Source organism: Lolium rigidum, chromosome 6 (assembly GCF_022539505.1).
Source record: "Lolium rigidum isolate FL_2022 chromosome 6, APGP_CSIRO_Lrig_0.1, whole genome shotgun sequence".
Taxonomy (NCBI): Eukaryota; Viridiplantae; Streptophyta; class Magnoliopsida; order Poales; family Poaceae; genus Lolium; species Lolium rigidum.
In genome coordinates, this window is record NC_061513.1 from 279,490,225 (window position 1) to 279,562,313 (window position 72,089).

The 72,089-nt window shown below is 47.0% G+C and overlaps 5 protein-coding genes across 5 annotated transcripts; 2 read left to right on the top strand and 3 right to left on the bottom strand.

Annotated features, from left to right (window-relative positions):
• Positions 1-2,687: 2,687 nt before the first annotated feature.
• Positions 2,688-3,389, top strand: LOC124664216. The gene has a single exon (XM_047201789.1). It carries the CDS (start codon positions 2,688-2,690, stop codon positions 3,141-3,143), a length of 456 nt encoding a protein of 151 aa, XP_047057745.1. The 3' UTR covers positions 3,144-3,389.
• A 15,709-nt stretch (positions 3,390-19,098) lies between these two features.
• LOC124666606 lies at positions 19,099-19,657 on the top strand. Its single transcript, XM_047203943.1, has one exon. It carries the CDS (start codon positions 19,220-19,222, stop codon positions 19,427-19,429), a length of 210 nt encoding a protein of 69 aa, XP_047059899.1. The 5' UTR covers positions 19,099-19,219; the 3' UTR covers positions 19,430-19,657.
• A 5,571-nt stretch (positions 19,658-25,228) lies between these two features.
• LOC124664218 lies at positions 25,229-25,978 on the bottom strand. The gene has a single exon (XM_047201791.1). It carries the CDS (start codon positions 25,976-25,978, stop codon positions 25,523-25,525), a length of 456 nt encoding a protein of 151 aa, XP_047057747.1. The 3' UTR covers positions 25,229-25,522.
• Positions 25,979-28,075: 2,097 nt separating this feature from the next.
• Positions 28,076-28,750, bottom strand: LOC124664220. The gene has a single exon (XM_047201792.1). The coding sequence runs from the start codon at positions 28,748-28,750 to the stop codon at positions 28,289-28,291; it is 462 nt and encodes a 153-aa protein (XP_047057748.1). The 3' UTR covers positions 28,076-28,288.
• A 38,193-nt stretch (positions 28,751-66,943) lies between these two features.
• LOC124664603 (30S ribosomal protein S17, chloroplastic-like) lies at positions 66,944-67,655 on the bottom strand. The gene has a single exon (XM_047202082.1). It carries the CDS (start codon positions 67,575-67,577, stop codon positions 67,155-67,157), a length of 423 nt encoding a protein of 140 aa, XP_047058038.1. The 5' UTR covers positions 67,578-67,655; the 3' UTR covers positions 66,944-67,154.
• Between the last annotated feature and the right edge of the window lie 4,434 nt (positions 67,656-72,089).

The following is a 72,089-nucleotide window of genomic DNA, read 5'->3' on the forward strand; positions in this document are numbered from 1 at the left end:
GAGAGGAGGAAGGCCCGCCGCCACCGTCAGCCGCGCGGCCTTCGCCCGGCGGCGTCCTCCGGGGGCGGCGAGAGGAGGTGGAAGGGGAGGAGGGGCGGCGACCGGGCTAGGGTTTGAGTCGCCCGAGCCGCCCCCGAGGAGCGACGCGGGGACGGTTCCAAAAAATAATCTAGCCGGCTAGTTTTGGAGCCCAATACAATCACAGGCGACCGCCCCTTCGCGCGGGGTGCTGAACGGGCGCGTCGATGCCTCGCGCCACGTAGGATTAGGCATGTCCACCGCTCTAACAGCGCTTTCGGGGTCGTCTCGCTTCGGCTCCAGCTCTGGCAGCCGGCAGCGATCGACGCCCTACCCTACGCCAAGATGAAGCGGAAGCAGTCATTCGGGATGAGGCAAGGTTGTCTTCCTCGGCACCAGCGCCCCTCCACACGAAGAAGGATCCGACAATGAATAAAGAGGAAGAATCGATCCTCCAGCCGGTCCTCCCGTCCCAACCGAAGAAGACATGGTGGCAACTGGAGCTGGAGTTGCAAGTGGCTGCCCGCGGCGCCGACGATCAAGAGGATACGGCGGGGAAACATCTGCTGGTGCAGAGATCATCCAACGAGGACGTGCCGGCGGCGAGCGATAGGAAGGCGGAGTGATGGTCGACGATTGGCAGAAACAACATCGTCGACCTTGACAGGCCTGGTCCTTCAACGACACCGTCACTGGCACCGTGGTGAAGAAGGAGGAAGATTAGACTTTGACTTTGGCTCGAACGACGCCGACGTCGCAGACAACACCCTCGACTTCGGTGCCTTCGACCGCCGCTACATTTAGTATTTTCATCTAGTACTATTTATTTCACAAACTTTGTACGAATTCGAACGAACCCAACGCAGTTCATGAAAATTTGAACTCTAAATGTTTTTGGGGGTCTTTGTTTTGGGGTCGCTGGTGTGGGCACCCTTTCCCAAATGATGTCATCAAATATTAGTTGCAACTCATGTTGCAACTCACCATTAGCACGAACCACGAAGCAAATCTAATAGCCCCACCTGCAACTGAAAAAGCTTGCAATCCATCTTACAACTCAAGAGCATTAATCACTATGAAAATCTGATGTTGCAAAAGTCTACTCCGCAGTAGCTTAGTTCTTCTTAGAACTAGCAGTTCCCCTAAATAAACCCTCAACTCAAGTTGATGAACAACAAACCAATACCATTATATTTTTGAAGGTCGTGAACAAAATTATTCCCGTGTATAAAGTTACACTTTCCGGTGCAATCATCTCTTTTAAAAATGCAATCGAGACGATCGACGTCACAATTCACAGGCTGCGTTGAGTTAGATCAAGCTACCATCAGCTGGCGCCCTCCTTGTTACACTTAATTTACGGCTTGACACCCTTGTCTCGCAGCTTCCTATATCCCTTTCCGTGAATCACCGCGAATTGCACGGACGCGTAGACATCGCACGTTACGCGTCGTGCTTAATCATACGATGATCAAGTGGGAAATTCAACAGCGACCGCTTGATAGGACGCCTCTACTTCGACATTAAGACTACTCCTTATATAAAACGGGTAAACGGTCGGAAATCCAGAAGCATGTGCATATAGACTTGTATTTGAATGTATATCTCGATAAACATGAGCAAGATAGTAATGCAATTTCCAGGTGCTTAATTTGGGCGATCCATCGATCGGTCGGCACACACGTCGGTGACATATGACATTGTTGAACTGCAAGCCTGACGGCGAAAAAAGAATTCAGATCGATGGAGAACAGTCAGCAGCGTGGGGGTGGCCAACTCTTTCTGCTTTCGTTGGTGTTGATTGTTGAAGGTCCCGGTTTCTTCGAATGAATAATACCACTTCCATTGAATAACCTTATCTTCTTCAATAGCTTCATCATGAAGCAATGAGTATAATATGTCCTCTATATGAGCCTCTATATTGTGTTTTTCAAAGTCAAGTCGTGTAAACTTTAATTAAAAATATAAAAAATGTCAATAACTAAAATATGAAATTGACACCACTAAAAACATCATGAAGTACATTTTAATAGAATATACATTCAGCATTGTAGATATAGATAATTTTCTCGATAAACTTAGTTAAACTTAGTGCAATCTGACTTCCACAGAAATCAATGCGTACTATATTATTATGGCAAAGAGGAAGCAGTATCAAATCTCAAATCTCAATCGGAGATGCCTACTATATACATTCGGTAGTGAATAAATCGTTCGGAGATGCATTAGAATTTCAACTGATATAAATATTCTTGTAGTCGTCATGGTTCAACTCAATCATAAGACTACTCCATCGATCATCTGCAGTTAACGAGATAGGTGATTGCCTTGGGGCCGGGCGGACGGCGGCGGCCGGCCGGCAGGCAGGCAGGTGTTAGTTGGAGTCCACGAGCCATGGCGGTTTGATTGCCCCTCCATCATCTGCTGGATCCAAACAATATTAGTAAATTAACGTCCAAATCACCGTCCAAAACCCGCCAACGACGCATCACGCGTTTACAAATTTGAGCCTTTGTTGGCGTTGCCTATAAAAGTCTCACTCGAGCTGCATTTCTCGTCAACTTCTATTGCTTCTTTCTTCCTGTTCCTGGATCATACTCTTGTTAGCACTCAGTAGTATCATCTTCTTGAGACCACAAACCTGATCAAGTCTTGAGCCCGCCCCATCGATGTCGTCTACCCTCTCACTTCAAACCATGCGGCCGGCCGCCGGGCTTGGACTCCGTCACGGATCGCCGCCGTGCCACGCACTGTCGCCGCAATCGAGGAGGCCGCGGGCCGTGGCGACGGTGAGATGCGGCGCCTTGCAGCGGGACCACTACGGCGGGGCGCTGGTGGACGAGGGCATGACGGTGCTGCGGCGGAAGATCCGGGAGGCGCGGATGGCGGAGACCAACTACGAGGCGCCGCCGGGGTGGGCATCGTGGGAGAAGCGCTACTACCCGGCGTACGTCTCCGACGTGTCCGCGCTCGCCGGCACGCTGCAGCTGATGCTCATGGGCACCAGGCCCGGCGTCGCCTTGGCCGTGGCGGCGCTGGTGCTCGGCGGCCTGCCGGTCTCTGCTGCAGTCGCCCTGCACCTCCTCGGGCAGGCGGCGGGAACCGTTCTGCAGCACGTTTCTTGACTGGTTCGCCGCGATTTCTGTGTGTAAATAGTGCGACGGATCGAAAGATCTGATGGACATTTGATTCGTTTGGTTTTCACTGAGCCGATTACCGATATATACATTCGTTTGGAGTAGTAAATAGTTCGTTTGTTTCAATTTAGTAGTCTGATGATACTGAATAGTTGGAAGAAACAGTCGATGAGAGCTTGTCAAATTATTTTTTCAACAAGCATGCAAACAATTTTAAAGTTGAATGGTTGTTCCGGACCTCGAAAGAAGAAAGAAAGAAGGGAAAATCTACACACAAGCGCCGCACCGCTCACCTTAGAGCATCTCCAACAGACGCGCTATATAGGCCGCGCGGCATAAAAACGTCCGATATAGCGCGCGCGGGAGGGAATGAGGCGCTCCAACAGGCGCGGTAAACGGCGCGGCGCTGTAAAAAATTTAGGGCGTGCGGCGTTTTGCACAAACCGGAGCGGCATATCTGGCGCGTCGGCTACAGCGCGCGGCAACGCTCGTCCAAGCGCGAAAAATCCCCCGCGCTGAAACTTCCTCTTCCGCGTCGCCGCCCGAGCGCCCAATCCGTCGTCTCCGCGCGCCGCCGGCGATCCCGACGATGGACGACCCCTCCGGCAACCCACCGACCCCTCCCTACTCTGTCCCACCCTCCGCCGCCGCCACTTCCGCCGCGCCACCGCCAAACCCTAGCGGCGGCGCCGACGGTGGCAACCCAACGGCTGCTGCACGCGCTCTTCATCCCGCATGGCCGGCATGGGAAGCATGCCCATGGCCGGCATGGGAGGCATGGCCGGCATGGGAGGCTATGGAGGCATTGCCGGCATGGGAGGACCAAGCTATGGAGGAGTGTTTGGAGGGACCATGGGAGGCTCGGTGAGTGGTGTGTATGGGAGTATGGGAGCACCACCGGGAGGCTTCGTGTCTTCCATGAATGATACTATTCCTCCTTCAACCCAAGATGACGAGGAGGAAGAAGAAGGTGTTGACTTGGAAAATGCGGAAGTGTGATATGCATTTGTGATATGCATTATGTGTTCCACTTTGTCCATTTGAACCATATGTCGTGTGTCATTGTTCAACTACGTCATTTTGTGTGTCGCTCTTGAACTATGTGATGTATGTTGCACTTTGTGTCCATTTAAATTATGGTATATCATTTGTGACCATGAATTATGTGTGATTATTTGATCTTTGTGATTGCAAAATAGTCTAGAAAACTGTTTTCCGCGCCCGCGCGCGCTGTATTTTGCCGCGCCCGGCGGAGGACGATTTTTTTCGCCCGCGCACGCGCTGCATATTAGCGCGTCCGGCGGGGGAAAAAACGGCCCAGCGCGCGCTAGCTGTTTACCGCGCGCAGAATCTGAGGTTTAGCGCGCCGCGATTTAGCGCGTCTGTTAGAGCATCTCCAACAGACGCGCTATATAGGCCGCGCGGCATAAAAACGTCCGATATAGCGCGCGCGGGAGGGAATGAGGCGCTCCAGCAGGCGCGGTAAACGGCGCGGCGCTGTAAAAATTTTAGGGCGCGCGGCGTTTTGCACAAACCGGAGCGGCATATCTGGCGCGTCGGCTACAGCGCGCGGCAACGCTCGTCCAAGCGCGAAAAATCCCCCGCGCTGAAACTTCCTCTTCCGCGTCGCCGCCCGAGCGCCCAATCTGTCGTCTCCGCGCGCCGCCGGCGATCCCGACGATGGACAACCCCTCCGGCAACCCACCGACCCCTCCCTACTCTGTCCCACCCTCCGCCGCCGCCACTTCCGCCGCGCCACCGCCAAACCCTAGCGGCGGCGCCGACGGCGGCAACCCAACGGCTGCCGCGCGCGCGCTCTCGTCCCGCCGCGCGGGCACCGCACGCAGGCGCTGCCGCCGCGCAGATGGCCGCGCAGGGCGCCTGCAATGCGCGGCCCGCGCCGAGGAGGGGAAGGCGCCGTCGAACAAACGGCCGCACATCGGTCCCGCCGCCGTCGCGCCGCTGAAGAAAGCGAAGGCGCCCGTCCCCCGCCGGCCGCAGCCTCTCCTCCGACGCCGAACCAGGCGCCTCCTCCTCCTCCGACGACGACGAACCAGCCGGCGCCTCCGTCCGGCAACCGCGCGGACGCACATACGTTGCATGATGAAATGCCCGAGAGGTAAAAAACGCTACTATTCGTCCAAATTGTAGTTTAGATGCATACCTAGCCGTATAATAATCAATTTCATTGCACTGTAGAGTCGATGATGCGATATTCATGGAGACAATGAATGTTGGATCCTCGTGCATGCATGATGAAGCCGCCGATGGAGAGGAGGAATATGAGGATGTAGATGAGGAAGGAGAAGGGTTGATTGAACCTCGCCCTCCCGGTCGGTCCGCCAACTACACCATAGCGGAGGACAAGTTGCTTTGCAAGACGTGGTTGACAATTGGAATGGATCCAACAACCGGTACCGATCAAACAAGAGAAACATATTGGATGAGGATGACGGAGTACTTCAACACACACAACACAAGTGGGATCGAGCGAACCATGCGCTCACTTCGGTCCCGTTGGTCCGGTATCAACACCGATTGCCAAAAATGGGCGGGCGTGCAAGCCAACATCGATGTTCTCAATCCAAGTGGCACTAATGAGAATGATAGGGTAAGTCATTCTACTATGTTCACCATATGGCTCATATGAGAAGAATACGGTTCTACTTCATATGGCTCATCTATTTTCTTTTCCGCATATGTGTAGAACTCCATGGCTCAAGGATTGTTTAGGGATGTGGGAAAGAAGAACATGAAAGGCAACAAGATTCTTGGCAAGCCATTCACCTTGCATCATTTCTATGACGTGCTAGGGAATGAAGAGAAGTGGAAGACGCGCGGCAAGTTGGATGCGGCAACTATGGCGGCCAATGCTACCGGTGATGCAACAATCATCGATGATGATGATTCAAGTGATGAAGGGAAGAAGAGAAGCTCCACTCCTCACTCTGTCAACAATGGGCGGAGGAATGTGCATGGTAGGAAGACCGCCAAGGAAATGAAGGGAAAGAAGGCCGGAGATGATGACATTGCCATGGCTATGGAAAGGATTGCAAATGCAAGGTTGCAAGCAAATGAAGATAGAAAGATGCAACGAAACTTGGAGAAAGAGGCTATGAATGCTATTGAAGCTAGGAGAGCCGCTTTGGAGGAGAGGATTGCCGCCAACGAGGAGAGGAAGTTGGCTTAGGAGGAGAAGAGGCAAGCCACCGAGGAGCATGCACGCCTAGCGGAGGAGGAGAGGAAGCTTTTCTTGATGGATACTTCCCATATGGATGAGAGGCAAAAGGAGTACATCAACCTTCTTCGCGATGAAGTGTTGGCCAAAAAGAGATTGTTGGTAGCCAACATGAACACTTTCACTACCGGCATGTTTGGAGGAGGCATGTTTGGAGGAGGCATGCCGACGTTTGGAGGAGGCATGGGAGGCATGGCCGGCATGGGAAGCATGCCCATGCCCACCATGGGAGGCATGGCCGGCATGGGAAGCATGCCCATGGCCGGCATGGGAGGCATGGCCGGCATGGGAGGCTATGGAGGCATGGCCGGCATGGGAGGACCAAGCTATGGAGGAGTGTTTGGAGGGACCATGGGAGGCTCGGTGAGTGGTGTGTATGGGAGTATGGGAGCACCACCGGGAGGCTTCGTGTCTTCCATGAATGCTACTATTCCTCCTTCAACCCAAGATGACGAGGAGGAAGAAGAAGGTGTTGACTTGGAAAATGCGGAAATGTGATATGCATTTGTGATATGCATTATGTGTTCCACTTTGTCCATTTGAACCATATGTCGTGTGTCATTGTTGAACTACGTCATTTTGTGTGTCGTTCTTGAACTATGTGATGTATGTTGCACTTTGTGTCCATTTAAATTATGGTACATCATTTGTGATCATGAATTATGTGTGATTATTTGATCATTGTGATTGCAAAATAGTCTAGAAAACTGTTTTCCGCGCCCGCGCGTGCTGTATTTTGCCGCGCCCGGCGGAGGACGATTTTTTCCGCCCGCGCACGCGCTGCATATTAGCGCGTCCGGCGGGGGAAAAAACGGCCCAGCGCGCGCTAGCTGTTTACCGCGCGCAGAATCTGAGGTTTAGCGCGCCGCGATTTAGCGTGTCTGTTGGAGATGCTCTTATCCCTGCAGGTTTCAGGTTTATCTTATCACCTTTTAGTCTTGGTTATCTCCTGCAACTCTGATTTGCCTCTTGCCCACTTGCCCTACTTCCTGATCCTCTTCACAGAGAGCAAACTACTACTACTACTACTAGTAGATGCACGTACAGGTGCATGCCGTGCATGCCTTATTTGTGGCTAAGCAAACTTGCTACTACTACTCCACTAGCAACTGATTAAAGAACAATAGTTTCTTGTATTGTCATGATTTAGACAAATATTTCAGGTATCAAATTCAGAAGATCATCCTTAAGGAAAAAGAAAAAAAAAAACCCGGAAAGTTTAACCCGCAAGGCACAGTGTTGGCGACACGTTCCGGCCACACCTGGCATTTATTCCGCAGGTGTTGCAGCGACACCCAGGTTAGTTCAGTTCGTAGATCTCACGTATTTTACCCCACGTACATCGCACAAACCCCCGCCGCCGAGTTCCTGCCCGATGCGCCTCGCCATGCATGAAACCTCCAGCCCGTAGACGTCCCCTCGCACGGAGGCCGTATTCGGGATCGTGATCACCACATCGAACACCCCGGCGTCGCGTCGAATATCCGCCGCTAGGCTGTCCATCTCCGGCCCCGGCAGCCACACGCGGCTCCCACGCGCGATGACGGTCCAGGTGCCCTCGGTCTGGCAGACCTGCGGCGTCGCTGCGGAGGCAAGCTCGAAGCCATGGTAACTCACCTGCACCGCGGTGCCCGTGGGGTCGCCGCACCGGTGCGAGATAGGGCTGCGCTGCATGACGCTGACGGTGAGGCTGAACTCCGGATCTAGCACTGGCCGGTCCGTCGTCGGGTCGAGGCCGGAGACGGCGGCGATCGCGACGGTGTAGTTTGGCTGCTTGTACTTGAACTCTTGGTAGATTGACCAGATTAACAAACCCATGCTCAATAAGCCGATGACTCCGAGGACGCCAAATAGAAATATTTCACATGCTTCTTCTATAGGTCCTGCCGCGTCCACCTCCGGTGTCGGCTGAGGAGGGAGAGTTCCTTGCTCCGTGTCCATGGCCGCCAGGTTTGCTGGGCTTCGCTGGGACGGCATTAGGTCTGGCTGCAAGAAGAGGGCCTTCCTTGGTTTATGTAGATCGTGGGCGGATGGGTTTTTTGGTCGACAGATTATTCCTTTAAAAATCACGCATTCCTTGACAGTTTTGACAGGGCGTCGTATCTTGACAGACACGCCTACGTAGCAGATCGGATTGATCGACCCTTCATCTATATACCTCTCCTAAGTCTTTGTGGTGAGTACATCTCTTCGTACTCTTCCTTCTCCTACCTAAAGTTCTAAACACGGCTGAGGGATTCGTAACCCAGAGTTCTCTACTCCCCAGCATGGACTCTCTAAGCAACAAGCGCCGCCGCGTCCTTGACCGGCTGAGCGATCTGCCGGACTGCCTCCTGCACAGCATACTCTCTCACCTGGGGTCACGGCAGGCCGCGCACACCAGCGCGCTCTCGCGACGCTGGAGGCACCTGTGGCGCGACGTGCCCTGCGCTGACCTCGACGAGCGGGAGTTCGTCAACAGCTCGTGGGTGCGCTTCGAGGACTTCGCCGACCACCTGCTGACGTCGATCCCGCCAGAGACGCAGCTGGACGCCTTCCGCCTGAACCTGGCCAGAGGCAAGGACAGAGAAATCTACCTTGGTTCCGTCCGCATCGCGGCTGACCGGTGGATCCGCCGCGGCCTCCAGCACTTCCCTGCCGCCGTCGATATCCGCTGCAGCCACTACTGGAACGTCGCCTGGCGACCATACGAGTCGATCACGCCAGAATCGCCGGTGAGCGCCGCCGGATTCACCCACCGCCTGACGACACTGCGCCTCGTCCGTGTCGGGATCATGGACGGCTTCGGGAAGGACCTCGGAAGGCAGTGCCCTGTGCTCCAGGAGCTCTACCTAAAGAGATGCGATGTGCACATGGATGTCGTCGCCTCGCCCACGCTCACGAGCCTCACCATCATCCGCCCACGCTTATACGGCTCTGAAGCTGGTCCACTCAGGATCATAGCTCCACGTCTCGCCTCCATGCTCCTCAAGTTGTCATACATCGGCTGGAAGGGCGCCGGCCGCGTCAAAGACGGAGCGCCCGACCCAGAGCCACTGGCGCTGCTCGCCAAGGCGTCGATCCAGCTCATGGGCCTATACGAGTACCGGCGGGATCAATATTATTGGGAGCTTCTGTTCGTCCAGTCCATGTGTTGCTTCCTGGCCCTCATCCCCAACGTCGCTAACCTGCGCCTCTCCGGCTTCACCGTCGAGGTACCTACACCTATCAACATATATAAGGCGTCTCAGATTTTCTTACAATATCAAAGTCATATTTGTTCGGTCCTTTTTGATCAGGCGTCGCTAAAGAAAGAATCTCTGCAATTCCCCCCGCTGCATAATTTGAAGACTTTGCTCCTGGAAGAATGTGGTGTTGGAACAACCTTCCAGATATTGACAAGCATCCTACTAAACACGCCTAACTTGGAGAAGCTTGGATTGCACCATTGCATTGTACGTTGTTGTCATTACTGCACTTCCATTGGTCCCTTCGTTTTTTTATTTGTTCTACATTTACCGAGTCTTGCGCATGAACCACAGTTTTTAGCTGCCCCGCCCAAGGAGACGAGGAAGAAGGAACAGGAAGCCTCAAAAAGCCGACCACTCTTTCTCTGGTGCAAGAAGCTGAAATCGATAGAAATCAAGCGCCGGGAAGAAGATGAGCCACGCATGTTAAAGGTTTTATCAGAGATCCGTGATAGTATGCTGCGATCGTGGTGGCGGAAGGTCAGGATATCGACTACAATTGTTTGGAGAATAGGATGAATTCAGGACAATACTAGAGAGAGGAGCACCGAGCTATGACAAGATCAAACAACTTGATATGTTGAATTCAGATGTATCATGTCCATACAATCCTAGACTCGCCTCTTATATTATTCAATAAACACAAGTTCTCTGTATTCAAGGCCGTATGTATCACTATGATACAAAGGCTGGGGTTACGATCCTCCTTTTCGAAAAAATAAATCATACCAAAATCGAATGGAGATCATAGTGGGGATTCCGGCGAGAAGGTGAATATGCACTATAGATAAAATTACCAAACTAAACAGTTCGTAGAGTCGAATATTCATCAACATCAAAAAATTTCAAGTGTTGGTTTATGTTGTTCAGAACATATACCAATGGTGTAATTTTTTGCATATTTATTTTAATAAAAACATAGAAAACACACTATGTATGCAAGGTAGAATACTTACATTGCACTGACCCGAGCACAGTTTGCAGGCTTCCCAACCTCGACGAAGAGGAGGACGTATTCGAAACTGCGTAGCAGGAGGGACGATGTGCCTCGCCCGCTCCAATCTGATGTTTCCAATGGAACCACTAGAACAATGGCAACGGACCAGGAAATCAAAATTCTTTGTATAAAACAAATAAGACAAGGGCATTTTGTACTTCAAATATTCTGCTAGATTATTTTTACCACAAGAAAATTATTTACGTAACGAGCAGACCATATCCAGCAGGTCTTAGACTATGTCCTGGCTTGGTGCTAAACACTATAACCATAAATTCTATGAATTATGGGGCTGGGTGAGGCTCCTACCACATGTATTTTCAATTACGAACGAATAAAGCCATGTATGAGTATGACTTGATGGTTCTTATATTTTGAAGTGCTCCACTCTTTCCTTCCAGTTGCCAAGTTTTTTGCTGCCAGAAACGACTTGTTTGATTCCCAAGTGTCTACAGTTTTGGCCAAATCGACGGGTTGGGTGAGTTAGGGTGCACGACGATGATGAAATCTGGAAAAATATGTTATTGCATTTCGTAATGTACGTTATGAGCCAATGTTGCTAGCAATGAAAACAGGACAATAAATGAATAAATAATGTCTACTCCTTTAGAAAGGTCTACAAACAGCTAGCTGGTTCTAGAATCAGTCTCGGTTAGTCTCACAGCTCGGATTCAGCTCTAGATTTTTTTCTTGAGAAAACATGGCTAGGGAGTTAAGGTGCCAATTTATATCCCCATAAAATCAGTGGTGATGCTTCTTCCCAACTAAAACTGCAGACATACTGTACAGTATCAGAGAGAAAGAGATGCCTTACTCCGAGCATACTTGTAGGGCAGTTCAGTAGTACATCCAATCCAAGATAATCTGAAGTCCCAAGGTCCACCAAATAATTAATTGATGATGATTATCAGAATAGCATAAATACCTTTATAAGGTTCAGAATTATTGAGTGTTTCCCATCCTTACCATACTCCTGCCCCATGTCTTGAAACTCAACATCACTGATATCATGGAAAGATGAACACATTACAGCAGAAGCTCCATCAAAGTCCAGCATTGATTTGGCCAACTGAAAGCAAATTGACACAATCACAACTCCAAAAGAGATAGGGAAATAAATAACTAGCATAGAAAAGAGGAAACATGTACAAGATTGTATTACCCAAGTGTGCGCAGTTGTAACCAGTTGATAGAGAATCGTTAATACTACTATGAAACATGAAATTTCTTGTCTAAGATCTTATCAATTAGGTGTCGAGCTAAACCCGCCGTAGCCCCGGTCAAAAAAACCATGCCAAACATGGTTCACAAATAATGTAAAAGAAAAGGAAGCGGAGGTGGTCTGCACATTACAATAATAGTGCATGTATTTTTTTCGAAATTCAAAGGACATCTCATATAATATGAAAATTAATTTGTAGATACAATAGTGCATAATGCATTGCTCTTCATCTTCTGCTCCTAGCCTTCCCATGACATACCAAGCCTGAATTACCTGTGAAGAATAGAGGACGTCAAAATAGGGAAATTGCATTCGAATGATGATAATCTGAAGAAATAAATATACAATGTCACTTTACTCTGCCAAGAAGGTGAACATCACTATCGGTAGGTTCTCCAAAGAGTTGAAACCAAATGAAAGCATTTCACGAGTTGAAGGTGCAATGATACAAAGATACATGAAATTCAGTGTTCATGAACCTCAACTTGTTCGAACTGGATGAATCACGATTGCGTTGACAACAACAATCGTATCAACTGACTGTGCGATGTTGATGTCAAAAGTTAGCTATTACATGGTTGATTTATGCACAAAATTAGCCCGCATTCAGATGGTCTTGCCTCAGTTTGTGCAGTTCTTTTGAATTATGGATGGGCCTGGAAATGCTCAGTTATTTCATAAGAAGAGAAACAAAACTATATCGATGAGAACAGAATCATGGATTTAGAAAATGAATGTCGCTACAGGCTGAAGCAGATCATTCGGTCTAGAATCACGTTCAGCTATCACGATGCGAAACAGATTAAAATACGAGCATGGTTATCATCTACGTGACAAATCACTCTCGGAAGTTGACTTTAAATGCCGTAACCGATCCTGTCTCAAGTGTATTGAACCCGTGCCTGCTTTTCTTGCACACCCTTGGATCTGCATCTCACGAAGTACACAAAATTCTACAATTTAGTACAGAAAAGGTATTTTCAGCCTGAACAAATTAAAACCTCTGTGATTTCTACAGGAACGGACCCTTTGTTGTTGCCGCGAATGGCGCAGTCTCCTCAATGTCCCTGCAGGCGTTCTCCAGGACCCTAGATCACCACAACAGTGCCAGTGCTAGCCAACTGAGCAGAGAGGGTCCATCCATTCATTTCAACACAAATAGTACAGTAGCAAATATAAAGCGACACAGGAAGGAGCGAGGGACCTGGCCCTGCCAGGTTAGGTGTGCGGTCGTACTCGTGGTGGCGGTGCTACTCAAGCACCTTGGCCACCCGCTGCTCTGCCGCAGCATCGTCGCTGGCTGCCGTGGCAGTGGTGGTAACACGCCGGAGTTGTAGGCAAGAGGGAGCAGGCGGGGGCAGTGGCAGGAAGAGGGAGAGGGATAGGGTTTTAGCAGATGGGAGTAGAAGCAGCGGGCATGGTTACTGCAAGGTGAGCGCGGTGCGGCATCTATCCAATTAACCCTATTCTTTTGCAAGAGAAAATGTAGAAACAGAGGTCCTAATCTATGTGGACATAAATGGATCTCTCCCGCAAAGAAGAGGCCCAATGTGGCTTAAGATTCTGAATTTTGCTCGCCTATTCGATGCCTTGTTGAGTTCAAATACCTGATAGCTTTGCGGATCCCTTGACAAACCGAAGATCAAACGTCCTACTTCTATCTGGCTTTCACAAGTTGATTTGGCCACCTGAAGGTCCTGAACTATTCTGTTGCTCCCATACATACATTGGATATACTCCTATTGAAAAGGTTTGTAAACGAGACATGGAAATGCCAGGAGCATGTTCTTGCAACCTTCACCAATAACAGGATGTGGTTCCAATTAACAGGACACATGAAAACAGGTTTAGAAACATAAAGTAAATACACAAGATTGATATTTACAGTAAACTGATAGCGAAAGAGATGCCATGAATTATCAAAGTGTATTCCGTACCCTTGCATTATGGAAGATCCAGGCAGGGAACATATGACCATCAAAAAGGCAGGGAACATATGCGTAACAGTGCATGAAACTGCGACAAGTGTATAAGCCCTCTGAGTTCTGATTTTCATTTTGCAGGCGCAGGCAACTCCCCGTTCCCTAGTGCAGGCCTTGATGATCCCCATAACAAATCCATATGTATCCAAAGAAGCAGCCATCTCGTTCAGTGTATCCAGAGAAGCAGCCAGCTTTCCTGCAGTCAGCTGTGCGTATGAAAGTGTAGCATACAGACATACACAAGAGAAGACAGTAGGCTTCTAAACCTTTGCCTTGCATCTGATGAAGTACAGTAGTATTTTAAACCTTTATGCAAGATCAGCCAGCCCCTTCTTGCAAAGCCTTTGGATCAGATAATCATCAGAGACCTATATACTGATTTATTTGGTGGAAGGCCTCTTGTTTTAAGTTCACCAGGAAGGCGGGAAGTAGCAGCACTGCATCTGCGCTCGCATCCACCATGTCCCTGTGGAGCTGCCTGTCGAGCTGGGAGCCAGGGACGCCTCCTTCATCTTCCCCTCCTTACACACCGGGTGGATCATGGTGTTTCAGGTACCGATATCTGTCTCGCCGCCTTCCTAGCTCATCCACTCCGGCACGCACATCGCCTCGTGCTGCATTCCCTGCGTGATGTAGAGCGCGCACAATGTTGAAGGAGAAGCAGTCCAGCTGCACGCCAGCCGCGTCCATCCTCGTCATGAGCTCCTGGGCGCGTGGCGTCCCGGCCTTGAGGCACACGTCCTGGGCGCGTTGCAGATGTGCGTATTCATGGCGATCCCGGCACACCCCATTTCGTCGAACACGTTGCGTGCGGTGGCCGCCATGAGGGAGCTGCCTAGAAGCGCGGTGCGTTCTCTTGTCTACAATTGTTCTACCGAACTAGCAAGGTGGCCCTCGCAAATGCAAGAGCATCAACTTTAGTATGACAATTTCCAAAAAAAAAAAATCAAAATGCTGATTTCCCCTTTCTATTACCTTCTATATTACAAAATACACAACATATTTGATATGAAGATAATTTGAAGATAAACATATTTGAAATTAATTAACTTAGTACATCTACTTATTGCATACTACATGCTTCAAATACCTAAACTCGAAAACAAAATCATCAGGTTGTATCTATTTGAAACATGTAGCTTGGTATTCAAAGATAAACATATATTTCATGTACACACAAACTTCAGCTTTTCCAATGTAACGGTCTGGGCACACATGTACCTTAATTTTCATGCCATAATTTATAATTTCTAGATGTGCCAAACTTCAACTTTTTATAATCATGTAATGTGTGGAGACATAAACTTTGCATGTAGGGTGAATTTTTTCTTCAGCGTAACCATATCTAACTACCGATTGTTTTGCCTCCTCACTATTGTGATTAATGATTCATCCACCGATAGCTTAATCAAGCCACATCACATTTCAATTTCCTTGATAGCAGTCCATGAGAATAATGCCTTATGATTTGCATTCTCGATGGAAACCAAGGAACCTCTGCTACCAAGTCTAAGGGCAAAGCACGTGGTGTTCTTTGTTTGGCCGTCCCACGATGACGGGAGGAATACTGTTAGATCGTTGCCAGGTTGATTTCTTTGATGATTTTCTATTGGTGGCAGACCGATTTTCCCATGGAAGCGGGAGGAACAATTACTGATTTTCTCATGGGGTAGTCACAATACAATGTGCTAAGGCTAGGTCTTAACAAATGTGTGGACGGTGCTAAAACACACGTGATAGGCGGAAATAGATTTAACCGACCAAAGGTCTAATAACTCTTTTTTAATCAAGTTATAAAAGTCTAGCAGTTATAATATATTATTTTTCAAAAAGTGTGTCACATCGACAGTCGGATGTTTTTCCCTTTTTCTCTTTATCAAATGTTATTATTAGCGTAGATCACATTGTTATTGGTTAATTACAATTATGTAAGTACAACGATTTCAGTCTACCGTTATTATTTTTTGAAATAGGCTTTTGTTGACACAACATTGATGTTTTCGGTAAAAAATTACCTTAACATATTTGTTGGGATAGGTAAATATATAGCAACCAAATTTATTGATTAGACTGATCATTATATCTCTACCGTGCAACCTTTTGCATATTGTGCCATCAGCGTATATGATACGCGTATATCTCTTGGCATATCTCTTGCCTGATGCACACCCATAAATGGAGTTTCACGTTTCTATTTGTACCATCGTACGTGTTCTGTTTTTTTTTTATGTGATACACGTTCTCTTTTGTTTTGGAGTAGCATGCACGGACTCCTTTTTTTTGAGAGGCATGCATGGACTCTCCTGGTGTAGCAAGTTTACACGTCTTTATTTTTTTCTTTGACACGTAAATAGTCTAGATGAACAAAATAGTTACGTAATTTTTCACTATATCCTAGCCGTAAATTACAGATCTAATAGTTAAAAATATTTATGATGATGTGGATTAACGTGGTGTCTCTATTTTAGACCTCCGTTTTATGCTTTTATATATAATAGGAAAATACCCGTGCGTTGCTACGGTTTCCTTTTCATTACTATTTTTAATTCATGTAGAAATTTACTATTGGAACCAACAACCCAAAATTACTATTCGGGAATATTTGCTATTTTCAAGTTGGAACAACATTACCACTGTAGTCTCTCTGAATCTTGAATGTTTTCTGTTTCGACAACGTTTAGTTTGTATTTGGTTACTGAACCTTTAATTTAAAATCTTGGCAGAATTGTTAAAATATATTGTGAATTTAAAATTTACAATTTAGATAAATAACAACAAATGTTTTTTCAACAAATTTCAGTAGCAATAGCTCTTCTACTTCAATAGCAGAGCAGCAACGAAACAGCTCAGCGGTAGAAAACCGCTCATTTCAGTACCGACGGAAAAAAAAGCCCTCCTATTTTCATTCGCCATGCCGCTTCCTCTCCTATGCTCTCCTCTCGTCCCACACCGTGAGAATCGAGTCCGCTGTGAAACTCACAGCTCCGTGATCTATGGGCGGGAGATCCCGAGCTGCCTACAACCGAGCGCGCGCTTATTCACACATCTGATCTGAGTCGGCCCCTGCCCACCATTTATCGCCTCCTTCCTTATCTTTCTCACCACCCCACAGCCTACATTTTTTTGTTCTGCAATTTCTTCTTCTTCCTTCCGTAATCCGTTTTCCTCTTTCATGGAACCGGCGTGCAATTCCTCGATTTTCTTCCGTGCAATTTCTCTTTTAATCCCGCTACCACATTAGATCTTCAACCATACAATGATTCTGCTTCTTGTTGTGGCTTGTTGCAACCTAGAAAAATTAGGCATATAAACCGGTGGGACTCCTCATACGGAAGCGAGGTGGGACTAATCGAGACTTAATATATGTGTATTAAGATGTTGAGCGATAATTTGTCCCGTGCTCTTGGCTAGTTAATTGGGCCGCCGGCACGGCCGACGCACAGCGATGACAGTGAGATATCCCGTGAGCCTGATGGGTGCCTGACCAAACAAGCGATGGTCCGAACCGCGCCCGCGCCCCTGCGAGACGCTCGTCGGAGCGCTCGACGGCGCCCTTGCCCATGATCCACGTGCTCGCGAACGAAGCCACCGATTCTTCTTCTACTCGCGGACGAAGCGGGGTGTCTCGAGGTTGTGCGGGCCTTGGCAGTGGCGAAGCCCGCTTGGGCGGCCGGCGGCCGACGGCGTTGACCCGCGTTGAGCGACGCTGCTGAGTCGGGATGTGGCCGCGGCGAGTTCCGTGCGCCCGCGCCCTTGCGGACGCTCGATGGCGTCGCGCGAGGCCTTGGCAGGGAGAAGCCCGCGTGGGTGGCGGGCGGCGTTGACCCGCGGCGAGGGACACGGCTGCGCCGGGATGTGGCCGCGGCGAGTTCCGTGCGCTAGCGCCCGGCGTCGCACGCCCCTGCGGACGCTCGACGGCGTCGCGTGCGTTGTCGTGTGGAAACGGACGCGGTGGAGAGGAAGAGGAAAATTAAATGTTTCCAGAGAGGTAAGGTTCTCCATCGTTATCCTGCGTCTGGTACAGAGATCCTCACGAATGAGTTGATTCGTTTGCCATAGTGCCGCAGGCACCCTCGCCGTGAGGCTTGAGCAAAATCTGAGGGAAGTCCCCTTGCACCGGAGGATGTGGCTTAGCGGGAGAACCTTCCAGCCAGCGCTCTCTCTCTCTCTCCGGTAGTATGTATCTGGTCGAGTTTTTTCCCTAAAATCGGCCCAGGGCGCTCAGCTACTGGGAGGAAGGCGGCCGCTGCGACGAAGATCAGGGCGAGGAGAAGCGAGCTTTGGCAACCGGCGACGGCGAAGTGGAGCCCGCAGACGGCTGCATTAGTTTGTGGTCGGCTCTCCATCTCTCTAGCGCTTTGTCCCCAAAATCTTCGCTCCGGTTCGGCGGACCTGGGCCAGCGGTGGAGGCCGGAGATCGAGTTAATGGCGTCAGCCGTTAGGGAAATTGGATGAGCGGATGCCTACGATGGTGCACGGGGAGCTGCGGGAACGGCAGCACTGGTGCGGCGACGCCTCGGGGACAGCGCGGGAGCAGATCCTAGTCGAGCGCAGCCGGCGGCGACCCGGTGAGAAAAACAAAAGAAACACGAAATAGAGATGCAATGAACCGGTACCGTGGCAGTGTGCAGTATTATGCGATTTAGTGGGAGGGCAAAACCGTCCAAAAAATTGTTGGACGAAAATTTTGGCAGAAACCTTAGCTCCTTTATTATTAGGTATAGATAGATGCCCAAATGGTTCATAAGAGAATAATAGGGGAAAAAATGTGTACTATCACCTTTGTGCAGAATCGCGTGATCAAACGCTATCTCACTGAATCTGGAGAAGTGGCGTTGCGGGACGAGTCGAGCCCGCGTGAGGCGCACACGAAGGAGCTGTTCCCGCCGACGACCCATGACTCGGCAGGTTCAGGAATGATGTAGGGCCGGCCGGACGACGGGAGAGGACTGAGGAGCAACCCGAGGAACAGAGGATGGAAGAGAAGCGTCCACAGACTTCACTCTCGTGCTAGGATGGTATAAATCAATCAAGAAACCGCCAAGAGTGGTCATTTTCTACTTGTCCAATCAATCACTTAGCTAGCTAGCAAATCACAATAAGAAAACCTAGTAAAACATCTCATGCAAGGAATTATCATTACTTATGAACTAATTAAAGATGATTTCTTTTCGGAAGCAAAGTGCAGTACGTGTGATTAGAATAGGAGAACTGGAAGGAGTTGCTAGAAAGCGAGAGTGCGAGAGGCCACCTGCCGAACCGAAGGCCAAAATCCAGTGAAAGCCCCTTCCATCTCCCCTCGACCACCACAACTTCCTCGCCTCCTCAGTCACACCATCCTCCCATTTTCCTCTCCTCTGCTCCATCACCTTCTTCCTCCTCCACTTCCTCGTCGAGCATGTCGGACTGGGGTCCGGTGGTGATCGCGGTGGTGCTGTTCGTGCTGCTCTCGCCGGGGCTGCTGCTGCAGCTGCCGGGGAAGCACCACATCGTGGAGTTCGGCAACATGCACACCAGCGCCATGGCCATCCTCGTCCACGCCATCATCTACTTCGCGCTCATCGCCCTCTTCGTCATCGTCATCGGAGTACACATCACCACTGGCTAACTAGCTACCTATACAGGCCGACCTGGTTTCTTATCCATCGCCTCCCTCCTCCCTTTGTCTTCTTCATCTCCTCACTCTTCCTGCCTCTCTGTTTGTTCTTACTAGTGGTATGGATGTATGCCATGTTTGTTGTCCTGCGTAGCGTAACTACCTGCAAAAGATGTTTAATTTCCAGGGATTGAGCGACATTTCCATGTTTGTTCTTACTAGTGGTATGGATGTATGCCATGCCATGTTTCTCAATTAGTCCTGATTCGTTCGCTATGTATAGCGTACGACCGTTGCGGCTGGCCGGTGTGCACGTATGCCATGCTCTCGCTACCAATCGATCGGTCGTGATCAAGCTGACAGGGTCACTGCCCATCCAACCACTACCACTGTACCGCACCAACAACCATCTTAACCTGCTTGCTCCTAGAATCTTTAGTCTTCTAGCTAGAGTGCTGACATTACGGAACCATGGCTACAGTGAGCCCGGTATTTTCAAAATAAATAAACAATTTAAATGTTCTAAAAAGAAACTCAATGTTTGTGTACATACATAAATATGATTTCTAGTAAAGTATAATTTCACAAAATTGTGGTTCAAAATTGGCATTAGAAATTCCCTTTTGGCCTTCACATTCGTCATTTTTATATCGGTCACATGTTATAATACAATTCTACATAAATTTACACTTAAATACGTACAACACATTTATATGCACGTGCCCAATGTTTTTGGAAAAAAATTGCATGGAAATTTGAAGTTTTTGAGTTTTTTTATCAAATGCTCTCGATTAATTGGATGGGCGAACAAAGGAAGAGAAGATTAATTGGACAAGCGAACAAAGGAAAAGAAGAAATAGATTTGTTCTTACTTGGAGTCTTTGTCCACGATTATTCTACCGAATGGACAAATGATTCATAGAAGTATATGAGAGAAGAAAAATTGTGCCATTACCCTTGTGCAAAATGGTCTAATCAAACTCCATCCCCCAAAATCTGAAGAACGGGTGTTACGTCAGGAGTCAAGACCGCACGAGGCGCACACGAATCAGGACAGAGTTGTTCCTGCTGATCCACAAAACGCCGGTGTTCGTTCATTTTCTCGCCTTCGCATGTTTTGTCTTTCTCCGGAACAATGCGGGGGCAACTGTAAGGCCCCAATCCGATGTTGGCCTTGGTTTTGGTAATTAACTTCAATACTTTCACGCAAAGGTCTTGTCTTTTGTTGTGTTATTGGAGGATGTCTTCGGTTCTCCACTCCATTACGTCAGATATTATCATTGCCTTTTAGAGATTTATTATACAACCTCGTGGATGCTTGCATGCAAGTACCTTCTCAGCACGCACCAACCTCTAGTCTCTTTTGTGGCATAGTTTTCTCTTCCATTCCCTTGCCTCCTTCGTCATTATGGTCAATTTTTCTGCACGAATAGTGTGATATATGTAACATCACCACAATGATATGAGATCGACCAATCACTATTTGGCGCTCTTAGCCCTTAGAGCGATCAACCCGAAAGAAATTGGTGATGTCTTTGGCAGAGGCCAGGGTGGTGTCGATAGGGCCAAAGACCCTTAGTTGAAAGGCTTTGTGGTTGGGCCCTTAGGGTGGTTAAACCGAAGAAATTTCGGCCACTCAAACTCAATGCTAGAAAACATACCTTTAGGGGCTGATCGCTTGGATGCAGCAGCTAGAGCGATATTTCCCCCATTTCGAAAAAAATACCTTTAGGGGCTGTTTGGTTTAGGGGATATCCACAAGTGGCTAGGGGTGACCAGGGTACTTGTTTACTAGAGATCAAATGTTGGTGTCTAATTTCATCAACATACCTTGGTTGCATCATGATTTCTACTACTTGTTTCTGAAGGCCAGCACTGAGTTTAAATAGAAAAAAGTAATATTAATAGTCACCAAGCAACGGTTGGTGGCCGAAAGTATTTAATAACAAAGCAAATGTTAGCGACCCAAATTATTCAGTTACCAAGCAAATATTGGCGCCGTGAAATATTTTTAGTAACAAAACAAATATTAGTGATGAAAATTATTTAGCAATCAAGAAATGTTAGTAACTAAACATATTTAGTGAACATTCAATTATGATTGCTAAAGAGACAATTACAAACCAAATACCTCAGTTATTATACATAGATAGCTACAAGCAATTCTTGGTAGGTAAGAACAATTACCCGGACATGCAGATGGTGCGGCTGATCTAGGGCAGAGGTGATATATATCACGACCACTCTTCCTATTCAGGTTTCCTCGAGATTCAGGTCAATGGTTCCCACTGAAAAAAGAAACTACAGTTGTCATGTGTGTAAAAACAGAAATACTCTTGACAATACTGCATGTACTGTTCAAACAAGCTTGGAAGGACTTTATAAAACCAGTGCAAGACTACATGAACATAGTGTCCGGACTACATGTCCACTCTATAGATGCAGTTTACATAATAAATTTTAAAATATTAAATATTAGACTCATTTTGAAGAGCTCGTCGCGAGAAGTCGAATATGAAAACAAAAACTCATTTGCATTTGTTAACGGAAAGTTGTGCTTCGGAGAAGTGAATCTTGTAGAGTGAGTAGTCAAATATATGGAACCCACGAGTAGACATCCCTATGCCATGCAAGGGCTGAGATTTCTACTTTATATGCCCCATATCAGCTTTCACGGTTGCATTTCCGCAATTACACGCTATGTCTGCTTGGTTATTGGGACATACTGGTACAAAACACATTCTATGTAAAATTGGTTAATTCATAGAAAGCAATCCATAAAGTAAGCAATCCATAAAATGTGCATGGCATGTTCAGGGAAACATGCAATGTAAGCAAGATCTCAATACAATTGACAGGTTGAACAAACAATATTCACTGCGTCAATTACAAATCTGTGGTCTAGTACAAGAACTGTGTTCATATGTAAAGCATCGACATAATTGAGGTCAGCAGAACTACCACACGGTTTGTACATGTAAATCATCAGTTTGGATATGATACTCACTCATATGTACAGTTGTTTTTCCAACAAAATATCAATTTCCAGTGTTTAGGGCATCGCCAACGCGGTGACCTAAACGAACGCGTCGGCGTTGGGCCGTCCATTTTAGACCGTTTGGATGGTCGCGCGAACACACGGACGAAGCCCCGCGTTCGCATGTCCGTTTGAGTCGCGCGCTGCGCCCAACGCGACTAGATTTGGGTCGCGGTCATAGAAGTTACTATTTACGTCTAAATTCACAATAAAAGCATAAAAAATCATAAAAATATATAAATCTCAAGAATTATTACATAAGATTATTGTCCACGTATTCAATGATAAAGTATTATTCAAATAAAAATGTAAAATGATACAAATAGTCTAGACATTGTTTTCTTCGGGATTTTCTTCATTGTTGTTGTTTGCAGCATTGTTGCCAACATGCGCCCACATGTGCTCAACCAAATCAGCATGGAGCTGGTTGTGTACAACTAGATCCCGAATTCCGTGGTGCACATGAAAGATATCCTGGAATGATGCTGGACCACCTTAAGGAGTAACCAACTCTCTCTGGCCATCCACTCATTATCAAACAGTAAATCATCCTGCTCTACCTCAACAATCATGTTATGCATGATTACACAACTGGTCATCACCTCCCATGGAGTTTGCACACTCCAAGCTCTAGCAGGATGCCTGACGATAGCCCAACAAGCTTGGAGAATGTCAAACACCCGCTCGACATCTTTCCGGGCTGCCTCTTGCTCTTTGGCAAACCTTGCCTCCTGCTCTGAGTTGGGACGCCGGATTGTCTTCACGAGTGTAGCCCAAGGTGGATAGATACCATCAGCAAGGTAGTACCCCTTGTTTTAGTGGTGATCATTTATCTCAAAATCCACATCAGGGGACTGACCGTACGCTAGCCTTTCAAACACCGGAGAGCGTTGCAGCACATTGATGTCAATGTGCGAACCGGCCATTCCGTAGAATAAGCGCCAAATCCTTGTGTCATGTGAAGCAATAGCTTCAAGAATCATTCTGCACCCATCAGAAGACCGATGTACGCCCCCTGCCAACCAAAGGGGCGGTTCTTCCACTCCCAGTGCATGCAGTCTATGCTACCAAGCATCACAGGAAATCCCTGGAAGCGTTGATTGACAACAGACGGGTTGTATACTCTGCATTAGGTTGCCGCAGATATTGTTCTCCGAACACACCGATCACTGCTCTGCAGAACTTGTACATCGCTTCCAAGCAGCTTGACTCGCTCATGCGCATGTACTCATCTATGAAATCACCGGCAACACCATATGCGAGCATCCTAATCGCTGCCGTGCATTTCTGATACGAAGAGAGGCCTACCTTGCCAATTGCATCCACTTTGGCGCAGAAGTAGTTGCCGTAGACCATGACGCCATCCATTATCCGGGTGAACAACGGTCTGGACATCCAAAAACAACGGCGAAACATGACCGGCGTGAATAATGCCTTGTGGAAGAAGTAGTCGTTGAAGAGCATGTCGTGGCCGCGTTCTCTTTCGCAGTCCAAGGAGGCCGCGCGCCCCAGCAATGACCCCAGGTACACGGGGATCTGCGAGACATTGTGCTCGTGGATGATCAGCGCAACCTCCATGAGAAAGTCATCGTCGGACTCCTCGTCTGACGATGTGCCGATGAAGTTCTTGAAAAAGTACTCGTCGTCGTTGTACATGATCTACAGATGAAATGGGACAAATTTTAGATCGCCCATCTCATCGAACACCTCGCAGGCGGAGGCCATCCAATGCGCCCGTAGGGACCTGCAGGCAATGGCCGTCCCGGCTGACTTGCGGCCTGGAAACACGGTGCACGAGAGCTCACCTCAAGCGGCAACGGCGAAGCTGCTGGCGGCGGGAGGTCTCATGACGGAGAGAGGACAACAACGTCGGTGAAGGCATCCTCCGACTCTGCTACGAGGGCGCGAAAGCACAGCGCCAAAGCGCGGGGCCACGTCCTATGCTTCCGCACCGCTTGTCGGCGTCTCGACGACGGTGGCCGGCGTCGACAGCGCTTCCAAATCGCCGGTTCTGGGGTGGCGGCGGAGCGGTGGGAGATGTGTGCGAGTGGGCTGTGTTTTGGGAGGCAGATAGGCGGACCAGGGAAGGACAAGGGGAGGACGCGAGCGGCCAGCGATTGGTGTCCGCGGCCACGCAAACACGGTCCAGATTTGGACCGGTTTTGGGTCGTCCCGGACGCCGCGGCCATCCGTTTTATGGATGGGTCCGCGCGCTGGGTCGAGTTTTTGTCCGTTTCGACCCATTCGGACGCGCGGGCGCGGGATGGGTCGCCACGTTGAAAGATGTCCTTACAACTTGGAGATGATACCTATGAGAATTTTGGCTAACCTTAAAATGTTTCAAAAAAAGTTCAAAAAGTACCACGTACAACTTGTTTGGTAAAAAAAAACTACGATTACTTCAGAATACATATGTTTCAATTTATTTCTAAACCGGATAATTTCATAATAACCGCATTTGCGTATTCTTGACAGATGTCAGAATTAGTTAATACGTAATCTTCAATATTGTACAAGTTTTAACACAAATCAATGACAAAAAGAGCAGTTCAATAGCTGAATTGGCGGTACTCCGCGCTGGCAGTATACTCTGTTTCGACACAATAACTGAAAATTGATAAAACATTCTGGATGACTGGAACAGATACAGTTAGTCAACACACCATCTGTAAGTAATCGGGAACAAATGTGGTGCAAAGTCTTCATCTTAAATCTCACTTCCAAGATCATTTTGTTACTACTGAAAACATACAGTTTCCTTTTCAAATCCATGATAAGCAACTATTTATCTCTTTCTTCTTTCGAGGTCCCGAACAACCGTTCAACTTGAAAATTGTTTGCATGCTTGTTGAAAATATTAATTTGACAAGCTCTCATCGACTGTTTCTTCCAACTATTCAGTATCATCAGACAACTAAATTAATGCAAACGAACTATTTACTACTCCAAACGAATGTATATAGGAGTATCGGTAATCGGCTTAGTGAAAACCAGACGAATCATATGTCCATCATATCAATCGATCCGTCGCACTACTTGATCTACGTAAAGAAATCACGGCGAACCAGTCAAGAAACGTGTTGCAAAACGGTTCCCGCCGCCTGCCCGAGGAGGTGCAGGGCGACTGCGGCAGAGACCGGCAGGCCGCCGAGCACTAGCGCGGCCACGGCGACGGCGACGCCGGGCCTGGTGCCCATGAGCATCAGCTGCAGCGTGCCGGCAAGGGCGGACACGTCGGAGACGTACGCCGGGTAGTAGCGCTTCTCCCACGATGCCCACCCCGACGGCGCCTCGTAGTTGGTCTCCGCCATCCGCGCCTCCCGGATCTTCCGCCGCAGCACCGTCATGCCCTCGTCCACCAGCGCTCCGCCGTAGTGGTCCCGCTGGAAGGCGCCGCATCCCATTGTCACTGTGGCCCGCGGCCTCCGCGATTGCAGCGACGGAGCGTGGCACGGCGGCGATCCGTGACGGAGCCCAAGCCCGGTGGCCGGCCGCATGGTTTGAAGTGAGAGGGCAGACGGCATCGATGGGTCTTGCTCGAGAGTTGATCGGGTTTGTGATCTGAAGAAGATGATACTACTAAGTGTCTAAGTACTAACAAGAGTATGGCCGAGGAACAGGAAGAAGAAGCAATGGAAGTTGACGAGAAATGCAGCTCGAGTGAGTCTTTTATAGGCCAAATCTCAGTAAACGCGTGATGCGTCGTTGGCGGGTTTTGGACGGTGATTTGGACGTTATTTAATAATATGTTAGCAATATTGTTTGGATCCAGCAAGCCGATGTACGTAGTGGCAATCAAGCGCCATGGCTCGTGGACTCCAACTAACACCTGCCTGCACGCCGCCGGCCGCCCCAAGGTAGCATCTCGTTAACTGCAGATGATGGAGTAGTCTTATGATTGAGTTGAACGACGTCCCACTACAAGAATATTTATATGGATTTGAAATTCGAATGCATCTCCGGACGATTTATTCACTACCGAATGCATATAGTACGCATCTCTGATTGAGATTTGAGATTTGATACTACTTCCTCTTGGCCATAATAATATACTTCATGATGTTTTTAGTGGTGTCGATTTCATATTTTAGTTGTTGACACTTTTTATGTTTTCATTAAAATTTACACGACTTGACTTTAAAAAACACAATATAGAGGACATATTATGCTCATTGCTTCATAATGAAGCTATTGAAAAGTCGTGTTAGATAAGGTTATTCAATGGAAGTGGTATTATTCATTGGAAGAAACTGGGACCTTCAACAATCAACACCAACAAAAGCAGAAAGAGTTGGCCAGCCCACGCTGCTGACTGTTCTCCATCTATCTGATTTTTTTTTCGCCGCCAGGCTTGCAGAGGGAGTACTCCTGGAAATATCATTACTATCTTGTTCATGTTTATCGACCTATGCATTCAAAGACAACTCTATACGCACATGCTTCTGGACCGTTCTATATATGGAGTAGTCTTAATGTCGAAGCAAGTGGTCGCTGTTAAATTCTGCACTTGATCGTCGCATAATTAAGCATGACGCGTAAGGTGCGATGTCTGTGCGTTCGTGCACTTCACGGTGATTCACCGAAAGGGATTTAGGAAGCTGAGAGGCGACTAGGCGAGGGTGTTAAGCCCTAAATTAAGTGTAACAAGGAGGGCGCCAGCTGCTGGTAGATTGATCTAACTCGACGCAGCCTATGAATTGTGACACCGATCGTCCCAATTGCATTTTAAAAGAGATGATTGCATAGGAATGCGTAACTTTATACGCGGGAATAATTTAGTCCCTGGCCTTCAAAACAATAATGGTATTGGTTTGTTGTTCATCAACTTGACTTGAGGGTTTCTCTATGGGGAATTATTTAGTCCATGGTTCGTTCTCGCTGCCGGCGACCGCAAGCTCCTGGCGGCAGCGACAAGTTCCTAGCGCAACGAGCGGCAACTCGATTTGCGCGACGGTGAGAATGGATTGGACAAGCTCAACTTCGACGAAAGGTACATCGATTCGTTCACCAGCAGCCTCGATTCGGTAGCATACGTGAATCACAATGCGGTGAATTCAAATTAGGGAAGAGTCTCGGCGTTGGAAAATGTGCCCGGTAGAGCAGTGAAGAGAGAGGTAAGACGTGTGTTCTGTTTTGGTCAATTATCGATAGCAGTGCGATGTATTTAAACATCTGATCCGCGTTTTTCTGTACCGTGAAACTAACACAGCGCATTTGGACCAGCTCCAACTTTTCAAAACCGCAGAGGTGAGTGGGAGGACACCGGAGCACACCTCTCGGAGAGGGGCAATAAAGTTTAACCATGTGTTCACTTACCAGATCTCGAAAAGAGTGGACGGCAAGGATAGCACGTGTACGCCTACTCAGACATTTTCCCCAACTAAGCAGGGAGTAGGATTTTTCTCGACGGCCAATATTTTGAAAAATTTCCCGATAACCATTTGTTCTAGGTACCTACCGGTATAAGAACATACCGACCGGTATTTACCGAAATTTGTATAATTTACATAACTTTTAACAAATTTTGATAAGTGCTAGATAAATATTAAATTTTGTTTGAAAAATCTCAGTAGGTATTTGGACAGTATTTTCGATAACCTGTAATACCCCTGCCGACCACCCATACTTTTTAGAAAACGAGGGAAAAAAACCTTGTTAGAGAGGGGCAAATTGACAAGCTCCCATCAACTCTGCTCCCTCCAACTTTTCAAGTTCAGACTATACAAATACAAAAGTAATTGTTACTCTGGCTAAAATCAAATGAATAGCATATCCAGCAAACCAATCAATATGTCACATTATCTACACACACACACGCATTGCCGATGAACCGGTCAAGAATGCTGCAGAGCGGCTCCCACGACCTGCCCGAGGAGGTGCAGGGCAATGGCGGCGGAGACAGGCACACCGGCGAGAACTAGCGCGGCCACGGCAACAGCGACGCCGGGCCTGGTGCCCATCGCCATCAGCTGCAGCGCGCCGGCGAGGGCGGACACGTCGGAGACGTAGGTCCGGTAGTACCGCTTCTCCCAGGCTGCCCACCCGGCTGGAGCTTCATAGTTTGTCTCCGCCATCCTCGCCTCCCGGATCCTCCGCCGCAGCACTGGCATGCCCTCGTCCGCCAGCGCGCCTCCGTAGTTGTCCCTCCGGAAGGCACCGCAGTGCACCGACGTCGTTGCCGCTGCCGGCAGCTTCCTGGGCTGCAGCACCCGGCCGTGGCATGGCGGCGACCCGTGCTGCTGGAAACCATGTCCGGCCGCCGGCCGTATCATTGGAAGTGAGAGGGCAGACGACATGGATGTGATGTGCTTAAGAACGGTTTGGATTTGTGATGTAGGAAGACGAGACACTACTAGCAAGTAGCAAGAGGTCAAGAGTGCGATGGAGGAAGAAGAAGGATGGAAGTTGGCGAGAAATGCAGCTCGAGTGAGACTTTTAGGGTGTGTTTGGTAGCCCGGGGCAACTGAGAGTAACTATCTCTTCTCATACATGATGACCCTAGCTTAGTTGGGATGAGATGAGATGTTGTTTGGTGGCACATGTATGAGCTGAGATGAGATGTTGTTTGGTAGCAGTTGTATGAGATGAGATAGTGAGGATACCACCTCAATTGATTTTTTCACTAATTCAATATTTAAACAAAGTTTAGACTATATGTAAATATAAAGTACACATTAATTTAATAGTTTATAAAATACACACTCAACCATTATTTTCTAGTAGTTATTTTTGCAAAAAGGTGCAGTTTTTTTGCAAATAGGCCCTCAAACAGAGTAACTAAAAATCCATCCGGTCCTCCTTCAGCTAATCTGCACGTTCGAGCAGCACCGGCCGGCCGTGGTTCGCCGGAGGTGGTGGCGGTGGGCGGGGGTGGTCGGTGGCCCGGGGCGGCGGCGTCCGGCGGCCAGTGGAGGGGCGGCGTCGGGCGGCCAGTGAAGGGGCGGGGCGGCGGCGACCAGCGGCCAGGGACGGGAGGCTGCGGCCGGCAGCCGGCGGCCATGGGAGGGGAGGGGCGGCGGCCAGGGGAGGGGCGAAGTCGGGAGGCCAGGAGACGGGGGAGCCGGGAGGCCAGGGGAGGGGCGGCGACGGGCGGCCAGGGACGGAGCGGCGGTGGCCGGCAGCCAGGGGAGGGGCGGCTGCGGCTGACGGCCATGGGAGGGAAGGTGCGGCGGCGGCCGAAGGCCGGCGGCCATGGGAGGACGGAGGAGGGGTACGGGAGCTATGCATGGGAGGAGGAGCGGCAGCTATCCATGGGAGGAGCGGGTGAGATCTGTGCAGGAGCACTTGCGGGAGAAAAATGACGAGGCGGGCTGGGGTCTGGGGGTGCCGTGCGGGCCTTCCAAGAAAAGTTGCGGGATGGAACGAGCCAAGCTGGGTTGTGAAGCTCGATTTGAGCTTCACAACCTGGCCAGGCTGAAAGCCCTTATTGGTATGAGGTCGGCCTAGCTCTGCGTCACCACCCAATCTAACAAACACTATCTCAGATGGGAAAAGTGGGATGAGAACAGATATTCTGGATTGACTCAACCCACCAAACACACCCTTATAGGCGACGAGGGTTGAAATTAAGCGCGTTACGCATCTGGCGCCTCGCCGGGTTTTGGCCGGTGATTAATCTGGAGAATGTTTAATCATTGTCTGATGAACCATCAGATGATGTAGTGGTGATCACCTAGCTCGTACCAACACCTGCCGCCTCTAGGTTGCTAGTCTTCTGATTGAGTTGAACGCGACGACTAGTACTGTACCAAAATTTATTAGTACATGGATTTGAACTAGTGATGCATGGGGAGGTGGAACGAAGCTTCTTCTTTTGATTCATATATTTTATTTGCCCTTCATGGTTTTATGACCGATCGAACAATTTGAAACTTTTCAGTGATAACGTTATTCGATGGATGTGGTATTATAATTCACTAGCAAAAGGGTCCGTGCGTTGCACCGGAAGAGTCCAATATATTGGTCACGGATTTGTCTTTTCGCAACCTACATAATGAATCCCAACAAAAGAAATTACGAGTATTTACGTGCTACATCTGTCCAAACTTTGCTCAAATAAAAGCTGGCACAATCTTTATAAGAATCGCAGTTAGTGAGCTCGATCAGTTTTTATTGACTTGGTGATGATATGATATTGAATCGTGTTGGTGATCATGAGGCTCTACCTTGTTCTGCGTGGCAAGAGCGAGGACGCCCACGCTATTGTCACGACGCCTACAACGAAGACGGTCAACACGTGGTAAGGTAACTCTGATATATACATCTCAGTTAACAGAGCGGAATCTAATCTCAGCGTCACATTGTCATCCCATGTACGTTCTTCCAAGCTCCAATCAATTAGTATCCATGGACTTTTGGCTAAATTTGCTCTGCACACCCTTGAAACTAACATTGTGATCAACTATTGAATTACTTTTTTTTCGATAAAGGAGAATATATTAATATCAAGAGATACCAATTACACCCAGCCTCTGCAACAACACACCACCCTAATGGCACTACGGATGCACACAGCCAAAAAAAGAAAAAGAAAACTAAGAAACAAAGTCCCGCTACAGTATCTCGGGCCTAACAACAGCAATACATCCACCGCCATGAAAACACCTGAATTACAAATTCTCCAAAAAACGACGCCTCCAAGAAGGGAACAGTGCTCAAACACTGTCGTCGTCCGATCAAAGATCTTAGGTTTTCACCCTGAAGATAGTCCCCGCTATCAAAACAATTCCTCCACCAAGGTTACTGCCAGGCACAACCAGTTAAGGCCAGACCTTGGGTTTTCACTCTGAAAGGTAGAACTCTGCGCTTCACCTGTGTTGTCACCCCCACTTTCATACCGCTGATGTGAAGCCCGGACACCAAGCAAGCCCCTCAACAGCGCGGAGACTTGAACCTCCCTTAGCTAGTCCTCCCTTCCGGCCTTCATGAAATTCTCTTCTTCCGACTTTCATCATGGATCCATAGTCACTTGATGTCAACACGAAAAAGAGCTTCGCGTCGCTCCCTCCGTAACCAAACGGTCGGAATAAACGCATGGGTGCGCACGACCGAATACCTCCGATCCAGCAAACTCCAGGCAAAGCACTGTTACATTCGCCGGCGGAGCCGTCCGGAACTCAACCCTCCGGCCAGATCACGAGTCCATGCCTCCGGTAGGTCCTCCTCTTCACGCAAGAGAGGCCCTAGGACCGCCGCCTTTATTCAGGTCGGACCCCCACGTCGGCGACCATCCCGGGCTGGCCAACCCAACCCTCCACCGGCGACACCATCGCCGGCTTCCATGCTCCTCCATCTCACCGCCGGATGACGGTGATAGATCAAAATCCACCACCACCAACCGCAGGCCGACCCTCTCCGGCGAAGAAGAGGCCACCTCCTCCGTCGAACCCAAGGCTGCTGCCCCGGGCGCCCTCGTGTCGCGGAAGAAGCCCGAGATCGCCTCCACGCACCGACAAGAGGCGGGGGTGGATGGCATGGCGCAGACCGAGGGCCTGGCCGCCGCCCACCACCAGCCCCTGCCGGAGTGCTGCGGGAAGTCGACGGGAGGAGGGTACCAGATCTACATGTAGATAAACCACACTGGTTTTGTCTAAGAAAATTAGCAATGTTCAATCTGCAGCTGAATTATCCAAACAAAGAATTAGCCATGCGTGACACTTGCGTTGTTCTCCATTGGCGAATCCTCACCCCTGATGAGCTCACATAGAACTACCATGGCGCAACACAGCTGCACAGGCTCAGGTAGCACATCGACACAGCAAGAACTCAATGGCGTCGTATTGGCGGCTCCCGACGTGCACGTGATTTCCAGTCTTCGTGCGCGCCCATGGCTGAGACGGCCACCTAGTCCGCGTCTGGTTCGACCTCTCGGAGGTGCCGATCTGCTCACAGCAGCTTGGTACGGCATGGGGGACCGCTAGCCGCTGGCGAGACCATGGTGTTGAAACTGAAAGTCTGGCTCGTGATCCTCTGCTACGGTGTCGAGGGCCTCCGTGGCTTTGCACGCCCTGCACCGGAGATGGCCGCCGCATTGGAGGTCATGGTGCACCGACGCGCGGTTCGAGGTGCTCGTGTCGGCGCAGAGGTCATCATCATGGTCATTGTCGTCACAGACTTCATCGTTGCAATTGACGTCCCCGTTCCAACGTTGGCGACATGACCGACCAAGACCAGAGGTGCCGAACCACACCAGAACGACTGGAGGCGCCCCCGATCTTTGGCATTGGCACCACCTCCAACCATGGTGGCGGAGGTCCTCGTGAAGCTATACGCCATCGCTGTCGGTTGTGACGAGAAGTTCAGTAGGGCTATAAGCAACTTGCACGTCCACGTTGCCGATGGCGGCATCAGCTAGCAGATGCAGGACATCGTCACCAATGGTGTCCATGAGCAGGACGGCGGTGTCCATCGTTTTAGGTTTCGACAAGAGTAGATTTCGGTCCTTCGCTCGAAGGTGCACGTAACAACTGCCAAAGAATCATGGGCTCATGGCTAGCTAGTATATTTTGTTTTGATTGGACTCTCCTACGTACCAAGAGTCCTGGCTAGCAAGGCTGTTTTAAGAGCATCTCCAACAGGCGCTGTAAAACGCGCGCGCGGCAAAATACCTGCCAGTTTGGCGCGCGCGAGCGCTCGCGCGAAGCTCCAGCAGACGCGGGAAAAAGGCGCGCGCGGTAAATTTTTTGCCGCGCCCGCGCGTTTGCGCCATCCCACGCGGGAAATTTGCCGCGTGCGCTGCCGCGCGCGCTATATAGACGACACGCGCCAACCGCCTTCCGCGTGTCTCTCCGCCTCTTTCCCCACCGCTCTCCGTCTCCGCGCCACGCGCCACCGCTCTACCTCCGCCGCCTGTCCGCCTCCGCCTCCGCCTCCGGCGACATGCCTCCGCGGCGCCGCTCCGCCTCCGGCTACCGCGGCGTCCGCGCGCGGCCGAGCGGCCGCTTCGACGCCGAGATTCGCTCCGGCGAGGAGCGGATCCGGCTCGGCACCTTCGACACCGCGCATGAGGCGGCGCGAGCCTACGACGCAGTCGCGTGGCGCCTCGGCCGCCCCCGCCGCCAGATGAACTTCGACGACGTCTGGACGCGCGAGCAGGCGGAGATGCTGGCGCCGCCGTCGCCGATAGTCACGCGCGAAGAGCAGCGCCGCCATCGGGAGCTGGAGCAGCGCCTCCTCATCGCCGAGCGCGACGAGGCGATGCGCGTCGAGTGGGCGCGGCGCTTCCCGGAGGACGTCGCCGCCACGGAGGCCTTCTACGCGCAGAAGGAGGAGGAGAAGGCGGCGACGCCGCGCCGAGTCCGCGGCGAGGAAGAAGGCGAGGGCCGAGGCGGCGGCGAAGAGGAAGGAGGAAAAGAAGAAAGGCGCAGGGCCGTCGACCGTCGTCCTCTCGTCCTCCTCCTCCGACTTCCACTGGACGTCGACGTCCACGCCGGTGTCGGAGACGACCGCGAGCAGCTCCGACTACGACTGGGAGTCCGACGAGTAGTCGGACGAGTAGTACTAGTATTTTCTATGTCGCATTTGTATCGTCGCACTTTAATATATTCGTATTTCGTTCAAATTTCATAGTTTGTTTGATGAATTTTAAAAAAAAACGGTCGCGCGCGCTGCAAAATAGCGCTCCGGCGGAGGTGCGTTTTCCGCACACCAACGCGCGCTGCAAAATGCAGCCTCTGCCGGGGGCAAATTCGCTATACCGCGCGCGAACGGTATACAGCGCGCCCAATCGCCGGTATAGCGCGCGAGAATTTGCAGCGCCTGTTGGAGATGCTCTAATTCCATGGGACTCTTTCTTGTACGTTATCTCCCGAAAAAAAGAGACTTCGGTTCCGACTACTTGAGTTGAGATTATTGGAGTCTCTTATGTACGCGCCAAGGTGGTTTACAACGCAAGGGATCGTACCTGAAACAAACTAACGCAGGGTCGTAGAGATACCATATCGGATCGCATCGATCTCAGTTTCCTTTACGAACATGAACCAGCGGACGGGCGCAAAAGGGCAACACGAAAACGTATAGTAGGGTGGACGAAAGCGCACTTTGACGGACCAAACCACGGAAACGTTAGCTCCTTTATTATTAAAAAGTATAGATTTCGAAGAAACTGGGAGTTTCAACGCCAAAATTAAATAAAATAGAGCTGTACTACTGTCCATACAACATCCATACAGCCAATATACTACTGGAGTATGGGAACCAGTCAAGGGGAATGTATCCTGTGCACCCAAGCAACTCATGCACCCATGCATCTAGCTCTGATTGAGAACTTTAAAAGTTTCAAAAAAATCTGATAGAAAGTTCGGGAATAGATAGTACTAGTATCTAACATGTCACAAAATTTCAAGTCTAAATTTGAAACACAGCTTCAAAATAAAAAATGACAAATTTGTTATGAATAGTGATAATGGGCTAAACTGAAAGCCCAACTTGCATTTGGCACTATTCATGGTCAGGTTTGTTTATTTTGTTTCTTGATCTCTATTATGAATTATGATTTGAAACTTGGTGACATGTTAGATCTGAGTACTATCTATACACATAACCTTGGCTTTGATTTTTTTAAAACATTTAAAATAGTTAACCGGGGCTGGGTGCATGGGTTGCATGAGTTGATTGGGTGCATAGGATAATTTCCCACCAGTCAAGGGGCCAACGCCTCGTCACAACAAGGTTGGCCGTCGACACAGCCGACAGTCTAACGGTGGGTCTGAGCCGTCGGCACAGTCGCCGCGGGCCCCACAGCCCGGCTAACGGCCGTTAGCCCAGGGAGGAGCCTGTGCCGACGACAAATCAGCTACGCTCGGACGACCTGGACCCGCCATGCGTCCACACGGTAAGTATTGTGCCGACGGCAAAGCCGTCGACACAGCTTCATCGGCACATGTCGACGGCGCCGGACGGATCAGGCCGCAAACCTACCATGTTCCTGTGGTACATGTGGTAACAAGCTTCATATGCCTCCATTTGATTTTGGTTAGGTCATAGGTACATGTGGTAACAAGGATCATCCCATATAATCTCAAGGTTCTCTCCGGTTCACCACCTAGGGAGTTCCCCTACACGTTTATAATCTACCTAAGTGTCGGAACCTCATGCCCGTGAAGACGGATACACCTGGGGTTTAGCCTTGGATACAAAACCATCTCAAATCACTTGTGTGCATGTCATGTGGAGACACACAAGTTTTGGGGCCATTCCCACCCTCCGATGCTCGATTTCTGACGAAACCCTAGTTTTGTTTACCACGCGATCTACCCCTTTGAGTACATCCCAGCGGGGGTTCCCCGGTGGGCATATGTCTCCATTTGAGTTTGGTTAGGTTATAAGTACATGTGGTAACAAGGATCAGCCCATATGATCTCAAGATTCCCCTCCGAACCAAAGTACTTAGGCTAGCCATAGTGGTAAGTATCATGTAGTAGTATCATGCATATGATACTAGTGTATGGTACTATCTTTATAGTGGTTAGTATCATGAAGTGGTATCATAGTCATGCTATATTTATTGCTTTTTAGAATCTCAATGTAAATTTGTGCACAAGATTTGTTTGGAATTAACTTTTCCTCGTGACAAGCACTATGATACAGTATCCACCTATGTTATTCTAATTTCCTCTCTCCACTTTAATTAACTGTCACATCAGCATTTTTATGGGACCAATGTGTATGATACTAGCTATGATACTAGCACTATGGCTAGCCTTAAAGAACTAGACCCACACACGAACCGAAACACTTAAATAACTAGACCCACACACAAACCAAGGGTCGACACATGATCCGCTAGACACACGGACTCGGCGCACATACTAATCAGTTGTCGAAATCTTCGTCCTCACTGGGGGTGTCCACTGTAGCGGTACTTGAGAGGTTCCACAACCACCGTTCATCATCTGGTCCCCATGTCGACGCCTCTCGTTTGGCGCACTCCGCTTCATATTCGGTCCTCCTCTTCCGCTTTCCCGCCCTCCTCTCTCTCCTGTATGACTGCTTCTCCTTCCAGAATGCACGTGTGGACTGGACGTCTCCGGGGTGGTCTTTGCGCCACTGCGTCATGAACTGCTCATCCGCCTCAGTGGTATCAATCCGTTGCTGACCATCGCTGTACCACCGCGCTTCACCCTCTGAGCGACGTAGCGGCTCAGTAGCGAGACTCTGGGCTTCCGGCAGAGACGTGACCTCCGGGAAGTTCATTTCGTGGAGCGACCGGCCAAACCTCCAAGCCGCAACGCCGTATGTGCGGCCAGCAACCTCCTTCGTGTAGAAGGTGCCGAGCCACACACGCGCACCACCTGCGATGATTTCAGCCATGAAATGGCCTGCAGGGTGCTTGCGAACGCCGATGAAGCCCGTGTTGCTACGGCGACGAGGAGCCATCTCAACGGCAGCTGAGCTCAGAGGATTCTGTGGTGGTGTTGGATGAAAGAAGTGATGAGGAGAGAAATGTTGTTGGTGTTGTTAGTGGAGAAGACATGGCTATATATAGGACGATGAGGGGCTGAAACGGCAGGAATACTTGACAGGAGAGAATGGGTGCGAGAACAATGGCGGAAAATCATGGCGGGAGAGAATGAGCGGGAAAAGGTTGGCGGGAAAAAATGGAGGTATAGCTGTGCCGACGGCGCATGTAATATAAAACGGTGCCGACAGCCTGGCCATCGGCACGACTGACCGCCGTTTTCTCCCCTATGACGGCGTTGTCGGTGACCCCACCACCTGGTTATGTGCCCATGGCCAGCAGCTGTGCCGACGGCCTCCTTCGGCACAGACGAGGAGTGTGCCGAAGGTGAGGTTGTGCCGACGGCTGCCGTCGGCCCAGCTGACTTTGTGTCGACGGCAAGTCTGTGCCGACGGTGTTCTTCGTGGCCTGGTGTCGAGGCCTTCTGTGCCGACGGCTGGTTTCTTGATTATTAGTTGGACGATGCTACACGGTGCTATAGCACTGGTTAGTCTTCCGGAGTGCTCCCCTTGTCTGAATTTAAAAGTTCCCTAAAATAGCAAGTTGACAGCGACGGGCGAGGTCTTTCTCGTCCAAAATTATCGTCTACCAGAAAACCCCACTAATCACATGCAGTGGTCCCCCCGTTTCCCAAAACGAAAGAATAATTCTGGCCCTTCTCGTTCATTCTTGCCAAAAAAAATTATCTACCGCTGCAAAAATTACATTCTCAAAAACAACAGATAACAGATACTTTGTGGTATAGTTGGGATGTAAAAATTGCAGTGACGCATGTAGAAAAGAGATAAAAAAATACATTCATGTACCGAAGCTGGGATCACAAAACATACTAGTGTTTGACACCTTGATCCATTCGACAGTTTGGATGTAGAAAACTGTCAAAAGTTACATTCGAAGTCGTAAGTCTCATCTATAATTGTGGAAAAATTACATCTCAAACCTTCATTATTTCGGAATGTAAAAAATATAGGAAAAGTACATCCAATTCCAAAAATATACATCCAAAACTGGGAAAACAATTGCTACAGTTACATCCAATTACAATATTGTTTCCCGAATTGAGGAAAAAATGTAGAGAAGTACATGATCCCGCTACAAATATTACATCCGTCATGATAGCTCACCAATTTGTAGCTCAAAATCTGCCCAAAATCGACGGGATCTGGAGGTACCTGATCCGGCCGACGCGGTGGAGATCCGCCGCAAGGAAGACGGCGACGAGCGCCGCCTCCATCGGGGCCGGGCGGGTGTGTAGCCAGCGAAGGTCTAGCGCGCCGGGCCGGGCAGGTGAGTCGCCGGTGAAGGACGGGCGCGCCGAGCTGGGCGGGTGAGTCGCCGGCGAAGGTCGAGCGCGCCGTGGGCGGGCGGAGGAGTCGCCGGCGGAGGTCGAGCGCGCCGGGGCTGTGCGGGCGTCGTAGGATGAGCACCACCACCACCTTTGGTTTTTCTAGAGTTTGGAGACGGAGATGCAAATGAGCACCACCACGATCCGTCAATTAATTTCGTGACAGCCTGGCCACACGTGGACCACAAACGTCCAGAAAAGCAACCGCTTTAGGTACACCGTTAGATGGAAATCGTGAGGCCCGGGCGGTTTCCCTTTTTTTTTGAGAACACAATACAACGCAGACGCTCACAAACACCTTCGAGAGACTACCTTCGAGAGACTAAGCCAGCATATATCTTGAGGTTGATGAAGTCACCACTGACGCCTCGCTGTTGACGGACACGTCACCTACCACTGAAAACATAGCGCCGATTAAAATACTAGAATAAATCCAGATAAATGCAAACACCCAATGCCAAATCTAAAACTTGAACCTGGGTGAGCTGGTTCCACCACAAGGAACCTAACCACCGGAGCAAAACCACTCTATTTGCAGTTTTCCCGTTTTATATATATAGTATTCAAGAAGAGACGTCCCATCAAGCAGTTGCTGTCCAATCATCCATTTGCAGTTTTCCACTTGATCACATAATCAGCACAACGCGTTGCGTGCAATGCCCATGCTTGTATGCACTTCGTGGTGATTCACGGAAAGAGATATAAGCAGAAGGGCAGCTGCTGGTAGTTTGATCCAACTCCAACGGAGTTGCTGGTGATGTCGATCGCCTCAATTACTTTGATCCACCCTCATTTAAAGTCCTCTTATCCACGTTACGGAATAGATAATTCAACCAAAGAACATCAACTTCGACGCAGGAAAAATGTGGCCACAAACTTGGAAAATATAATATAATAGATTTATCAACTTAGCTTGTGGGTCAACTTAATTAGTGTTGGAATATTAACCAGTTTTCAGATGAGTTTAATTAGTGAAAACAACATACTCCCTTCATCCTGGTTTATGGAATATGTATGTATACCAAACTCATTAATTGGTTGTAGCATCTGAATAGGAGAAGCTCAGAGCTTTATCTTTTAGGGTGAAAATCTAAGATCTGGTCTTAATTGATTGTGCTTGGTAATGTTCTTGTTAAAGTCATTGTTTTGAGAGTGAGGACTTTCTTTAGGGTGAAAACCTAAAATCTATGATCGGACGGTGCATTGCTTCCTTCTTGAAGGTGTCGCTTATGGAGAAGTTGATCTTCTGGTATTGTCTCGGTGGTGCGAGTGTTGCAGTTTCAAGTTTTCGATCTTTGTAGCGGGACTTTTCTTTTTTGAATTTTCTTTTTGATGTGTGCATCCTTTGTGTCATTAGGGTATAATGTTGTTGCCGAGGCTAGATGTAATTGGTATATCTGCGATATTAATATATGCTTTTTATCGAAAAATATCAAAATCATTAATTTGACTAATATAATATAAACTATATAGCACATAAATTATATCATTAAAAGTAGAACATCTAAACTTTATAATGATATATGTTTTGTAATATATATACCTTGTGTTACGTTGATCAAATCGTAGGGTTATGTATATGACCTATGAACCAGGACAGAGGGAGTAGAGATGCACACAATAAACCTAAGAACATTTCACTAATTATTCATAAGTATTAACACGGTTGCATGGGCAGAACCCGACCGAATGATGGTGGAGGTGGTGACACCACACAGAAACTCAAAGACAGGGGAACAAACCGCAAGAAGATTGATGGGGGCAGCAATGGCAAGAAAACAACAAATAGATCCTACGTGTAGAACCCATTCTGAACCCACACACCAAATCGAGTCCCCAACACCGGGAAAAGAAAATCACATCACAACCTACAACTCATGTGACCTAACTACTCACGCGGGGCGAGAGAAAACATTAGGAAAATGCCCCCTACCCACCCCCACTCTATCAGAACAAAAATTTGACAACATCTCCTTGTGGGGTGGATAGAAAGGGCGGACATGGAGGTGACGGCAAGCCGAATGGATAAGAACGTTAAATCTCCACCAAAAGGTCCCTACATTTGGTCAAATAGGGTGAGGTGCATGAACTCGCTAGAGAAAAAGTGAGGAGATGGTTTTCTGGCAAAGAAATCCTGAAATATTTTTGGTCAAGCAGTTCTCTAGTTCTGAATATTTTGTCAAAAAATACATAAATAGGCGATACCACCAGGTGTATGTGTGTGCGCGGGCGTGCCTACTCTTCAAGACCGCAATGTGATGCATGTTTTCCTTAATCATCAGCGCGCCGCATGGGACGACTGTACCCTGGCCTCTGCTATATAAATATTTCCCAAATAAATATTATTTCATTGTTTATACTTAAACTTTATACTTCTTTGCACCTGCTAATATAGAACCATAATCCTAACTAACTTATTTTACATCATCATAGTGAACCATACAAAAATATGACTAAATATTGATTATGGTTTGTGGTGTACATTCCAAAATGCATATCATTGTATACTTTCTTTGTAAACAAATTCACACAATTTCCCTTTTTGACGCATTTCCCCTTAAAGATCTTCAGACTTAAAGTTGAGTAAAATAAAAAAAATGAATTATTTGTGTGCCACACCGGTTTAATTGTGACAATTTCATCTAAATATATCTATCTGCAAATGCGCATGCCATTTTCTGTGTAATTTAAAATATTATTCATAGTAGTGATATTTAAAGTGTTTGCTCTATCAAATATTTTGATAGCAATGTCCAGGGTATGCTTGTGATTCAACACTTGGCATGTAGCTTTATTGATATTCTTCTATTTAAATGTGTTTTACATGTTACAGTGGATTCAATGAATTGATAATATGTGTGAAGTCCTGGTTGGACTGGTACAAAAACCAAGCACTACAGCGGGCTTGGGTAATAATTTTCTGCCCGAAACCAACATCGATGAGAAACTCCGTCGTACTATCATATGGGAATGTCTACTAGACCCCACAGTATGAAGTTCAGAATTCAGAGGAACTCATTCACCCTGAAAAGACTGGCCAGTTGGCAGACCCATCACGCTTAAAAGATAAAACCAGGGATCGGTGCTCTTGGTTGCGCACATCGAGTACTACCGGGTGAGTTGGTCTTCCAAGTTCCAACACCGATTGGTTTCAAGTTCGTAGAAACACACAACCTGTATCCTGAGGACATCCTGGACTTAAACGTGAATGATGACTCCTTGATGAAGATGGAAATCAGAGTAATTTGTTCCATAGATGAATATCAATGGGCTAAAATTTTGAATTCACTCAACTAGTGTTGTCTGCATCCCATCCTGCATCGACATTAGCTTTAAAAGCCCCCTCTCCAGGTACCGCCCACCCTGATAACTCAGGGGAGCCCTCAGGTCCTGTGATCGCTCCAGAGGGGAGCCCAGCTTCTTGCTATTTTGCAGCCTCCAAATCTCACAAGGGGCACGAGAGCGTGTGGCGAAAAGAGAAACAAGGGTGCCATTTCATCCCGGTGACGCTGATATCAAACCCAGGAGATGCCATCGCACAAACAGCAAGAAATGTTGTTGCTCCAGAGATACTGTTGGAGACCAAAGTACTGCAAGCGGCACATAAACCGTGGTCACCAATGTTCAATAAAGCATGTGGAAGGCCAAAAGGTAACACCCACCATTGCAGAAGAGAGCCATGGTTGTTTCTGGTGGTTTATTGTCACACAGACAGGTCGTGGCTTGACAACATCCACAAATTGCACCCATGAGCTCTTATTCTTAATTGTTAGCCCTTAATGCTTTAGGTGTTCTATGTGGTATGGTCTGATAGAAGATTCAGGTATGTCTTCACTTGGTATGACTTGACATGTACCGCTTAAACAATATTTCCCATAAAGTGGGTATTACTGCATTAGTGTTCTTTTTTTATTTCTTTCTAGAATTTAGGGTGTTGTTTATTTTTAATGCAGATTAACAAGTTCATTATCAGCAAATGGTTGGATCACAATTGAGCTTCTGGTAGATCAGTTATTCTAAACCAATGCTTCTTTATTTGTGAAATTAGTTCATACACACTGGGACTACACAAATTATGTGAGATGTTGTCCTGGTCTAAATGTTCGTCACCTACATTTGTTATGCAGACCGCGCCCTTTTTTACCCGTTTCTCATCTTCCCAGGCATATCTCTGCTTGCATGACAATTTTTTCGATAAAGGATGTTTTATTACTTTGGCAAGCAATTACATCCAGCCTCTGCATAACCAGGATGCACACAGCTGTTTCAAATGTCCAGAACGAGCAATAAAAGTAAAAAGGCGAAATACATATCGAGACGATAAACTATATAACGCCTAAGACGAGTGTGGAGCTTCAATCCTTAGACTATGCTGCCACCCATGTCGGGAAAAAGTATCCCTCGCCGTAGCCTCCAACCGTGTACAGACCTCCGTAAATAGGTCTCGGTTCTCCGCCCGCTGAAGAGGTAACCACGAACGGAGAATACCCGTACATCCGTAGATGACCTGCAACAAAGAACAGTTTTTATCGTTAAAAATCTTGTCATTTCTACATAGCCATAGCGCCCGGATAACTGCAAGCGCCCCCACCCTAAGAAGCAACTTAAACCTTGAATCAACACCATGAAGCCAATTGCCAAAGACATTTGCCACACTAGTCGGGGGATACAGGGTAGACGCTACTTGGATGATCGACCATATAGATTTCGCAAAACCGCACTCGGAAGAATAGGTGTTTGATGGTTTCGTCATGATGACAGAAAACACACCGTGAATTTCCATGCCAATTCCGCTTAACAAGATTATCTTTAGTAAGAATAACTCCTCGACGAAGGTACCATCCAAAAATCTTGATTTTTAATGGTATCTTCATCTTCCAAATTTTCTTATTATTATCAACTGGTAAATCAGAATGGAGGATTGCATTGTATAAAGATTTAACTGAGAAAGAGCCATCTACATGAAGATTCCATCTAAATTCATCCGGTTCAGGGGATAATTGAATATCACCCAACCGTTGAACTAGAGTATTCCATGCTGTTAGCCTTTGTCCAAGTAAAACCCGTCCGAACGTCACATTCGGAGGTGAGGTAGCCATGATGGTAGCAATGGTATCACCTTTGCGACGAACAATACTATACAAAGCAGGATATTGTTCACTCGGGGAAGCATTGTCCAACCAAACATCTTCCCGTAAACGTATCCGTGCTCCATTCTTAATAGAAAAAGTACCATGACGAAAGAAAATGTTTTTCGTTGCCATGAGACCAGCCCAGAAGTGAGAGTCCCCGGGTTTCCAAACCACTTGGGAGAGCGTCTTCGAGCCAATATACTTTCTCCGAAGAATAGTTTGCCAAGTCTCATTCTCAGTAAGAAGCTTAAAAAGCCATTTACCTAGCAGAATTCTTAACCTCCAGGTCATGAATTCCAAGTCCACCTTGATCTTTGGGACTACACACTATACTTCATTTAACCAATCGATATTTCTTTTTCTCACTGTCCCCTTGTCAAAAGAATCTGGATCGATAATAATCGAGTTTATGCGAATTCCTTTCGGCAGAAGAAAGAATGATAACATATACGAGTACCATATTTGTTAGTACCGAGTTAATGAGTACCGCTCTTCCTCCTAGAGACAGCAATTTGCCTTTCCAACTACTAAGGCGTTTCTGTAATCTTTCTTCCACAATCTTCCATTCAGCCAGGGTAAGTCTCCGATAGTGAATCGGGATACCCAAATACCGAATAGGGAAATGGCCTTGCCCACAACCAAACAACTCTGTATACTGAGTCATATCGTTTTGGGCATCGCCGAAACAGAACAATTCACTCTTATGGAAGTTAATTTTCAATCCCGACAATTGCTCGAAGGCTGCTAAAATTAATTTGAGATTACGAGCTTTTTCGAGATTATGATCCATAAAAAGAATTGTGTCGTCGGCATATTGAAGGATAGATAAACCCCCATCAACCAAATGTGGGATCACACCTTCAATTTGACCATCAGACTTGGCACGCTCTATGAGTATTGCCGAGCATATCCGCTACAATGTTGAATAACATTGGTGATAGCGGATCGCCTTGGCGTAACCCCTTTCGTGTCTGGAAATAGTGGCCGGTGTCATCATTGACCCTAATTGCCACGCTACCTCCATACACAAAATCGTAAATTAGAGCACGCCACTCAGGCGAAAAACCTTTCATCCTGAGTGTCCATTTGTAGGAAAGACCATTTGACCTTATCATATGCCTTTTCGAAATCTAATTTTAAAATGACCCCATTAAGTTTCTTGGAATGCATCTCATGTACCGTCTCATGCAGAACTGCCACTCCATCAAGGATATTCCTTCCTTGCATGAAAGCAGTCTGAGAGGGTTGGACAACATGATCCGCGACCGTATTCAGTCTAATGGTGGCCACTTTCGTGAAAATTTTGAAACTGACGTTTAAGAGGCAAATAGGTCTATATTGTTGAATCCTTTCGCCTCATTAACCTTCGGTAACAAAATTACTTCACCAAAATTTAGACGAAATAGTTCTAGTTGTCCTGTGTGAAGATCACTGAACAAATCTAGAAGATCCAATTTGATAGTATCCCGGAAAGTTTGATAAAACTCCGCTGGGAAACCATCTGGACCCGGTGCTTTATTGCACTCCATTTGGAAAATTGCTTTCTTAACCTCATCCTCAGAATAAGGCGCAGTTAAGAGGCCATTCTCCTCTGGAGAAACTTGGGGTATATCGTCCGTGCGGTCCTCATTAAGGGAGAAAGAACTTTCCTCCGGAGGCCCAAACAGATCCTTATAGTAATTAGTAATGTAAGATTTGAGTTGATCGTGCCCTTCAATAACCCCTTCATCTTGGATGAGAGAATGAATACGTTTTTTCCGATGCCTTCCATTGGCTAAGCCATGACAATTACCTTTTGTGACACAATGAAATTAGTGTTGCCTGTGAATTATCATATAATTCCCCTGAATTTAGTGCCCATAAGCAATTTCATGCTGTCATTTTAGATTTTACCTTTATGTTCTGCGTAACACTCCTTTTGAGCCTTTGTGTTTCTTGTAACATTAGAATTGTAGTTAGCTTTTTCAATAATCAGTATGTTTCAGCCTTTGCGGTGATACTGTTTTTATATGCCATGATTATTGTACTTTCTCACATGTTCATAAAGTTCTGTATGTATACAGATAGAGGATATACGTAAACTGATTTGAGTTTGTCGTTTAACCTTGAACAAATAACCCACCTCCATGTCATGCCAAATAGTATATGTGCGCGTATAGTTAAGAATCACGAGAATAGCGTTTGGACATTCTACATTGAATCAACTGACTAAGTTCAAATAAATGAAGCAGATTGCTGTACTATAAGAGGCGGAGTTGATAAAGCCAATTCCGCTAAGAATTAATACTTGATGTAGCCATGTAGGCTACCACTTTAGTAGGCATAATTTTTATACTTCTGAATGAAACTAATATTCATATGGTTTATTGGTTCTATTTTTCAGATCATAAACCACTATTCCGTTGAAGGAAGAAACTCCATTTGATGGGAATAAACTGATAGCAGTGGCAGCTTGTAATAGAAAGTGGTGGTCTAACTCATCTCACTAGAATAGCCGTTTACTTCAAAATTGTAAATCAATCTTGTTCGCTGCAACTTCGGGTGCCGCAACTTTAAAGTTCAAAATTTGAGTTCAGGCATGTGCTGTATCATAGGCCATAGATTTATCTTTTGGCTTCAACATCTGCCTGCTGATTGCGTTCTGTGAAACTGATATATAAAATTGGATTTTTAGTCTTGGCTGAATATTTGACCACTACAATGTAACAGTGTAACCAAATTTCATTGTGGTGAATTTGGGGCGCACAGGACCAGCGAGGAGACACCCCATGGGGCGCCACCACTAGTCGTTATAAAGAACGGAGGAGGTGGACGCTGATTGGTGGAGAGGTGGGTGCCTCGGATCGGCATGCCAAGCTACTGCAGCCGTTCGCTGCTGTTAGAATGGACGCACCGGATGCAACGAAAGAGCATTTGTTTTGCTTATCCGCAACAGTAAGAGCGTCATGTCGCGTAGATGAAAAAAACAGTGGCAATTATTTGTGTTGAAGCGGTCGTGACAAATCAACGCAACACACAAGAACACATCCATGTTTCTTAAGATAGTCATTCTTACATAGACAAAGACGACAATCATAAACACCTAACCACAGGGTACATCAGAACTAGCAAGGAACTATGAGAGCAGACCCTCGGAGAACACAAGGAAGAGCTGCCTATGAGGAGGTGAACTTGGGGTGTGTTTGGTAGCCTGGGTCAACTGATAATGACTATTTCTTCTCATACATGATGATCTTAGAGCATCTCCACCGGTTCTCTCCATAGCCCTCCCAATAGCACTTTGGGGGTTCTAGAGAGAGAAAGCGTCCACACCGGCGGTCCCAATAAAGCGCCGGCCATTTTGAGACCCCAATAAAAATGTCGGCACGCCGGTAGCAATCCCTTCGCGAAGGGAGCCGATTGGGAGCGCTGGCGTCCAATTTCTGCTGAAAAGTTGCATATGCCCCACTTGCATGTGCTACATCCCTCTAAAGATTCTCCTCTCTCCTACTTTTTCTGTCCCCACTTGTATGTGCATGCATGGTATCGACGCCTATATTGGGCTAATTGGTGTGAGACGCGGTCCCCAAATGCTAATTGCATGCAGCCGACGCTCCCCATAGCCTGCTGTCGGCATGCATGCCGGCGCTTTTTTGGGGAGTACCGGTGGAGATGCTCTTAACCAAGTTGGAATGAGGTGAGATGTTGTTTGGTATCATATGTATGAGTTGGGATAAGTTGAGGTGAGATGTTGTTTGGTAGCACATGGATGAGTTGAGATGAGATTTTAGCACAAATTCAATATTTGGACAAAATAGACACTATATCTAAATATAAACACACACATTACAAAATACACATTGATTCAATATTCCATAAAATACACACCTATTCAATATTCAAAAGGTGCATTTTTTGCAAAAAATACCCTAAAAGAGGGTCAAAAATTGATCGGATCCTCTGCATCCTGGAGCTCGATCTACAACTAGAATCCCTGGAGCAGCAGCGGCCAGGCAGGAGGTGGCCAACGGAGGGGCAGGGGCAGGCGGCGATCAACGGAGGGGCGGGCGGGGCCGGCGACCGGCGGCCGGCGCGACTAGGGGAAGGGCGGCAAGCAGGGCGGGGATGCGGCCAGGCAGGCCTATGCCGGCGAACCAGGGGAGGGGCCTGATACGTCCAAAACGTATCTAATTTCCCGAACACATTTGCTATTGTTTTGCCTCTAATTTGTGTATTTTGGATACAACTAACACGGACAAACGCTGTTTTCAGCATAATTGCCCTGGTGTCTTATTTTTGTGCGGAAAATCAACTTTCAGGAAAATCCCCGGAAATAATTGCAATGGGCCTATTTTCACAGAAGACTTACGGAGCCAGAAGACGAGACGGAGGGGGGCCACGAGGTGTGCACACCATATGGCGGCGCGGTGGGCCCCTGGGCCGCGCCGCCCTATGGTGACGCCGCCTCGGCCAGCCCCCGACGCTCCCCTCTGGACTAGTTAAAGCCCTTGACCTGAAAACGCACGGGGGTTCGACGATTTTGCCAGAAGACATCCAGAACTCCGCCGCCATCGAAAACTCTACTTTCAGGATCAGAAACTCCGTTCTGGCACCCTGCCGGGACGGGGAATTGGAGGAGATCATCGCCATCATCACCATCGACGCCTCTCCATCGACCATCCATGCTTCCCCCATCCATGTGTGAGTAAATCCCCCGCTGTAGGCTGAAGGGGATGGTAGGAACTGGATGAGATTGTTCATGTAATAGCCATAAGATTGTTAGGGCATAGTGCCTAGTATCCGTTGTTGGTACTTTTATGATATTGTTGCAACTTGTTATGCTTAATGCTTGTCACTAGGGCCCGAGTGCCATGATTTCAGATCTGAACATGTTATTGATTCATGATGATATTCATTGTTTTATGATCTTACCTGCAAGTTGTATACACATATTGCTGTTCGGAACCCGAGGCCCCAAAGTGACAGAAATTGGGACAATCGGAGGGGAAGACTGTGATATGAGGATCCCATGTATTCACGGAGTGTTAATGCTTTGCTCCGGTACTCTATTAAAAGGAGTACCTTAATTACCAGTAGTTTCCCTAGAGGCCCGGTTGTCACCGGCTGGTAGGACAATAGATGTTGTGCAAGTTTCTCATTACGAGCATGTACGACTATATACGAAACACATGTCTATGGTTATTTAGTACTTGGATACTATTTTATTATTATCTGCAAATGCCTTGCCTTGATTATTACATGAGTTATCTTATCCATGCAGCGCCCGTTCATCCATCCCTATGCCTACAGTATTTTAATCCTGCTGTTTACTATAATCACTACTGCTGTCTTTATTACACTGCTCGCTTATATTTCACTACTGCTACTGCTATAAAACTGTTGCTACTGATAAATTCTTGCGAGCAAGTCTGTTTTCAGGTGCAGCTGAATTGACAACTCCGCTGTTAAGGCTTACAAATATTCTTTGGCTCCCCTTGTGTCAAATCAATAAATTGGGTTTCACTTCCCTCGAAGACTGTTGCGATCCCCTACACTTGTGGGTCATCAAGACTATTTTCTGGCGCCGTTGCCGGGGAGCATAGCTTTATTTGCAAGTTCACCTGAATTGATATTGTTCGCTGCAAATCCTCCATCATGGGTAAACCTCGCGATGCTAAAGTCGCCATATTACCATCCACTACAAGAAAAGGTACAACTCTGAGTACCTCTGCTGCTCTTGATTCACCACCTGTGATAAGTCAACTTGTTTCACCACCACAAGCTTCACATGCTGGTACTTCTACTGAATCTGAAAATTCCTCTTATAATCTTGATGATGCTTCTATTGTTCTTGATGATAATGGTTCATTAGGTTCTTTTCTAGATGCTACAATTGCCAGGTCTAGACAAATTGAAAATACTGTTACACCTGTTAATTCACCTGAGTCTGTTGAACACTCTAGTGATGATCTTGATGAAGATTATGTGGAACTTGATGATGATTTTATTGATAAATGTAATGCTACTACTGATGCAAGTAACATTAAAAAGCTTCTTGCACAACGTGCTGTTAGATATAAACTTGTCTCCCGATCCTAAATTTGCCACATCTCCTATAAACATTAAGAATAAGGATTATGATTTTTCTCTTGATTTATCTCATATATCTATTGTTGAGAAAACACCTTTTTGTGGTACTGAAAAAGAAAGTGTTGTAGAGCACATGATTGAGCTTTCTACTTTGAGTAGCTTGTTTTTCGATGATACCAAGAAGCATACTTATTTTGTTGCTAAATTTTTTCCTTTCGCATTAAAGGATGATGCTAAAACTTGGTATAATAGTTTGCCTCCTGATTCTATTGATAGTCCAAATGGTTTTCTTGATGTTTTCTTTCGAAAATATTTTCCTGCTAGTGCTCAACATATTGCTTTGTAGAAAATTTATAGTTTTGACCAGGAAGATGGAGAGAAATTGCCTGAAGCTTGGGCAAGGTTTTGCTCTCTTCTTAGAGCTCGGCCTGGACATGATTTGGAAAATCATGACTTACTTGATATATTTTATAGTGGACTAACCATTGAGTCTAGGGCATACCTGGATAGTTGTGCTGGTTGTGTTTTCAGGAAAAGAACTCCAGACGAAGCCGAAGAATTATTGGCTAGAATAGGTCAAAATCATGATGATTGGACTACACCTGAACCAACCCCAACACCAATATTGAAGAAGAGGGGTATGATTGAATTAAATGATGAAGATATGAGGGAAGCCAAGAAATCTCTTAAAGAGAAAGGTATTAAATCTGAAGATGTGAAGAATTTACCCCCATAGAAGATTTATGTAAGATAACTCCCCCTTCATCCACGATTGAGGTACATTCTCTTCAACGCTTTGATAAAGAAGATATTCCTTACTCAAAACCTCCTGATCAATGTTTAGATGAGTTTGATAATTATGTTGTTAAGCAAGATAATTTTAATATGAGAGTAGAGAATCATTTAATGAAACATTCTCAAGCTATTAGTAAATTGCATGATATTGTGGAGAGAACCTCCAATGATGTTAAGATGCTTGTTAAACATTTTCATATGGTTCAAACTCAAATTGATCAACTCACCAAAGTGCAAAATGACTTGTTAAAAAATACATCTAAAGAAAAACATGCTTATGAAGTGACAACTAGAGGTGGTGTTTCTACTCAGGATCCTCTATATCCTGAGGGGCATCCCAAAAGAGTTGAACAAGATTCTCAACGAACTAAAGAAACTAGTGCTCCTTCTAAGAAAAAGAAGAAGAAACATAAAACTGTTGTAGAATCTTCTGAACTTGTTAATGATCCTAATAGTATTTCTATTTCGATGCTTGAAACCGAAAGTGGTAATGAACATGATAAAGATAATGATAAGAATGATGTTTCTGATAAAGAAGAGGTTGAAGATGAACCTGAAAAGCATGCTAAAAATAAAAAGTATACTAAAGAAGATTTCATTGCTACGAAACATGGTAATGAAAGAGAACCTTGGGTTCAAAAGCAAATGCCTTTTCTGTTAAGAAACTAAAATCAAAGGAGGAAGAACATTATAATAAATTTTGTGATTGGATGAAACCTTTGTTCTTGCAAATCCCTTTGACTGATGCTATTAAATTGCCTCCTTATTCGAAGTATATGAAAGATATTGTCTCTAACAAAAGGAAGATTCCTAATGAGGAGATTTCCTCTATGCTTGCTAATTACTCTTTCAATGGCAAGGTTCCAAAGAAGCTGGGAGACCCAGGTATACCGACTATCCCTTGTTCCATCAAGAATAATTATGTTAGAACTGCTCTATGTGATTTGGGAGCAGGAGTTAGTGTTATGCCTTTTTCTCTTTACAAGATACTTTATTTAGATAAGTTGATACCAACTGATATATCTTTGCAAATGGCTGATAAATCTACTGCTGTTCCTGTTGGTATATGTGAGGATGTTCATGTTCAAGTTGCTAATAATTGCTTCATATTAACTGATTTTGTTGTGTTGGAAATGCCTGAAGATGATAATATGTCTATTATTCTTGAAGACCTTTTCTTAACACTGCAGGGGTTGTTATTGATTGCAATAAAGGAAAAGTTACTTTCAATGTTGATGACAAGGAGCATACTGTTTATTTTCCCAAGAGGATTGATAAAGTATATGGAGTTAATACAATTTCTAATTTGAGGTCTATCAAAGTGGGAGTTATTGATTGTCCTATATATGAGCCTAAACAAGGATACCAAAATATTATGATTGGATCCATATCAATACATTATAAGGTAACATGATTGATTTGAGGTTTATTTCTTATTATGTCATGTAAAATTTATTTGGTGGCAAGACTTGATCAACCTTGTTAACAAGTACATTTTATATGCATAGAAGAGCTAAACAACATTTCTTTCTTTCTCCACTTGCTTTACTTGTTGTAGTACTACTTGTTTTGCAAGATGTTTTAGTTGTTTAGAAGTTTGAAAATCTTTTTCTGCCCTGAATCAGTTATTTTAACACCCAGAAATGTGCATTTTTCGAAGTTTTCAAAAATTTACAAAAAATTATATCACTGGTCCTATTTTTCAAAATGCAACCTGGGAGTGCCTAGGGCTGACCAGTGGGGCACCCCAGGGCTGCACCCCATGTGTCGGCGCGGCCAGCAAGGGGGCGCGCCACCCTATGGTGAGGGCCCCACCTGGCCCTCCACTCACTCATCCACCTACCACTCCACTCTCTTTCACAGGAAAACACACCACCATTGTTCAAACCCGAGTTTCTTGCCGTTCTTGCTCGAGATTTTCGATCTCCTTGCTCAGCCCATCTTTGCTATTGAGATTTGGAGCATTTGCTCTCCAGTATGTGACTCCTCCGATTATCCAAATAGAATTTTGTTTGGTTGAGTATATCTTGGATATTTTGCTGCTGTAGGTGACATGTTAAGTGAGTTTGCATGCTTGTTCTAAGTTGTAAAAATTAGTTTTGATGCATGTTTAGTACTCTATCAAGCTCATATAGTAGTTTCCCTCATTTATATGTCTCAAAATCAACTTTTATAATGTTTGTTAAAAAAATTCAGAAAAGGAAAATGCATAACCACACCTTTGAAGAAGTGTTCGAGAGGGATGCGACAAGAGCGGCAAGGCCTTCAAGGGCAGCCACTCGAGTTAGGCGATCCAATGATGAAGATGTCATTGCACCTAGCTTTGAAGATGCTGAGGACAACGGGATTTCTAATGCTTCATCCTTTCCATGCTTTGACTTTTTGCGTAATGCAGGCTACTTGATGACTTCTTGTTTCTCATTAATAGTGTGGGCTTATCCACCTATATGGAAGATGAGAGCGATCAATTTTATAGGCTAACTAAAATCTTTGTTGAAAGCTTTAAATTCAGCAACTCATCTTTCACACCAACAGTTAAATTTAAGATTTATGACATGCCTATTACTATGAAGTTGAAGGATTTTTGTGCTGCATTGGATATTGCTCCTATAGGTACAGCGAAGAAGATCGAGAACCGCCCCAAAGTTTTGACGGAACTCTATCGAGAAGTTACCAACGATGCTGACCGCACCATTCAGCGCGGCAAGATAAGGAACATTCAGCTCCCTGCCATTAGATATTTTACTTACTATCTTGCTACTAGCATTCTTGGTAGAGAGAACACTAGCAACATTTCTAGTTATCATCTTGCTTTTCTGGTTGCTGCACTTACTGGAAGTACACCTTACCATCTTGGTGCTCTTATTTCTCGTCGCTTAACTAGTAAGGGACCTATTTATGGAGGGATTGTTGCTTCACGTATTGTTGCATATCTAGGTCTTTCTGTTGATCCTAGTGATGAGAAATTAACTCCTATTAAGCTTGATATTGCTGCTATGAAGCGTCACCAATTTGTCACAACTGACTCTAATTTAGAAAATATTGTCTATAGAATGTTGTTTATTGACGGAGATGAGAGGGAAATCCCTTTGCCGCAGGCCGATTTGTTCAGTGTTCGCAGGAGACCGTGGTCACGCTCCAAGGAGGAGGTGGATGAGCAGCTGAGGATACTTGGTTTTCACCAGCAGCACGACTCCGAGGACGCCGAGCCCTCCGACGGGTACACTGTCACATATCCTGTGATAAGGGGTGGCCCGATCTTCTCAGTAAGCAACGCTGGTGATGATGATCACGGGGTGATGGCAGCGGAGAAACACGACGATGAAGTGGATGATAACTTGTATGACGCAACGAGATCTCTCGATTGGTCCCTGTCGCCAATGCAACAGCTCTCAACCCTGCAAGATATTCGCAACTCCACACACTTGCGCACGTAGCCACCGACCACGAAGCGGTAAGTTGCAACCGTCTAATTCCCAATGGAACAACAGATCACACAAGACTTTTTCAGGATCTACACAATATCAAGCAATATGGTGTAGGGATTCAATAGTTTTGCTAGAGCAAACAACTAAGAACTAGGGTTTATCTTAAACATGGTCTAAAGCAGCTAGGGGGTCGTCCAAGGCACTTATATAGGCGTCCGGGACGAGTTCTGGTCGAAAAATACAAATAAAACCGACCCAGAATAGATCTGGTCGAGACAGACTCGGACTGGTCCGGTCTGGAATCCGGTCGACTGGGCTGTGGACCGGTCCGGTCGGTGGTCCGGTCAACCGGTCGGCAACCGGAAAACTGCGAAGTTTCCGGTTTTTGACCGGTACGATGCACTCCCTCCGGTTGGCGGCCGGTTGGCGGCCGGTCAACCGGGCCAGGGACCGGGCGGCCCGGCGTGGGGGCCGGTCTGACCGGGCGCTGGACCGGCCTGGACTTCTTCTTCTCCTCTCGCGCATTCCTCCCGCTCCTCCCTCGCGCGTCCATGAGATATCTTCATGTCCAGCTCCTTGTCCAGCTTCACGTCCATCTTCACGTCCAGCTGCTCCTCTCCTCCTCGTGCGATGCTTGTCTCCTCTTCATACCTGATAATACATAAGTAATAGGACTTAGGTAGTATAAAGTTCTCATCAATCAAGGTATCGTTTAGGAACAAGTTCACCTGTTGTTTAAGTAGGTTCGCACGAGCTCGTGTCATTGGTCCAATCCTGACTTCATTGGACTTGGGCTTCACAAGCAGGTTCATCTTCGGTTGGTAATGACGGAGGTAGTAGTGAGGTAGGGATGTCCTCATCATCTCCCCCCCTTCAAAAGGCGTCGACCCCGACGCTCCAAGGTCTTCTCCGTCATATGGTGTCAAATCAGCAACATTGAAAGAATTACGGACACCAAACTCATCCTCTGGAAGATCTATCGAGTATGCATTATCATTGATCTTGGCAAGCACTTTGTAAGGACCAGCACCACGCGGCTTCAACTTAGACTTCCTCAGCTTCGGGAACCTATCCTTGCGAAAATGTACCCAGACCAAATCACCAGGCTTGAACAACATCTCCTTGTGCTTTTTATTCATCCTTGCAGCATTGCTCTTGCCTTTCTTCTCAATCAACTCTTTAGTCTTCACATGAATCTTCTTCACAAAATCTGCCCTCTTTGATGCCTCCATATTAACTCTCTCATGTATGGGCAAAGGCAACAAGTCAAGTGGAGTAATGGGTTTGAAACCATACACCACCTCAAAAGGACATAGCTCCGTGGTAGAATGTACCGCCCTGTTGTAAGCAAATTCCACATGCGGCAAACACTCTTCCCACTCCTTCAGGTTCTTCTTGATCATGGATCTCAACAGTTGTGACAATGTTCTATTCACCACTTCAGTTTGACCATCAGTTTGGGGATGACAAGTAGTGCTTGAACAGCAGCTTCGTCCCCAGCTTTCTCCAAAGCGTCTTCCGGAAGTAGCTCATAAACTTCACGTCACGATCGAAACAATAGTCTTCGGGACTCCATGTAGACGTACAACCTCCCTGAAAAACAGAGTTAGCAATATGCGACGCATCGTCGCTCTTGTGGCGAGCAATAAAGTGGGACATCTTAGAACATCTATCCACTACCACAAATATAGATTCATGGCCTCTCTTGGTACGCGGCAAACCCAACACAAAATCCATACTAATATCCTCCCATGGTGTAGTAGGTGCCGGTAAAGGAGTATACAAACCGTGAGGCTTCAGCTTGGACTTGGATTTGTTGCAAGTAATGCATCTCCTCACATATCTATCCACGTCCTGCCTCATCTTTGGCCAATAAAAGTGGTCAGCTAGCATGAGTAGCGTCTTCTCACGCCCAAAGTGACCCATCAAACCTCCAGCATGTGATTCCTGCAATAAGAGCAAACGCACAGACGATTCTGGAACACATAGTTTGTTAGCTCTAAACAAAAACCCATCATGTATGTGATATTTTTCCCATGCTTTACCAAGAGCACATAAGCGATATGGTTCAGCAAAATCATGATCAGTAGCATACAAATCACATAGTATCTCTAAACCAGGAATTTTAACATCAAGTTGAGTTAATAGCATATTCTTCCGAGATAGAGCATCAGCAACAATATTATCTTTTCCCTTCTTATGCTTAATAATATATGGAAAAGACTCAATGAACTCAACCCACTTAGCTAGACGCTTATGCAAAGTAGATTGGGCTTTCAGGTATTTTAAAGCTTCATGATCGGAATGTATGATAAATTCTTTTGGCCACAAGTAATGTTGCCAAACCTCAAGAACTCTAATTAAAGCATACAATTCTTTATCATATATAGGATAGTTCAACTTAGCACCAGAAAGTTTCTGAGAAAAATATGCAATTGGGCGACCCTCTTGCATCAACACACCACCAATTCCAATACCACTAGCATCACATTCTATCTCAAATTGCTTATTGAAATCAGGAAGTGCAAGCAACGGTGCGAGAAGTTAACAATCTCTTAAGTTCATCAAAAGCATGATCTTGGGCTGCGCCCCACTCAAAAACAACACCCTTTTTAGTTAAATCATTCAAAGGTGCAGCAATAGTACTAAAGTTGGGCACAAATCTGCGATAAAACCCAGCTAGACCATGGAAACTTCTTACTTGACTCATATTCATGGGAGTAGGCCAATTTTGAATAGCTTCAATTTTAGACACATCTACTTCTACTCCATGCTTAGAGACAACATAACCCAGAAATATGACCTTATCTTTGCAAAATGTGCACTTCTCAAGATTACCATAGAGTTGATTATCACGCAACACTTGCAAAACATGTCGAATATGTATAGTATGATCAGATTCATTGCGGCTGTAGATTAATATGTCATCAAAATACACAACCACAAACTTGCCAATAAATTCAAGCAAAACATGGTTCATCAGTCTCATGAAAGTGATAGGTGCATTAGTTAACCCAAAAGGCATTACTAACCACTCATATAAACCAAATTTCGTTTTAAAGTTGTTTTCCACTCATCCCCTTCTTTCATCCTAATTTGATGATAACCACTACGCAAATCAATTTTAGAGAACACAACAGCACCACTCAATTCATCTAACATATCCTCTAAACGGGGAATAGGATGACGATATCGAATAGTAATGTTGTTTCTAGCTCTACAATCTACGCACATACGCCAAGTACCATCTTTTTTAGGAACTAGAATAACGAGAACAAGACAAGGACTAAGGCTTATGCGGATATAACCTTTGTCGAGTAGCGCTTGTACTTTCTTTTGTATCTCCTTCGTCTCTTCGGGATTAGTGCGATATGGCGCCCTATTGGGCAGCGAAGCTCCGGGAATCAAGTCAATTTGATGCTCAATACCTCGCAATGGTGGTAGTCCTGCAGGTACCTCCTCCGGAAACACGTCGCCAAATTCCTGCAAAACATTAGAAACACCAAGAGGAAGAGGGGTCATGTCGTTAGTAACCAAGACCGTACCCCTGTACAAAAGCACAAGAGGCATGGCCGTAGGATCCTCACTAAATTCTCTCATGTCTTCTTTGGTGGCTAATGAAACTAAGGAATTCACTCTCTCACTTTTCGTTATATCACTCATGACATTACAATTCTCTCGCCTATCTAGAGATGCATCCTCCAAATTCACTTCAATCTTCTGACGAGACTCATTGACAATTTGTTGTGGTGACATAGGATGTAAGTTAATTTTCTTGCCCTTGTACTCCAAGTGATATGTATTGGCTCGGCCATTGTGTTGCACAGAACGGTCATAGAGCCAAGGCCGACCCAATAAGAGATGACAAACCGTCATAGGAACCACATCAAAATCAATGCAATCCTTATACGGTCCAATCTCAAACTCAACACGCACCATGTGGTTTACCTTCATCTCACCATTGTCGCTCAACCACTGAATATAATATGGATGCGGGTGCGGTAGGTACTTCAACTTCAGCTTGGTACATAACTCCTTGCTTGCTAAATTGCGGCAACTCCCGCCATCAATAATGACCTTGCAAGCCTTGTCAGGACCAACTAAAGCTTTGGTTTGGAACAAATTGCAGCGCTGAGTAGATGCACTAGGCAACACATTAAGAGCACGTTGCGACGCAACAATGGTACGAGCATCAGAAGGATAGGCATCTTCACCATCAGTGTCATAGTCATCATCGTCTGGAGCATTTGGATCAACATCATCTCCAGTCTCATACTCATTGTCCTCATTGATAATCATGACTTTGCGGTTAGGACAATCTCTCTTGAAATGACCCTTGCCACCACATGTATGGCAAAGCATATCGCGGTTGCACGCTGTAGTCATGCTAGAACCACTCGTACTTCCAGCAGATTCGGACTTCTTTGCATTAGACACATTGGAGACCGGTTTGCTAGGCGGAGTAGGGTAAGGAACGGAGCGCGTCGAAGGCGTCGGCGCTGTGGAAGGTGCACGGGGTGTAAAACGCCCAGCTCCCGTAGTACGTCCCTTAACCTTTGCTTCTTCAGCCAACTGTGATTCAGCTTCTCTTGCATGATGTAACAATTGATTCATATTGGTGTAGGTGTAATGACGAACAATGCCTTTAACATCATACTTCAATCCATTGAGAAAACGCTGCATTGTCATCTCTAGAGACTCACTGACACGACCACGCTGCATAAGCATCTCCATCTCCATGTAGTACTCATCAACAGTCTTCACACCTTGCCTCAATAGTGTTAGCTTATCAAATATATTCCGCATGTAATTCGTAGGCACAAAACGAGAAGTCATAATCTCCTTCATAGCACGCCATGTACGGATAGGTTGTGCACCATCTTCGTCGCGGTTACGAACCAAAGAATCCCACCAACGCAATGCATAACCATGAAATTCAGAAGAAGCAAGCTTGATCTTCTTATCTTCAGAGTAGTTGGGGTGTAAGCTCCATAACTTCTCAATCTTGAGCTCCCAAGTGAGATATTCTTCAACATCAGCTCCTCCTTCAAACTTGGGTATGGAAAACTTGGGATTACCCAATCCATCTTCTTCATCTTGTCCACGACCATTGCGGCCAAGTGGAACCCAGCCACGAGGACGAGGACCACGAGGCGCACCACGAGCATTGTGTGCGTCATCTTCAAGCTCAGGATCTTCATCATCGTCTTGCTGTTGTTGTTGTGCGATCAAATTCTCAATAGCGAGGCGCATATCCGCAATATTGCGACTGGATATCCGTCATTTGATCAGCCAATCCAGATGATCGGTGACATTAGTAGCATCCAGCGTTTGTTTGATCTCGTCAATTGTACCCTTAAGCTCATCATCCTTAGTGCGGAATTCACATCGCATCTCATTACGAAGAGCTTCATACTCCCTCCATGTGATGATATCTGCCGAATTTTTGTTTTCCTGGTTAACAATCTTATTATCACTAGCAGACATGATTAGTAGGTTAGTGCACTAAATCAAAAATATATGGTGGTACTCTCACAACTCACTCAAAACTGATAAGAAAAAGGAAATCTTACCGTTCCAAAGTAAATTAGTATTGCTTACCACTTGTAGTAACAACTAGTGCACGGATGTAGCGAAGCGAATATCAAGGGTATAAGAACAATCATACGACAAAGCAGGGTATATGTGGGGCTGTAGGTAGGCTACCTATTTGCACCAATAACAAGCTCTAGCGCTGACCGTAGACAACCAAAAATACTCACACAAGGCGATATAATGGGGCAATGCAACTATATGGAGAAAAAGTTGCAATGCACTTGAGAGACGCTAGCAAAGCTCAACGAGACAGGCACAAGATTGCTCAACTATGGGTGCAGTAAAGAAAACTTAGGCCTTTCACTTGATTCAACTAGCACTTCACTTTTTTTTTGTATTTTTCTTTTTTTGTAACACACGCAGCTATGTAGCTCTTTTTTGCTTCTTTTCATTTTTTTCTTTTTTTTTTGATTTTATGACTCAACTCCTTGATAACACGGCCAACAAGATATGCAAAGCACCAAAACCCTAACGAGCAGCCTGTCGAGCGGTAAAACTAGTCTCTTCTGGGGAAGTTCCTAGTCACGTATATCGAAAGGATGTATCTATGGTTGGGAACAAGCACACTGAGTAACAAAAACTGACACTAGACGACTAAGTAACACAAGATGATAGAGTAAACTCAAACCCTAACTATACTAGATGGAAAGAAAAAGATACGCAAAAACAACTACGAAAAGCAACTAAAACTCGAAATTAGTGCAATCTAAGGCTGTGGCAAACCCTAACCCTAATTTTTTTTATGGCTTTTTCTGGATAGGAAAACACTCACAACTCAACTATGGGGTGGATTGTGGATGGCTTACCGAGGAAAATCTGGAAATCTGATACCAAGATGATAAGGGGTGGCCCAATCTTCTCGAGTAAGCAACGGTGGTGATGATGATCACGGGGTGATGGCAGTGAGAAACACGACGATGAAGTGGATGATAACTTGTATGACGCAACGAGATCTCTCGATTGGTCCCCGTCGCCAATGCAACAGCTCTCAACCCCGCAAGATATTCGCAACTCCACACACTTGCGCACGTAGCCGCCGACCACGAAGCGGTAAGTTGCAACCGTCTAATTCCCAATGGAACAACGAGATCACACAAGACTTTTTCAGGATCTACACAATATCAAGCAATATGGTGTAGGGATTCAATAGTTTTGCTAGAGCAAACAACTAAGAACTAGGGTTTATCTTAAACGTGGTCTAAAGCAGCTAGGGGGTCGTCCAAGGCACTTATATAGGCGTCCGGGACGAGTTCTGATCGAAAAATACAAGTAAAACTGACCCAGAATAGATCTGGTCGTGACAGACTCGGACTGGTCCGGTCTGGAATCCGGTCGACCGGGCTGTGGACCGGACGGTCCGGTCGGTGGTCCGGTCAACCGGTCGGCAACCGGAAAACTGCGAAGTTTCCGGTTTCTGACCGGTACGATGCACTCCTCCGGTTGGCGGCGGTTGGCGGCCGGTCGACCGGGCCAGGGACCGGGCGGCCCGGCGTGGGGGCCGGTCTGACCGGACGCTGGACCGGCATGGACTTCTTCTTCTCCTCTCGCGCATTCCTCCCGCTCCTCCCTCGCGCGTCCATGAGATATCTTCATGTCCAGCTCCTTGTCCAGCTTCAAGTCCATCTTCACGTCCAGCTGCTCCTCTCCTCCTCGTGCGATGCTTGTCTCCTCTTCATACTTGATGATACATAAGTAATAGGACTTAGGTAGTATAAAGTTCTCATCAATCAAGGTATCGTTTAGGAACAAGTTCACCTGTTGTTTAAGTAGCTTCGCACGAGCTCGTGTCATTGGTCCAATCCTGACTTCATTGGACTTGGCCTTCACAGCAGGTTCATCTTCAGTTGGTAATGACGGAGGTAGTAGTGAGGTAGGGATGTCCTCATCATCCTGGTGCGTCCTCCAGCTCGTACCAAGGACAGGATCCTTCTTTATCATATTACGGAGGTGCCACCTCATGGGCACCGTGGGATTGATCTCCACTTAGGCCAAAAGCCTAAGCTTGGGGAGAGGTATGCCGGCATCACTCATTCATTGCATATTTCAATTGCCGGTTATTTGTACATACTTGTTTCGCTTCTTTTGGTTGTTTCTCTTTCGGTTATTTTTATTTCAGTAGGTTTTTATTTTAGTTTTTGAAGGTTGTTACCACTGTAGTAACCTTTACTTTTACTTTTTTTATTTCATTTGTGTACCGATGGTTGCCTCTAATATGAGGAAGATGATATTTGGGGAAGTGCTGTCTAAAAAACAGATTCTGGACTGATACTAAAAACATTTCTAAAAATATCCAGAACGTTATTTTGAGAAGCCAATTTTTGTGCATGTTACCCAGGTTATTATCTAACTTTCATTAGTTGAGCACTTTTTGAGTTGAACAGCAGAAGATTTTCGAAAATAATAATTACTATACTGCTGTCAAGTTTGACGAATTTCTGCCACCTTGTGTTTGTGTGACTCTTTTAGTTTTCATTCTCTTGTTTTTGCTTTGTTTCTTTTCTAAAACAAAAAAAGACCAAAAATATTTCTGTTGTTTCTCTTTATCATTTGTTTATTTGGTTTCTTGTCCTTATTTTGCTTTATTTACTATCGTTGGTTTGCTATGAGAAAATCCAAAAAGATTTTACTTTCATTCTTGTTTCCAATTCGAAAACACCAAAAATATTTGTTGTTCTTCTTCGGTTTTGTAAAGTTTATTATGGAGTTCAGCTGTCTCCGGTGGTTGGAGCTTGGTTTTCATTCCATATTATTCAAGCCACACAAGTGAAAGGCAATAATGACGATCTACGACAACTCGACTGTGGTGAGAGAGTCTGGTATGAACTTATTTGTTTTCATTTTTGTACATATACTCATTCATGTGAGCATGCTTAGTTGGTTCATGTGAGGTATATGTCATTTAATGAAAGTCTAGTAGTTCATGATCTCTCATGTTTAGCTCCAATTTATTAATAATGAGTAACATGTCATAAATATTTGCTTGCATTGTTTTATTCATAGATAGGTATGACATTGTGGTATCCTCCTCTGAATAATTCATTTGAAATTACTTGGCACATGCTCACGCATGCATATGACTAAACAAAAAGTCAATTAAGCCTCGATGATTTACTTTGCTTCAGAGTTCTTGTATCACTTTTATACCTCCGTTAATTTTATTTTGTCGCAAGCATGATTATGATAGTTATTACTCTCTTGATTGTCGCTTCCCAGTCTATTGCTAGCCTTCACTTGTAATGAGCGGAATGCTGCTCGTGCTTCCAAATCCCTGAAAACCAAGTTATTCCAAAGTGTCCACCATAAATACCTACGCATGGCATTTCAAACCATTCCAAGTAAATTTTCATGTGCTACCTTTAAAACCTTCAAAGTACTTCTCAATTTGTGTCAATGTTTTATAGCTCATGAGGAAGTATGTGGTGTTTTATCTTTCAGCCTTGTCATTTACTCCTGACAGACTTTCACCAATGGACTAGTGGCACATCCGCTTATCCAATAATTTTGCAAAAAGAGCTGGCAACGGGGTGCCCAGCCCCAATTAATTAACTTTCATTGATAATTCTCTTCACATGTTTTTCCCTTATTTATCAGTAAGCAACTTAATTTGCAAATAGACACTCCTCCATGGTATGTGAATGTTGGAAGGCACCCGAGGATTCGGTTAGCCATGGCTTGTGAAAGCAAAGGTTGGGAGGAGTGTCATCCATAATGAAACTAAAATACATGTGTAAACAAAAGAGAAGAGGGATGATTTACCTTGCTGGTAGAGATAACGTCCTTCATGGGAACCGCTCTTGAAAGTCTGGTTGACAAGGTAGTTAGAGTACCCACTACCATTCGTTGACAACAACAAACACCTCTCAAAACAATTTTACTTCTGTTTTAAAAATGAAAAGCTCTAGCACATGTTAATCCCTGCTTCCCTCTGCGAAGGGTCAATCTTTTACTTTTATGTTGAGTCACCATCCTTCCTTTGAGCACCTTCTTGAGAGCATAATAATCATTCTTAGTGTAATATGCTTGTCCCAGAATATGGTTAATTGTGGTATAACTTTGATGCTTTTATCTTTGATAATCCTTACTTCTAGTCTTTCCATGAAATTCAGAGGTGCCTGGGCATTTATGTTTTGCTGTACAATACGGGCAAGCGAGATACCACTTTATCATATCTTTTTATGAACATTGCAATCCTGCTGATAGATATGATTCATGATGCTTATTATTAGTTTGTTGGTATCTTTTTCATGATTGACGTAACTATTAGATGACTTTATTTGCATTTATCTTATTATGAATTGCCTAAGTACTCGTCCATATAATGATAATATTTACATCATATGAGCAAATGTGTTCGTGGAAGTTCTTTTATCGCACTCAGTTGTTAACTGAATTGCTTGAGGACAAGCAATAAGCTAAGCTTGGGGGGGTTGATACGTCCAAAATGTATCTACTTTCCCGAACACTTTTGCTATTGTTTTGCCTCTAATTTGTGTATTTTGGATACAACTAACACGGACTAACGCTGTTTTCGCGAGAATTGCCCTGGTGTCTTATTTTTGTGCAGAAAATCAACTTTCAGGAAAATCCCCGGAAATAATTGCAATGGGCCTATTTTCACAGAAGACTTACGGAGCCAGAAGACGAGACAGAGGGGGGCCACGAGGTGCGCACACCATATGGCGGCGCGGTGGACCCCTGGGCCGCGCCGCCCTATGGTGACGCCGCCTCGTCCAGGCCCCGACGCTCCCCTCTGGACTACTTAAAGCCCTTGACCTGAAAACGCACGGGGGTTCGACGATTTTGCCAGAAGACATCCAGAAGTCCGCCGCCATCGAAAACTCTACTTTCGGGATCAGAAACTCCGTTCGGGCATCCTGCCGGGACGGGGAATTGGAGGAGATCATCGCCATCATCACCACCGACGCCTCTCCATCGACCATCCATGCTTCCCCCATCCATGTGTGAGTAAATCCCCCGCTGTAGGCTGAAGGGGATGGTAGGGATTGGATGAGATTGTTCATGTAATAGCCATAAGATTGTTAGGGAATAGTGCCTAGTATCCGTTCACTACTCCGGCTGCTAGGGGATGGGCGGTGGGCGGTCGACCGCGTTAAGGAGATCCGATTCCCGGGGCCACGTTCCCTGGCGAGGAGTTCTGCGTCGAGGCGGTCTGCGTCGACGAGATCCGCGTCGGGGCGGTCGGTCACCGGCGAGCATCCAGGGGAGGAGCGCCAGGGGAAGGGCGGCCTGCAATAGTGGAGGGGCGCCACGGGATTGGCGGCGGCCTGCGCCAGGAGAGTACGGCGGTTGCATGCGGCAAAGGGGAGGGATGAGGAGAAGAAATGAGCGAGAAGAAGCACGGGCCCTCGGGTCTGGGGGTCTCTCGCGTGGAACCCGAGGAGTTTTGAGGGATGTGTTCAGCCCGGTCGAGTTGTGAAGCTCGATTTGAGCTTCACAACCCGGCTTGGCTGAGGAGCGTTTTTCGTATGAGGTGGGCTATGCTCAGATGTGTTTGCCCGGGCTAATAGTCATATGCATCTCTAAAAATCTCGGTTGAGATGGAACTATCTGAATTGCCCCGATCTACCAAACACACCCGTAGTGTCCAGACTTAGAGTGTTCTCTTGAGAACTTCATATATAGAAGTAAGAGCATCTCTATAATGGATGACACAGGCTCATAGAGTCATAGCGATCGCAAACTGAACTGAAGAAAACGAGATCCCGCTCCTTGGTCGTCCCACGTGGCAATCTAGGGGCGAAAGCCTAGGGCCCCCACCTCCCTTCCCCATTTCTTCCCTCTCCTGGAGTTGTCGGTTTGCGTCGCCGGGGCAAAGCTCGTGCAGTTCCTGCGGCGGCATGTTTTCCCTTCCCGGCACAAGGCTGGTCGTGCAGGGCGGCGCTCTTCCTTGCAGTGCAACTCGGCCAAGGTCGGCAAGGCCTAGCATGGCATGGGTCGTCGTGCTGCGCTAGGGGCATCCTCTAGCAAGTGGAGGCGGTTGTGGGTGGTGGCACTCGCGTCTGCAATGGCTTGTGGCGACGGCGGTGGATCGAGGCTACGCCTACAAGAGGTCTCGGCTGGCGGCGTTGGCCCGGCGTGACCGGCGGTACCACATAGGTGTCGGTTTGGGCGCGAGACAGGACGACACCGTCCAGAGATGCCACCAGGTGGAGGCGTGGAGTTGGCCTACGATGGAGGGGATCCTGTTGTCGGCCTAGATATGGTCCCATCCAGGCCTAAAATCATGATGGAGAGACCCTGCTCTCTTCGTGGTTTTGGGGGCTCTCAGGGAGCCCATCCCTTGGCCATGAGTGGTTGAGGTACTAGATTCGGGCCATCGGGCCTAGATCCGGTGACCGCCCTGATCGTTGCGGTGGCTACCACATAGTTGGTGCGAGATCTTGGATGTCAGGTTGGCGGCCTCAAAAGGTGGACTAGCGGGCGTCTCTAAGGTGAGCGACGTGGTAGTGGTGGTGGCCTTGCGCTTTGGTCATTTGGATGGCACGGAGCGGGCGGCGGGAGTTCCTGGAGTTGATGGTGCTTCGATAAGGCCTTCTCCCAGATCGCGTTCTGGAGGCCGGGCTCAGGGACAGTGGATGGTCCGAGTTATCGAGTGCGAGATGGTTTTTCCGGGCGAAAGCTTGATGTTTGGATGCCGAAGGCGGCAATGCGTGCGGGTGTCGTAACCCCCTTGAGGGCGCCACTATGGTTACCCTTGCTACATTAGGGCTCGGGGTGAAAACTCCAAACCTTGTGGTCTCGATGGCAGCGGCGCATCCGCATGTGTCGTTACCTTTTTGGAGGCGTTACCTTTCTGGAGGCGTTGTCGTGGAGCTCCTAACCCTCTTGGTCTCGTTTTGGTGGCAAGCTTTGGCTCTTCTTTTTTAAAAAAAAAAAAAAAAAAATCTATGGTCTGCTTTGTAGGAGATACTTCTCCTCAGGTTGTATCGATTCGGCAGTGTATGGTTTTATTTACAAAACGGAGAAAAGCCCGTTTCGAAGACACGGGCTCATAGCAAGAATTACTGTATCGGCAGACTAGCAGCACAATTCTTACAAAGACTGGCAGTCGTAAACACATCACTACAGGGTACAACAGACACACACACACAAAAAAAGATTTCTTTAACAGTTGAAAAAGAAAGGATTTCTCCAAGAAAATACAAGAAAAATATCAACCTACATCTGTAGCTATGGGCTGCGTAGCTCCTAGTTTCACCGAGCTCATGCTGCGTTGAGCGTTGTGGTGTGTTATTTATGGTTATCTAGCGTTTAATTTTGTAATTTACATTTGGTTTCGGACTGAACCTGAAGTGAAATCCGGGGAGTGTATTATAGCTTGTATCGGACTGAACCTGAAGAAAAATGTTTCCATATTGCTAGGATGTATTACCGAAACGCAAGTTGCACAACCTCTTTGGTTAGAACAGCTAAATTTTTGTCTCAGCTTTGCTGCAACAGACACATCTTCACAGAAAAGGCTCTGATATTGAACGCACGCAGTGGTTTGGAGCAACACAACATCAACATGCATCAGACTCTTTGTTAACGCAGAGAACCATACCTGAAGATAAAGTCTACTACTCCCTAGTTAGTATCGAACTAAAACCTGAAGAAAGATGTTTGCGTATTGCTAGGATTTTCAATCACTCTTTGCACATTTGGAATGAGTCAACCAGAGAGATGTGTTCAATTTCCGTTTCAACTTTGCTGTAACATACACATTTTCACAGGAAAAGCTCTGGTGAGAGAAAAATTCTGAAGCTCTGGTGAGATGTGTTCATTCATTCAGTGTCTACAGAGGAAGCATACCATACAAGAAGCAAATGGAAATTAATTAACAGACGGGAAAACAGCAGAACCATCACCGATAATCCATCACTGGGACTCCTCGCCGGCGGTGTCGTCCTCCTGGTCGGACTGGAGGGGCGGGAGGAGCTGAGCCTTGCGGCGGGTGTCGCGGGGCGGGACGGGGACGGCGAGGAAGTGCTTGGTCTTGGAGATGGGGCGGGACCTGAGCAGCTCCACGACGTCGCCGACCTTGAACTGGTTCTCCGGGTCGTGCGCCTGGTACTTCTTCTTGATGCGCTCCCGGCGGTGGTACTTGGGGTGCGGCGCCAGGCGCACCACCTCCACGCCCACCGTCTTGTTCGCCTTCGTCGTCACCACCCGCCCCGTCAGCTGCTTCGCCGCCGAGATCCGGGTGAGGAACGCCGGCCGCGAGGACGCGGCGCCCACGGCGACATTGGAGGAGGAGCAAGGGAGGTGGAGCGGGGACGCGAAGGTGGAGCTGAGCAGCATCTTCTTCTTCCTAGGTGCGCGCACTTCTGACTCTGAGGAGGGATAGGGATAAGGTTCTGTTTGGGTTTGCTTGCTGGCTTTGTGTTAACCATAAATATGCAGAGTAACAGTTTGTATTGCACTAGTAGTCTGAAAATGAAAAATACCAGGGAGACGGAATTGATGAGAGCTTGTCAATTTTCTCTGTTACACACAATTAGATGCCAACGTATATCACAACAATTAATTAACGACATCTCTAACGGATAATCTATTATAGGACACCCACATTGCCAAAAAAAAATTGAGAGGAAACATTGCCATCTTTTAATCATATATGTATAAGTATTTTTTTAATCATATATTTAAGGGCACGGCAGCCGCAGCAGGTGATGTAAAATAAGTCATATCTGCACCAACTCCTTCTTCAACGGTTCAAACCTCAAATTGGATAACTAAAACTTATATTCAAATAGTTGTAATTTAATTCAAACACTTCTAATTCATTAGATAGATCAAATACATCCAAATTCAATTCCACCACGATAAAAATCTAATTTGATAGACACTTGAACCCTAAACTTCGATAGTTTGACCCTAAACTTTGGTACTGCAATAGATAACTAAACTCAACACCGATGGTGGAGGCAGAGTTCACTCCCAATCGTCGTTGCCAAAATTGTTGATGTTATTCCAGAAGTCCGAGCTAACTTGGAAGAGGAAGTGCCCAACAAGAGGAAAATGGTGGAGGGGCCTGCCTCGGATGTCGCAGTCACAACCTCTTCCTCCTCCTTCTTGGCGTTGGCACTCGTTGTGAAGTACTCTGGCTCGAATTGGTCGAGCTCGGGGTGTTCATAAAAAATCTTACCCATTGCCTCCTCATCGGTCTCGTGGGCCCTAATCTGCAAAAACAAGTGGTGATTCTCCTTCTCATGCTCGTTGGTGACCATACGCACCAGTGGGAAGAGGAACTCGGCCTCCCTGAGGCTCTCCACATCGTTGAAATTTACCTCTAGGCGCGGCCAGCCGAACATCGATGGACCAAAGTCATAGGCGCGCGCGGGTAGCTCTGGCGACGGACCATGCCGAGCCACCAACGCTAGCAGTTGACGGTGATCTCCGTGGCGTAGCAGCTGGAATGACGCAACCACACGTCGAGGAGGACAGTCAACGACTTGGGGCGGCGACGTGGTGCGATTCAGCGGTGAATGGCGGCATCGGATCCGGTGGTATTGGGGCGCGCCGGCAGCGAGAATTGGAGGCGGCGCGGCTGCGGGACAAAAGATTGGTGGATTTTTCAGCATGGCGGTTGGGCTAAGCACGTCGATAAAAATATAGGATGCATTACCACCCCTGGTGGTGTATATTTAGATCACTTAGACCAAAGTATACATCACGATGTAAAAATAATACGTAATACATCACCCTACGGGTCGCCATTTTGGATAAGCATTTTCGGGCCAAAGTGATGTAAAAATCAGCTAGTCAGTATTAGAGATGCTCTAAACTCCCGTCGAGTGAATTGCAAGCTTGACCCCTTACGTCAACATTGTGAGATCAATTCCTCAAAGAAAAAAAACATTGTGAGATCAATTGACCTACTTTATGAAAAGTTCACCAGCTTACCTGGTTTAAAAATAATTGTGTTCAAAACACATTTTTTTGGAGGGTAAACTGCCGCACTTTGCTAATTACTTCGTAATGTTTATAGGATACAAAAGTTAAAAATCATCTAGAGTATCTAGTAACCAGACGCGGAGACTGTGCTCGTGGTAAGTAGAGGAGCGTGCAAGCCCGTGTGCATCGGAAAATCTTATTTGATGCTTCACGCGAACCCTAGCGCCGCGGCGTGTACACGCCCCCCTTCGTATCACTGCTTATGGGCTAAGCTCACTTCTCATGCGGTGGCCTTCACGAAGAAGACAAAAGACGAGGTCTGCGTGGCCGAACTCGCCGGAGACGGGGCGGGGAGGACGCGGCGTCGATCGCTAGCGAAGGTGAGGCCATGAACTAAGGGTTAGAGTGCAGTTGCGGGAGCTTAGGGTTATGGTGCAGGTGCGGGAGCTCGCCGACAATAGAACTTAGGGCTTTGAGGGTGTAGAGGGTCGTCGAGCCGGAGATAGGGTGCAGCTTAGAGGGAGGCTGAGGGCGGCAGCAAACCAGCGATGGGCAGCAATGGAGGTGGGTGGGATGGAGAGGCACTGCGGGAGCGGGCGGCATGGACGACGGTGAAGGGGGTGTGTCTTAGCCAAAGAAGAAGGCGTGGAGGAGGATGATGACGCGATGGTGTCGATTGGTGGGCCGGCTCCATGACAGCTTCCCTGCGTGCGCCAATACGCTCGTCGGTGCGTGAAGTGTGAAGTAGTACCTTCCATGTGACCCTGCAGTTGCCCCTATACATCGCCCGTGTGCGTGCAGGAGTACGGCATGCACGTGAGCGCCTCCCTCGTGCGTCCTATTGGGCAGGCCTAGGAAAGGGTCCTTAGGTAGGCTTTTTCTTTTTGCTATTATTTATATTTTCTTTAACAAAATTCAAGATTGGGGACCTTTCATTTTGAAGAAAACTTATATTTAAAAAATGTCCCGCCTTAATTTTTTCAAATTATAAAAATGTTTAAAAGAAAAAATTATTTAAATATAAAAATTATTCAAAGTAAGCAAATGTTCGAACTTTAAAAAAATCATACATGAAAATTATTCAGACTTGAAAATTATTTAAACTTAAAAATTATTCAAAGTTGCAAAATGTTCAAATTTAAAATTATTCCATAAAAAATGAAATAAAATAATCTTCAATTTAAAAATCATTTATATTTTAGAAAAATAATTTTTCATTAAAAAGAAAAACAAAAAAACCACAGAAAACCGAAAGAACCAGAGCTGGAAGGTTCTGGATCCTTCCGGAAACCGGAAAGACCATTCAACATGTTAATAGGTCAGGGCCCGGTGGTCACTATTCATGCATGCACGCGGACGATATGTAGGCTTTTTCGGGGTGCTCCTATTCAACGCGTTTAGCGCCTGTTACGCCACCGACGCCCATAGGAAGACAAGATGGGCCCTGGCCCAGCAACTACTTCCCCAACTACTCTTCTTCTTCCTCATGTTCGACCTCTCCCTTCTAGCTCTCAAGCCCCGCCTCCATCGCCTGCTGCCGCCACCCGCGGTCGATCCCGCAGAGCCTCGCCGCACCGCTCTCCTCCATCCGCCGCCCATCGCCGGTCTGCCGCCACCCGGATCTCCCTCTAAACCCGCCCACCTTCCCAACTTCGGCAACACCCCTGCACCCTAAGCCCTAAGAACGAAAGCCGAAGAGCACCGCACCCGAACCCTAAGACCCCAACACCTAAATCCCTAAGTACCCTTCCTCGCCTCCACTGGCGACGCCGTGGCCAGCCTCATTGTCCCCTTCTCTGGAGAGGTCCTTTCCTCGCATCCGTCGGGATGTCACGGTTGTGACGTCCCGTCTCTGGTGAGATCGGCAGTTGAGCTCCTTGTACATCTTCCTCGCGTCTCTATCTCCAACTTGCAAAAAGGCCGAGGCCAAAGTCACCCCTCACGCAAGCGTCAGCACACTAACGTGCGCAGTGAGGAGGCGCTCATTCCCCCTTTTCTTTCTCTCTCATCGCTACAGTAGCTGAGAGCTCTTCTCAGAGGGCCGGGCCGACCTGAGGCCAATCTCACCGGCGTCGCTGGTCGAGATGGGCGGAGGGAAGGCGCCGGAGTAGATAGGTTAGTTAGATGTAGTGGCAGTTTGCCGGTAGGGGGCCTGGTGCCCGGTAGTTTGAGCGGAGGAGGAGATCTAGCCGCCTGGATCTCATCCGATTTAGGGTTCTTCCTTCTCGCTCTTCTTCTCCGGTGGTCGGAGGGGAGAGTGGAGAGGAGGACTGACGCTCAGTCCAATAAAGGAGTGGCGGTGAACCACCTTCTGCAGAGCGACTGCGGCGGGAGGCGTCTTTCCCTGGCCGGCCTTGGAGGCGAGGGGGGAAAAGCGCGCCTGCTGGCGACCAACGACGTGAACGAGCTCCTGGCCGGCCGTGGAGGCGAGGAGGAGCACAGCCGCGCCATTTCTTCGTCGACTGCTGGTGGTGGTCTTATCTGCGCCGATTCTGGTGCAGTAGTAGAGCACTGACGTTGTTCCTCTCGGTCGGCCGTGGAGGCGAGAGCGAGGACAGTGGCCGTGCTGCTGCTCTGCACTGGAGACGGTGCCACAACTGCTTCAACCTCGGAGCTGCGTGTGCTTCTTTTTCGCCGTCGTTCATATGGCGGTTTGCCTGGGAAGCTCTCCAACTGGGGACTCATGCAGTCGATGACGTTCTCCAGGGTGCTTCCCGGAACGCCCGCAACAGGGCGCGCCCTTCCCTGTTCCAACTGTTCGGCCCGCCGACAAGACCGGTGGTGCTACGTATCTCCATGTCGTACTTCGCCTGGAAGTAGGTGCCCCACCAAGCGTCGTTGTTTTTGGCCGCCCAGGTCGGATCGGCCTGCTCCTCGGCGTCGAGTTCAACCCACCGGGCCCTGATGGCGTCCTTC

Bases quoted from the DNA above. Each gene is read 5' to 3' on its own strand.
- LOC124664216 (XM_047201789.1), top strand. From the start codon at position 2,688: ATGTCGTCTACCCTCTCACTTCAAACCATGCGGCCGGCCGCCGGGCTT.
- LOC124666606 (XM_047203943.1), top strand. From the start codon at position 19,220: ATGTCGGACTGGGGTCCGGTGGTGATCGCGGTGGTGCTGTTCGTGCTG.
- LOC124664220 (XM_047201792.1), bottom strand. From the start codon at position 28,750: ATGTCGTCTGCCCTCTCACTTCCAATGATACGGCCGGCGGCCGGACAT.
- LOC124664218 (XM_047201791.1), bottom strand. From the start codon at position 25,978: ATGCCGTCTGCCCTCTCACTTCAAACCATGCGGCCGGCCACCGGGCTT.
- LOC124664603 (XM_047202082.1), bottom strand. From the start codon at position 67,577: ATGCTGCTCAGCTCCACCTTCGCGTCCCCGCTCCACCTCCCTTGCTCC.